At 41.3% G+C, this 71697-nt stretch overlaps 2 protein-coding genes across 5 annotated transcripts; one reads left to right on the forward strand and one right to left on the reverse strand.

Moving 5' to 3' along the window:
* The first annotated feature begins 5787 nt into the window (after nucleotides 1-5787).
* FOXJ2 (forkhead box J2) lies at nucleotides 5788-27095 on the forward strand. 3 transcript variants are annotated; one of them, XM_053556221.1, is made up of 12 exons: nucleotides 5788-5911; nucleotides 12156-12502; nucleotides 14269-14343; nucleotides 15299-15367; nucleotides 15831-15971; nucleotides 16440-16638; nucleotides 20694-21101; nucleotides 21480-21581; nucleotides 22167-22376; nucleotides 23279-23377; nucleotides 24238-24337; nucleotides 26561-27095. In XM_053556221.1, the coding sequence occupies exons 2-11, from the start codon at nucleotides 12170-12172 to the stop codon at nucleotides 24324-24326; spliced, it is 1725 nt and encodes a 574-aa protein (XP_053412196.1). In that variant the 5' UTR covers nucleotides 5788-5911; nucleotides 12156-12169; the 3' UTR covers nucleotides 24327-24337; nucleotides 26561-27095. The 3 variants fall into 3 exon arrangements, with proteins under 3 accessions (XP_053412196.1, XP_053412195.1, XP_053412197.1); XM_053556220.1 differs by having other exon boundaries at nucleotides 24238-27095; XM_053556222.1 differs by lacking the exons at nucleotides 24238-24337; nucleotides 26561-27095 and adding an exon at nucleotides 23473-24190.
* A 335-nt stretch (nucleotides 27096-27430) lies between these two features.
* C3AR1 (complement C3a receptor 1) lies at nucleotides 27431-38041 on the reverse strand. Of its 2 annotated transcripts, XM_053556224.1 has the most exons (3): nucleotides 37821-38041; nucleotides 32986-33073; nucleotides 27431-31974 (listed from the first exon to the last, which is right to left on the reverse strand). In XM_053556224.1, the coding sequence occupies exon 3, from the start codon at nucleotides 31962-31964 to the stop codon at nucleotides 30501-30503; it is 1464 nt and encodes a 487-aa protein (XP_053412199.1). In that variant the 5' UTR covers nucleotides 31965-31974; nucleotides 32986-33073; nucleotides 37821-38041; the 3' UTR covers nucleotides 27431-30500. The 2 variants fall into 2 exon arrangements, with proteins under 2 accessions (XP_053412199.1, XP_053412198.1); XM_053556223.1 differs by lacking the exon at nucleotides 32986-33073.
* Nucleotides 38042-71697: the final 33656 nt, after the last annotated feature.

Below are 71697 nucleotides of genomic sequence, written 5' to 3' on the forward strand. Positions count from 1 at the left end.
GTATATAATAGTAAATACTTACTGTATTCCAGCATTTTTAAACAGTAATTTAAAACTGTCATAAAATTTCAAACACAGATGTGAGATAATAATATTTAAAAAAATTTTGCAATAAGCAATGTTTGGCCAAGCTTTTATCACTATAGTGTTCTCCATCATTATTTTGAAACAAATTTCAGGCTTTTTATTTCTAAGTATTTAAGTACTTATTTGTTTTTGTTTGTTTGTTTTTTTGAGACACAGTCTCACTTTGCTGCCCCTGGTAGAGTGCTGTGACTTCATAGCTCACAGCAACCTCAGACTCTTGGGCTCTAGCAGTTCTTTTGCCTCAGCCTCCAGAATAGCTGGGACTACAGTTGCCTGCTGCAATGCCTGGCTATTTCTTTTCTTTTTTCTTTCTTTTTTTTTTTTTTTCAGAGATGAGGTCTCGTTTTTTTGCTCAGGCTGGAACTCCTGAGCTCAGGGGAACCGCGAGGCCTCCCACCGCACCTGGCCTTAAATGCTTCAATACTCATTTTTAAAAGATAAAGATCCTTAAAAAACAATAACACAATCCATTAACACCTAAAATATAACAATAATTACTTGATAGCTCTGTCAGTACTGAAATTTTACCGTTTTCATTATTTTTTCCCACTTGTTTTGTTCTAATCAGGATCCCCCAAAGGTCCACGTACTGTGTTTAATGGACATGTCTCTTGGTCCATATATATTGCATTTAGTTGATAGGTCTTTTAAGCCCCTCTTAAGTTCTAGTTTCTCTCTCCTTCAGACACTTGTCTAAATGCATTACATGTATGAAGTCATAAAAACCCACTATAATACTATGAAATAGATACTATTACTACATATTATACCCATTTTACTGATGAAGAAACTGAGTCACAAAGCAGTTAAGTGACTTCCTAAGTTCTTGAAGTTATCTAATTAATTAAATTTGAAATAGGATCTCACTCTATTGCCCAGGCTAAAGTTCAATGGTGTCATCATAGCTCACTGCAACCTCCAACTCCAAGGCTCAAGTGATCCTCCTGTCTCAGCCTCTTGAGTAGCTGGAAATATAAGTATGTGCCACAACACCTGACTAATTTTTCTATATAATTCTTCTTGAGTCCTATCTTAAGCAAAGCTCTTCTTCAAATACTGGGAACTAATATGCCATAATAAACAGTTGAAAGCATTTATTAAAGACATGAAGCATAGTGGATAAAATTCATGTGTATAATCAAATCTCCACTATGACACTTCATAACTATAAGAACTGGCTGGATGTGGTGGCTCACACTTATAATCCCAGCACTTTAGGAGGCTCAGGTGAGAGGATTGCTTGATGTGAGGAGTTTGACATCAGTCTGAGGAATATAGCAAAGCCCTTCATGACAAAAAATAGAAAAAAAATTAGCTGAGCGTGGTGGTACAGCCTGTAGTCCCAATTTCTTGGGAGGCTGAGGCAGGAGGATCACTTAAGTCTGGAAGTTGGAGGTTGCAGTGAGCTATGATAACACCATTGTACTTTAGCTGGGGCAACAGGGTGAGACCTTGTCTAAAAATAAATTAATTACATACATAGATTTATGTTATATATATATGTATAAATATATAAAACAGAGAAAAGTGGATCTTTACATTCACATGTTTCAGTGAGTTTTTTTTTTAATCCTTCTCCATACTACCCTCTTGAGTAGAAAATAAAGGGAGAATGGATACAAGTGCTTCCCCACTCACTATCTTAGGCCCAAACCAAGGTTGTCAGATTTTTTTAATTTTAAAAATCACATAAGCAAAAAATCATACAAACAGTAATTATAGATACAGTAGAAACTGCAGTAAATTAAAATAATCTATAATAATCTATATCCGTGTGTGTATGTATATACAGAAATATATACATGCATATATATATATATATATTTTTTTTTTTTTGAGACAGTCTCATTATGTCACCCTTGGTAGAGTGCCCAGTTTAATCAATTCCCAAGTAGCTGGGATCACAGGCACCCGGCTATTTTTTTGTTGCAGTTGTCATTGTTGTTTAGCTGGCCTGGGCTGGGTTCACAACCACCAGCCTCAGTGCATGTGGCTTACACAGTAACCACTGTGCCACAGGCACCAAGCCACACATATATATTTTAAAAAGCAACTATATGATTGTATTATACATACTTTCTTTTTTTTTTGCAGTTTTTTTTTTTTTTTTTGGCCGGGGCTGGGTTTGAACCCACTACCTCTGGTATATGGGGCCGGCGCCCTACCCCTGTGAGCCACAGGCACCGCCCATACATACTTTCAAAACATTCATACTTTCATGATTTTCTCACTCAAATATAGTCAGATAAATGAAAAAATGTTCTCTGATATATTTCTATGGCAAAATATCTAAATGATAGAGAAGACATAAAAAGAAAAAAACACCCTCCTGATTCTACTTTCCAAAGTGAAACACAGCTATTCTTTGTCTTTTTTTTTTTTGAGTCTCATTATGTCGCTGTGGAGTCACAGCTCACAGAAACCTCTAACTCTCTCCGGCTTAGGGATTCTCTTACCTCCGCCTCCCAAGTAGTTGGGACTATAGGCGCCTGCCACAACGCCAGACTATTTTTTTGTTGTAGTGGACATTGTTGTGTGGCAGGCCCCAGTCGGATTAGAACCTGCCAGCCCTGGTGTATGTGGAGGGTGCCCTAGCTGCTGAGCTACAGGCATGCTGAGCCTACAGCTACTCTTTTAGATGTTACTTAGCATTCTATAATATGGATGTACTATAATTTACTCTATTTTGGATATTCAAGTTGTTTTGAATTTTCCATTTACGAAGAATGCTAAGGCAAATATCTTGTTACAATCAAATCATTTCTTGAGCTTTTTATTTTTCCAAATTTTTCAGAAAAGAGATTATAATTTTTCCATAGAAAAATTACCTCTCACCCCTGTCCTTCAAATTCCATATATAAGAAATGCCCTTTGGGGCAGCGCCTGTGGCTCAGTGGGTAGGGCGCTGTCCCCATATACCGAGGGTGGCGGGTTCAAACCCAGCCCCGGCGAAATGCAACAAAAAAATATTAGGGCGTTGTGGCGGGCGCCTGTAGTCCCAGCTATTTGGGAGGCTGAAGCAAAAGAATCGCTTAAGCCCAGGAGTTTGGAGGTTGCTGTGAGCAGTGTGACGTCACGGCACTCTACCTAGGGCGATAAAGTGGGACTGTGTCTCTACAAAAAGAAAGAAAGAAATGCCCTTTGCTCGTCGCTCGTAGCACAGTGGTTATGGCGCCGGCCACATACACCGAGGCTGGGGGGTTCGAACCCAGCCCGCTTGCCAAACAACAATGACAACTGCAAAAAAAAAAAAAAAACATCCGGGTGTTGTGGTGGGCGCCTAGAGTCCCAGCTACTTGGGAGGCTGAGGCAAGAGAATGACTTAAGTCCAAGAGCGGGAGGTTGCTGTGAGTTGTGACGCCACGCACTCTGCCGAGGGAGACATAGGAAGACTCGCTAAAAAAAAAAGGTGGGGGGCGGTGCCTGTGGCTCAAAGGAGTAGGGCACCAGCCTCATGTGCCAGAGGTGGCAGGTTCAAACCCAGCCCCGGCCCTCCCCCCGCCCCCAAAAAAGAAAGAAATGGCCAAAAGGGTTGAAAGGTAACAAAATATCAACACATGGCAATAAAGATTTGCTGCCAAATTATTTGTGTAGAGGGGTGAATCAGTGTCTCGAAGAACGGAAAAATACCCTTTTAACCTGAATATTGACGTGTGGGGAGGAAGAAAAGGCTTGGTTTGGCTTTATTGCCTTAAAATTTGAGGATGATTTTTCATTCGCCATGTTTGTATCCTTTGTATACTGTATAGTTTCAAAAGCACTGTCACAAATCACCTCCTTTGGTCCTTGCAACGGCCTTACTGGGTAAGCAGGTCAATATCAAGGTCCCCTCCTCACCGACGAAGCTTTCAGAGAACAAGGGCCTTGCAAAAGTTTACAAGGCTGGAACGAACATGGAATCGGACTCAGACCTTCTGATGTGTATTTCTCTGTTTCATACTCATTTATCCCGTTAAGTATCTACTCATTCCGGGACCATTTACTGAACTCCAGAATGGTATCAGGGTAACATAAACTTCAACCCAATCCCCATGACACTTTTTTTTTTTTTTGTAGAGACAGAGTCTCATTGTACCACCCTCGGTAGAGTGCCGTGGCGTCACACGGCTCACAGCAACCTCCAGCTCTTGGGCTTACGTGATTCTCTTGCCTCAGCCTCCCGAGCAGCTGGGACTACAGGCGCCCGCCACAACGCCCGGCTATTTTTTTGTTGCAGTTTGGCCGGGGCTGGGTTTGAACCCGCCACCCTCGGCATATGGGGCCGCCCCCATGACACTTTTTAAATTGGGGGAGAAGCTCATCAAAGGCATTCCTGAAAAAACTGGGGATATTTATCTGCATATAGAATGCAATAGAATGAAAAATAGACCAGCTACCAGAGTTAGTGTGTAAATTGGACTGACAACTTTTCATGCGCACTGGGGACTCTCCGGTTGGAGAGAGCAGTGGGTTGGCATCCTGGATAGACAGCTGGTAGCCGGGTGGAGACTAGAGGACAGCGACCGGCAGCGCGCGTCCCGTGCCAGGCAGCGCGGCGGCGTTTCCCCGCGCAAGCGCGGCCAAGACTTTCCCCGCGGAGCGCACTCCCCGGCGCCCGGCTCCTCCTTAACCCGCGCCGGGAGGCGGTGGCGGCGGCGGCCGGGAGGGCGGGGGAGGGGGAGGGGCGCGGAGTGCGGCGCGGAGGCCGGGGAGGAGCCGGGGCCTGCAGTGGATCCGAGCCGAGCTCGAGCCCGAGCCGAGCCTTGACACTGTCCATCCGCCTTCTGGCTCCTCGGGAGCCCAAACTGGCCGGAGCCCGAGAGGTGGCAGCACGGGGAGCCCCACGCGCTGAAGGGAGCGGACCGGACCGGACGGGACTAGTGGAGGCGCTGCCGCCACAGTAGCCAGTGACGGGAGTCGGGAGCCGCGGCCTCCCGGACCCTGCTGCCCAGGCCAGCTCAGGGAGAGCGGGGAGTACGAAAACCCCACCCTCTGGGGCACCCCAGGAGCGCAGGCGGGAACGGGACCGGAGCAGCCTCTGCTCCTGTTGGGGAGAAGGTCCTTGCCACTCGGGTGAGGGAAAGAAGAGATCCCTGTAGGGGATGCGTCTCTCCTTCCTAGAGACGAGGAAAAACCTCATACTGGCCGGGAAGGAGACCCCCAGAAGTAGGAAGGGGTGAGCCTTCCAACAGGAAGCACAGTGAGACCACCCCATCGTGCCTCCTTCCCTCCAAACACGCAGTCTAAACAGTTCAGGACTTTTGAGGCAAAGAGAAAGGGGGATATGCCTGTGGATTAGGCACCCTCCATCCTAACCAGTACTCACAGAGGAGAGTTCTTACGTTCAGAAGCAAAGGGCACTCCAGTGAAAGAAGAGGAATCGGCTTTCAGCCTTTCTGGAGGGGGGAAGACCTCTCCCCTCAACTTCCTTGGACCTAGACAGTGGAACGGGGTAGAGCCCCTCCACTTAGATCTCCAGCAGTCAGAAAGAGCCCTCCACTCCAGACAGAGCCAGTTTGGGGGGGAGGGGGACTCCCCCAAGGGGGAGGAGACAACTCCTGGTTGGGAGAGGCTCCTCCCCTCCTCCCCAGGGTAACTGGCAGGGTGTGGGGGGTGTGCCACCTTCCTCAGGTAGGGCCTCCTTCTCCTCCCCCTCCTCCTCCTCCTTTGGCTCCTCATCCTCAGGGGACCCAGTTCACCTTCCCAGCTTGGGAGGCTCAGCCAAGTACAGAAAGAGCCACTGAGGATGAGACTCATCACCTGCCTCTGAAGCGGGGAATCCCTCCATCCCCAAACTCCAGTACCAGGTGGTTCCTTCCCTCTGCAGGGGGAACCGTGGAGACAGGTTAGTGCTTCCTTTCATTTTCTTTCTGCCATGTCTAAGCACTAGTGGGTGCAGGGGCGAGATGGTGGATCTTTCATTGCTGGGGCAGGTAAAGTGCTAACTCAGAATCCTCTGGAAAATGTGTTCTGAGGAAGCTCTTGGATTCCAAACCATATCTTTCTAAAGAGGTTCCAAGAAATGGGTTTCTTAGTGTTTGGGGACTAACAGGGATGGGATTTATTTGTTAGTCCCCGGGCAGTGGATGTTTCCATGCTGAAGACAAAGAGATATCAGAAAGTAGCTGCATTTTCAGAACTCCATACTGTGTAGTGATGATTGACACAACCCAGCCAGACTCCTGTACTACTGCTTCATCCTTGGGACTTTTCAGCTGGAAAGTGGGCCCTCACTAAAGTCACAGCAGCAACGTGTGTCTTGGCCTTGTCTAGGGTATGCCGGCCTTGTCAAGGGTATGGCCTAGACGTGTGCTTGGCCTTGTCTAGGGTATGCTCCAGTCCACTTTAATTATTGCTACCTTGACAAGAAAAGCAGTCTGTCCCCATTCACCTTAACTCAGATACCAAAGAGGCCTCCTCTCCTGACAGTCCTGTTCCTAGCTGATGTATGCCTCTACCCAAAGGGAAAATGGGAATCCCATGTGTCCTGAGGCAAGAAGAAAGTATACAGGGGAATGCCAGTTCCTGGATGGAAGTTCTTCCTGAATGCTCACCCTGTACCCACTGCCCCAGTCTCCTGCAAGATTCTTATCCTTTGCTGACAGTTTTTTAAGAAAAATTAGTTCCGGGTAGGAAGTTAGGAGGTTTGCTGTTCAACTTTCTTCCAGTCTTGCATTTAAATAAGTTGACCACTGGAGAGGTTTGACCTCTGATGAGTATATGAGAGTTTCCACCTAGGAAGGCACCTAATAGTCTCATTCTCTCCCTTCCCGTTTTTTGTTCAGTTCTGGGTCTTTGGAATATTACATTAAAGTTTTTTTCATAAGATAGGGAATCATTGGCGGCGCCTGTGGCTCAGTCGGTAAGGCGCAGGCCCCATATACCGAGGGTGGTGGGTTCAAACCCGGCCCCGGCCAAACTGCAACCAAAAAATAGCCGGGCATTGTGGCGGGTGCCTGTAGTCCCAGCTACTTGGGAGGCTGAGCCAAGAGAATCGCTTAAGCCCCGGAGCTGGAGGTTGCTGTGAGCTGTGTGAGGCCACGGCACTCTACCGAGGGCCATAAAGTGAGACTCTGTCTCTACAAAAAAAAAAAAAAAGGTAGGGAATCATCAAAGTCCAGAATCTTCAGAAAAAGCAGGCAAAAGATGCCAGGAAATCCTCCTAGTGGAGCCTGGGCTGTGTTTTTGGTAGAGCTTTGCCTTTCCACCTGAGGTCACTGACTGGGTGTCTGCTTTCCTACCTGGCCATTAAGAGGTATCTTCTCTTCTGTATCATAGCAAGTGCAAGTAGGAGGCTTCATCCAACTTGAGCTTTCATGTTTTCTCCTTTCTCTTTCTGGGTCACGGGTAGGCTACCTAAGGCCTAAGTACATCTGCTTGATCCTACAAGCTACCTGTTAGTGGGTAGAATGTCAGATAAGGAAGAATGGTATACGTTATGTTCCTTTATTTAGGTGAGTGTGGCTCTATCTCTGTGTTTTGTCTGTGGACACAAGTGCCTATGTGCTTTTCAGACTCTGTGTCAATTACTTAGAGGCCTCTGGTAGTACATTTCTAGTAGGCCTCTAGAAGCATGTGCTCCTCTGTAAGGACCTGGAGAAGATGGTGGTTAAGATGCCCAACTGAGAGGAAAGGATTGGCCTCCCACGGGCTAGCAGGAACCCTTATGACTGTATGCATGACAGTTATCTCAAGCAGTGGGTCAGTCCAGTCTCCAATTGGGAGCACTTCTTCTAGATCTAATAAAGCTTCATTTCTTATACCTCTAGTCCCAAAAGGGGAAGGATTCTTGACTCTTGACTCCAGAACTTTCTCTCCCACCTAAAAAAGAGACTGCTCTGGTGTAATAGCAGCCTGTTTCTTACAAAGTATTTTACCAAATGCTGGAGTGCACCTTCTTAAATGGCTCAGAGTGAACTGTATCACAACATCTCTAGGTATACCACTGCCACATTGTTCAATTGGCCCTGCTTGGACTGAGTTTCTCTAACTTTCTTTGCCTTTATGGAATCAGTTAGAAGTAGGTGTCTATTGGGTTGGATTGGTGATTTAGAGAGTACCATTTTCCAGATCATGTCTTATGACTACACCTAGTTTCTGCTGAAAGATAAGAGATGATATTTCCCCATTCCTTCTTCCTTGGAGTTTGCCTGATGCTAGCATTACCACTGGAGTGATGTTATCTTCAAAGGAAAAGTCTGAGAGTTGTGACATCCTGAAAACCATTGTTGACTCAGTGCAGGCTTTGCCATCCAAACCATAGCTGGCTTTCTGCTTCCACTCTTACCTCTTTGGTCTCATTTTTAATTTCTGGTATTATTTTTGTCTCCTTTCAAAAATAGTAATAGCTATGTTTATACAACACTTACTAAGTGCTTTAAACATATCAACTCAAGGTAGTCTTCCCAACAAACTTTTGTAGGTACAGTTATCGTCTCTGTTTTACAGATGAAGAAATCAAGGCACAGAGAGGTTAAGTATCTTGCCTGGGTTGCACAGCCAAAAGGTAGTAAACCTGAGATTGAAACCCAGAAAACCTGACTCCTCATGAAGTGAACTTAGCTTCTGCTCTTTTAGCTTTTACATTCTATACAGGCCAGGAAGCTATCACTCCTTAATATTTGATATTAGCATCTTATAGAGAACAGTTAGTGGACTTTCAGATAAAATGAGTAGAAAACCATGCTCATTATCTTGGATTTTTTTTTTTTTTTTTGTATAGACAGAGTCTCACTTTATTGCCCTTGGTACAGTGCCTTGGCATCACACAGCTCACAGCAACCTCCAACTCCTGGGCTTAGGCCATTCTCTTGCCTCAGCCTCCCAAGTATCTGGGACTACAGGTGCCCACCACAAGGCCCAGCTATTTTTTTGTTGCAATTTGTCCGGGGCCTGGGTCCGAACCCGCCACCCTCAGTATATGGGGCCGGCGCCCTACCCACTGAGCCACAGGCGCTGCCCATTATTTTGGATTTTATATATTTTATTTGGGATCGGTCTTTTACTGCCACAGAATATTTTTCTGTCTGGTTTTCTCTGCCTTTCTCACAGTACTGTAGTCTTCATTAGACAACCTGTGGATGTGATGGAGCCTGCCCTTTGGCTGCCTTTCCCACTTCTATGGGTATTTCCTTTAAGTCTTCCAGCTCATAGAGAAGAATGTGGCCTGACTCAGGTTCTGCCCAATCTTGGTGGCACGAGGCCCACCTGGAGAGAGAGGGGTCTGGATAACTAGGTTGTTTGGACTGAGAAATGGAAGTACCTCTGTTTGCCTTTCTAATAATAACTCTGAACATTAGCCTGGTGCCATTATTTTGGGGAGCGTGGCATGTGAGGCAGCCACAAGCTCGTTAAGTTTCATTCACTTCCCTCCAGGAAGGAAGCTCTGGGAGGGCATGTGAATTTATCCCTTTATTGAACTGGGAAACTGAGGCATCAGACTTCATCAGAGAGCAAAGGTTGGTTAGGGACACTCAGTGAGTTAATTTCAAGTTGTGAATAGAACCAGGGAACCTACGTATTTGAGGCTGTACACACTGGGCTGCCCTCTACCAATGGGGAAGTAAAAGGTGTGAGGAAGTGGGATAATGAAAGATGAATGGTGCAGAAAGATCAGAAGGATCAGAGGCTGTAGGCTTCTTCTAGCTGGTAAGATTGGAATATATTTTGAGTGCTGAGGCTGTGTCTGGAGGTCTGAGTGGGAGAGGGCTGGGGAAAGATTAAATTTAACTTCAGTGTCCTAACCTGGTCCTGGGATAAGTAAGGGTAGGGAAGGGCATAGAACAACTCGAAAAGGGCTCAGAGTGCTTCCCTTTCAGGAATTCACTGTGATTGGCATGTGCCAAATGGATTCTGTAAGCCCTCTAAACATTTGTCCGTGTCCAGTGTTGAGTGAGTTGTTTCAAATGAAGTATCAACTGAAGGCATCTGTGCTCTTAAGACGAGATTTCCTAGGCATCTTTAGCAGGACCTAATAGACAATGGGGTAAAACTTCTTTACAAATCTCCCATCTGAGGAAGACCCAGGAGAACCCTGGTCTTTGAATACCTGCCCTTCGGCATGCTACTGTTCAGCTGGGACAACCCAGCCATGGAACTGTGATCATACCACAAGTACTGCCATAGCCCAGAGGCTGGGGTGTTTTGACTTGGTAGTGCTAGAAGGTGTGAGGCTCCTGGAATGATTAAGTGTTCCTATTAGTTTCCAACTTTCCATGGTTTAGGGCAAGGTGGTGGTAATAGGATGAAAGGGGAGAGGAGGTGAGGATAAAGGGGAAACTCTTCATGACACTATTTTTAAACATGCCTCCCCCCTCCTTTTTTTTTCTTCTAACAATTCTTGAGTTGCAGTTGGGTCCCCTGCTTGCTGCCCAGCTCCCGGAGACACTCCCTTCAGCCTTGTGGAGTGGGTGTGTTGCTGGTTAGGAGCACAGGGCTGAGTACTTGTGTGTACATGCAGATTGCATGGGTGGGACCTTAGGGAAGAGGGGAGTGAATGAGAATGCTGAACTTTAGGAGGAGAAAGGGGCAAGTGTTAAGGGCAGAAGACGACTTACTACTTAGGATATAAGAGTGAGCTAAGAGCCTGGAAAATATGCTGGGGTCAGGAGAGAGGGGGATGCAGTCATATCTGGGATTGAAGTTTGAAGTGCAAAGTGTGTGGAACTGTGCTTACTTGTACGCATATGCTTGTGCACGTATCTGACTGTGGATTTTAGAGATCACCTACATAATATGTGTCTGTCTAGGATTCTGAACTCTGAGGCAATCAAGCCCTGGCTCCTCGAGAGAAATGCCCTCCTTAGTGGGCCTGAGGAAGAAATGCTAGCTGGAATCTGGCAGCTGTGCAGGCACAAACCTGTTAGGCAGCAAGAGCTTAGGGGGTGCTGGCATCAGCTGTACGGGAGTGCCAAATGGCTACCTATTGGTTCCTGCCAGCCTTTCCAGACCCTGCAATACAGATATCATCCATCGTTCCTCACCTTCCCCCACCAAGACGTCACTCTAGCTATACCTCTCTGCCAGTGAGAAAGCTCAGGAGGTGTGGGTGGCAGCAGGGTGTGCAAACATCAGGCGTGGGCGGTCTGGCAGCTCCAGGAGTTTGCATGGAGGTGCAGCGAGCTGCGTGCCTGGCTAAGAAGGAGGGAGGGAAGAGGAGGGCGGAGAAGGGGAGCCAGCTCTTAGCCCCAGAGTGGCTATTTTTAGCCAGGCTATCTGATTGTTACTGGTGCACACAGCTGGGTGTCTCCCTGGCTGAGTGAAGCCCAGCACACCGAGAGGTGGGAGGTCCTTGCTGATGACTTCTTCCTGGTGTTGGTGTCTGTGGGCGGGAGCCTGCAAGGGATAGCTTTACAGGTGTGAGGGCAGCTGTGTACTCAGGATTTATTACCTCTGTGTATGACTTTGTGCTCTATTGGTAATGTATGCTTTATATCTAATCGTAATCTCTGTGGATGTACTGCACTATTTATGTGTCTGTCTTGTGTCTGTCTTTTGCTGGTTGTTATAAATAATTTATGCTTGGGATATATCTAATATGCCTCACATGCACATGTGTGGGATAAAAAGGGCAAGTGTTCATAATATATCTAATATGAAGCATCTTTAAAAGTGTTGGTGTGTTTGCGTTTATGCATGCTGTCTTTCTTTACATGTACATTTGTGTTATCTATCTCTGATGTGTATAAATATAACAAGCATCACATAATTGGATAATGGACTTGGCTAATTTTACCTGTAATCTAAGTGTTTTTTTTTTTTAAACTTATTCTTACATAGTTTAAAAATATCATGTTGTAGGGCTATAGTAAGGTGAATTGAGGAAATAGCTCCATTTGCTATGACATTTGATCTCTATTGAGGTCCTACATGAAGGGAAAGGTCTCTTCACCATGCTCCACATTAAGATGTAAGATAAGCAGTCATCCTTCATCTGGTAGATGATGATATATCTGCTTGAAGATCTTCAGAACATCTGGTTGAGGGCCATCCCATAGGTCTCTTATGGGAATTATTATGGGAAGAAACTCTATTTCTCTTAAACAAGTTTCCCCCACTATTTTTTCTCCCCTTTTTCCTCTTCTCTGCAGAACCCAAAAGTACCATGGCTTCTGACTTAGAAAGTAGCCTCACTTCCATAGACTGGCTCCCCCAGCTGACCCTCCGAGCTACCATTGAGAAGCTTGGGAGCGCCTCCCAGGCTGGGCCTCCAGGTAGCAGCCGCAAGTGTTCACCAGGCTCACCCACAGATCCTAATGCCACCCTGAGCAAAGATGAGGCAGCAGTCCACCAGGATGGCAAACCACGGTACAGCTATGCCACCCTCATCACCTATGCCATCAACTCCTCTCCAGCCAAGAAGATGACCCTCAGTGAGATTTACCGCTGGATCTGTGATAACTTCCCCTATTACAAGAATGCTGGCATTGGTTGGAAGGTGGGACTGCTTCATTAATCTGGGCTTATTTTTTGGCCTTTGGCAACTTTTTCTCTATTTTTGTTTCTTCCTATAACCTGTCTACTTCATTCTGGCTGGTTTCAGAGATGTATAAACTTAAAATATCACATCCCTTACTTTTTTACAGAGCTGAACAACTTTTATAAGGTACATGTATATTAGGGAAACTCCAGGTATGCCAAGTCATTAAGTATAGTCATGAGGATGGCAGGATGCTGTTGCTCATCATACCCTCTTACCTTCTGATTCCTCAGAAAGAATATTCATTCATTTCACAAATATTTATTGCCACTTTACTATGTTCAAGTCACTGTGCATCAAGACATGACATTACTCCCTCCTATCCAGAGGTGGGAAGCCTATCAGATTTCCACTGCACATAGTCATCAGAAAAAAAATAATATGATTAGTTCCTTTAACATGAGCTGGTCCACTAAGCAAGTGATGAGAGGTTAAGTTTAAGTTATTTGGCTAGAGAGGAAGGAAGAAGGGGCTCTTCTTCCAAGCAAAAAGAAGGCTGATACTGGCTCAGTGCTCATAGCTCAGTGGGTAGGGTGCTGGCCACATACACCTAGGCAGGTGGGTTCGAACCCAGCCTGAGCCTATTAAACAACAATGACAACTGCAACAAAGAAATAGCCAGGTGTTGTGGCTGGGCACCTGTAATCCCAGCTACTTGGGAGGCTGAGGCAGGAGAATTGCTTAAGCCCAAGAGTTTGAGTTTGAGGTTGCTGTGAGCTGTGACGCCACATCACTCTACCAGGCAACATAGTGAGACTCTGTCTCAAAAAAAAAAAAAAAAAAAAAAAAGGTTGATATTCTCAATTTTTAGGAGCAGTAACTTATTTACAAATTGTTGAGTAGAAATGGAGATTTAACAAACCATGTAACAAGCTGGAGACTATTGAAAGCATTCAGCTTTCTCTTTGGAAATATGTCCCTACTAGCTACCCCCGCCCCTAACCACATTCAGCACCATATGCAACATGTCTTTCCTCCAAATGTCACCATTCTATGGGCTATTGAAAAAAATGAAGGTGGGCAGCACCTGTAGCTCAGTGGGTAGGGCGTCAGCCACATGCACCTGGGCTGGTTGATTCGAACCCAGCCCTGGCCTGCTAAAAACAAAAAAATAGCCAGGCATTGTGGCGGGCACCTGTAGTACCAGTAGCTGTAGTCCCAGCTACTTGGGAGGCTAAGGCAAGAGAATCACTTAAGCCTAAGAGTTGGAGATTGCTGTGAGCTGTAACGCCACAGCCCTCTACCAAGGGCAACAAAATGAGACTCTGTCTTAATAAAAAGAAAAAAATGCAGGTGATCTGTGCTTTTGTTTTACCTTATAATTTATATTTAGTTATAATTTATACAAATAATTTATAAAACATTGTTCTTTTGCTATCAATAGGGTGGACTGAGGAACTGGGCAGATGTGATTTTGAAACATTTATATGCCTGTTGTCATTTGGATGGAAAAGTTGAAAAACTACATAATCAGTTTTTTAGAAGTACCTGTTAGTCAAATTTATAACTATTCCCTCCCATCTATGTAATTTCTGCATTTTTCTTATCTCATTGCTCTTGCTATTTGATGCATAATTTCTTCCATCAGTATAGTTAGCTGCTAAATTTACCCTGATACTTGAACTTTATTATGTATTATTTCATTTTATGTTCCTCTGTGTCCTGCTGGGAAATTTTGTGCTCTGCACTATGCTCAGATCTAATTTGCTTCTCTGCATCCCTAGAATTCTATTCGGCACAACCTTTCTCTCAACAAGTGTTTCCGGAAGGTACCCAGACCTCGGGATGACCCTGGAAAGGTGAGATACTGCTTTAGGCCCTGGAGGGAGGAACAGGAAGGAGAGTGAAGCAGTTGACAGGCCCAGAGTTCTGTGGTTTTTTTAATTACTCAGAAGAGGAAACTGTGTTGATTAGAGAATCATCTTTATTTTTTATCAGAGGAAAGTCTTGGTTGTCAAGGTTGTGGGCCCTTGCTAAAATGGGTGACTAGGAAAGATTGTTAAAAAGATTTTTTTTAATAGAAATATTTAGGGTAAAGTTGACTTTGATACTCCCTTTCCTTTGTGTGGCACCTTTTTCCCCTAGTTATAAAAGGTGGACTTATTAACCCTTGTAGAAACATTTCTAAACAAAAATCCCTGATTTTTCTCATCATGAGGGGAAAGGGATGGGTCATTCTCTGCATTTGACAGATGTAGATGCTAAAGTTCAAGGGAGTTTTGCTTCAGGTAACAAGGGAAGGAAAAGGCTATATCTGGACATTTCTAGCTCTTTGAGCTAGATGCCATTGTTCCACCCCTCCAGAACAATCAATTCCTCTGTTTGTACCACAGGAGGACCTCTGGTAGACTCACTGAACTTTTAGGACAAATTTCCTCTTTGCTCTTCAGTAATACCTACAAATTTTAGGATTCTGTGCGAATGTCCAGTCATGTTTATAGAGACTATTATAGTATGTGAAAATCTTCCCAAATATCTGATTTGTGAAGGTTGGAATTTCTTTTTCTTTTTTCTTTTTTAGGATATAAAAGCATAAGTTTAGTTTATAGTATTAGAGGGAAGGTGGGGAAGAGAGGAGTAAGAGAGAGAAAAGAGAGCAGGGAGTAAGAGAGGGGAAGGCTGGGGGCGGGGAGAAAAAGAGTGGGAGAAGGTATGGCATCTCAAAGAAAGAAAGGAAGAATGCCCGCCAAGGTGGAAATTTCTATTCTAGATGTGATGATTTTTGTTTTCTGTGGGGCTGGATTCTCTTTCCAGGGTTCCTATTGGACAATCGACACCTGCCCTGACATTTCCCGAAAGAGAAGACACCCTCCAGATGATGATGTAAGTTCCACCTCACGGGGAGATGCCCACTTCTTTTTTTTTTTTCGAGACAGAATCTCACTTTGTCACCCTCGGTAGAGTGCCATGGTGTCATAGCTCACAGCAACCTCAAACTCTTGGGCTTAAGTGATTCTCTTGCCTCACCCTTCCGAGTAGCTGGGACTACAAGTGCCGGCCACAACACCCGACTATTTTTAGAGATGAGGTCTCACTCTGGCTCAGAGCTGGTCTCGAGTACATGAGCTCAGGTGATCCACCCACCTTGGCCTCCCAGAGTGCTAGGATTACAGCCACTGTGCCTGGCCTGGAGATGCCACTTCTTAGCCAGCTGCTCCCTACCCTTCTTTTCTGCAGGTTCAGTCCTTTTCCAAGGCAAAGGTGAAATACCAGCAGAGGCAAGACCTTGGATCTTGGAAGCATGTTTTGCCTCCGCTTATAGAGTTCTTTTTCCTTATACCCTCAGATATCCCAAGATTCACCAGAACAGGAGGCAAGCAAGAGCCCACGGGGAGGCATTCCCGGGAGTGGAGAAGCCTCGCTGCCTCCTGAGGGGAATCCACAGATGTCGCTTCAGAGCCCCACATCTATTGCCAGCTATAGCCAGGTAGGAAATAGAGGTGGCAGAAGGCAGAGGATGAATGTGGAATAGATTCAGAGATCTCCCTGTTCAGAATTATGCATTGTGTATCTGTGATCTATTAGGCACATAAATTGGGAAAGAAGTGGAAGGTGAAAGAGGGAAACAGAGAGGGAGGAGGAAAGGAAGAGAAAGAAATAACAGAACTTTGAGAAAGATCAGAAAAATAATAGTGAGAAAAGAAGAAGAAACTCCAGTGAGAAGGGAAAGAGGGCATGGATGTAAGTAACATGGGAAAGTGCCATTTAAGGAAATGAGAATGATGAGAGAAAGGTTAAATTCAAAGTAAGAACGAATGAGAAAGGGAGAAAATGATGCTGGGCCATTGAAGAGCTAAGAGAGGATTAAGAGGAGAGGCAGAAGAGGCTGGTGACATTGAAGGGTTATATTGGCCTATTACCTGGGACATGGGTCAGGACTTTCTTGTTTTTGTAGGGCACAGGACCTGTGGATGGCGGAGCAGTGACAGCAGGGGGTTCAGGCCGAGAAAGTGCTGAGGGTCCCCCTCCCCTCTATAACACCAACCATGACTTCAAGTTCTCCTATTCAGAGATCAACTTTCAGGATCTAAGCTGGTCTTTCCGAAACCTCTACAAATCCATGCTGGAGAAATCCTCTTCCTCTTCTCAGCATGGTAAGTCTAGAGTTGGGGTGGGTATATCGACATCCTTACATTTTTGACAAATAATGACATTCTCCTCTCTCTCTTGTTTCTTATTTTTAACACAAGGAGAAATTAATCACTGGTCAGAGAAACATTTCATGTACTAAAAACTGTTTCAAGTTGAGTGAGCTCATCTACCCTTGTGAAAGGACAGCTATTTTAGGAGGTGGGCTAGGTTATTAGCTTCAGAAAGTGAGTTGGAGGATTGCCCCTTCTAGAACTAAGGGCAGTGATTTTATGGCAGCAAGCAAGTCATTTAGCAGATGACCTCTAGGGGGCAGCAGTACTACCCTCTCTCCAAGAATCCCTCTGTTACACTGTGAGAAGCGTTTATTTATTTATTTTTTTGTAGAGACAGAGTCTCACTTTACTGCCCTTGGTAGAGTGCCGTGGCGTCACATGGCTCACAGCAACCTCCAGCTCTTGGGCTTATGTGATTCTCTTGCCTCAGCCTCCCGAGCAGCTGGGACTACAGGCACCCGCCACAACGCCCGGCTATTTTTTGGTTGCAGTTTGGCCAGGGCTGGGTTTGAACCCACCACCCTCGGCATATGGGGCTGGCGCCCTACTCACTGAGCCACAGGCGCCGCCCCAGAGAAGCGTTTATTTTTTAGTGTATTTATATTTATGTTACTTTATATTATGAAAAATTTCAAACAAATGCAAAAGTAGAGAGAATAGTATTGTAAACTCCTATGTTCCACCACTCAACTTTAATGGTTACCAATATTTGTTAAGCTTGTTTAATTTACCACCTGGCATTTTAAAATTTGGAATAATTTAATGTGATTCATGGACATCATGTCATTCCACACACATAAATACAATTTCAGTATGCATTTTTTTTTTTTTTTTTGAGATAGAGCCTCAAGCTGTCAGCCTGGGTAGAGTGCCATGGTGTCACAGCTCACAGTAACCTCAAACTCTTGGGCTTAAGCGATTCCCTTGCCTCAGCCTCCCAAGTATCTGGGACTACAGGCACCCACCACAATGCCTGGCTATTTTTTGGTTGTAGTTGTCATTGTTGTTTGGCAGGCCCGGGCTGGATTCAAACCTGCCGGCTCTAGTGTATGTGGCTGGCGCCTTAGCCACTTGAGTTACAGGCACCGAGCCTTCAGTATGCATTTCTTTTCTTTTTTTTTTTGGCCGGGGCTGGGTTTGAACCCGCCACCTCCGGCATATGGGACCGGCGCCCTACTCCTTAAGCCACAGGCACCGCCCCAGTATGCATTTCTAAATGAAGAAGACTTTTTCTTTTGTAGATACAGGGTCTTACTTTGCCACCCAGGCTGGAGTGTAATGGCCAGATCATAGCTCACTTTAATCTCAAAAGCCTGTGGCCAAGCAGTCCTCCTGCCAGAGCCTCCCAAGTAGCTAGGACTACACCTGCTAATTTTTTGAATTTTATTAACTCTCTCTTGTAGAGACAGAGTCTCACTGTGTTGCCCAGGTTGGTCTCAACAATCCTTCTGCTTCAGCCTCCCAAAGTTCTAGGATTATAGACATGAGCCAGCAGCTTGTCCAAACTTGACTTTTAGTTATTTGCTATGCCATTATCACTCCTAAAACAATGATGCTTATTTAATGTCAGCTACTGTCTGTCTATATGTAAATTTCCCTAATTATCATGTGAGAATGACTTAAAGTTTTTGTTGGGAAGCTCTGGAGAGATCATCTGGTTCAGCCCTGTGTAATTTCTGTGTTTTGTTTTTGTTTTAAAAAGAAATTAGAGATAGTGATGAGGCTAAGATTTCGGGTGGGCCATTGAACCTTCTTGTTCTGTGCGGTGGCCCTGTCTTGACAGCAGGGGGTAAATGGCATGATAAAAAGAGGTTAGTCACTTTGGGCCAGATGCAGTGGCTCATGTCTGTAATTCTAACACTCTGGGAGGCTGAGGTGGGTGGATAGCTTGAGCTCAGGAATTTGAGACCAGCCTGAGCAAAAGCAAGACCCCATCTCTACTAAAAATAGAAAAACTGAGGCAAAAGGATCGCTTGAGCCCAAGAGTTAGAGGTTACTGTGAGCTATGATGCCATGGCACTCCACCCAGGGCGACAGCTTGAGATTCTGTCTCAAAAAAAAAAAAAAAATTCACTTTGGTGAAAATGTGTTTTAATTTATGTTAATATTAATTAATATATTTATGTTAATATTGATTGTTGATATTATATTATCATGAATTTCTTCTTTCATATCCAGAATGTTAATATGTAGTATCTAGAGTTGTGTTCGATGATTGTAACATTTGCTTGAGAATGAATTCAACTCAGGAGGTTGGTTGATTCGAGGTGAGAACATGGAGAAACTATCAGAAATAAAGTAAAAAATTAGATTGAGCAAAGACAGCCAAATGTTTATTTTATTTTATATTTTAATTTTTTGAGACAGAGTCTCACTCTCACCCTAGGGTTGAGTGCCCTGGCATCATAGCTCATAGCAACCTCAAACACTTGGGCTCAAGAAATGCTCTTGCTGGCTTGGGGCCTGTAGCTCAAACGGCTAGGGTGACAGTCATATACACCAGAGCTGGCGGGTTCAAATCCAGCGCAGGCCTGCCAAACAACAATGACAACTACAAACAAAAAATAGCCAGGCATTGTGGCGGACACCTGTAGTCCCAGCTACTTGGGAGGCTGAGGCAAGAGAATTGCTTAAGCCCAAGAGTTTGAGGTTGCTGTGAGCTGTGATGCCATAGCACTCTATCAAGGGTGACAGCTTGAGACTCTGTCTCAAAAAAAAAATAAAGATGCTCTTGCCTCAGCCTACCCAGTAGCTAGGACTATAGGTGCCTACCACAACGCCCAGCTGTTTTTTTAGAGACAGGTTCTTGCTCTTGCTCAGGCTGGTCTCAAACTCCTGAGCTCAAGCAATCCACCCACCTTGGCCTCCCAGAGTGCTGGGATTACAGGCATGAGCCGCCATGCCTTGCCCCTCCAAGTGTTTAATTGTCAAGTTTAGTTGTGACTAAAAGCCTCTAGTCTCTGGACTCTTATCCAGTCTGTTTGAGAAATTAATCCATCCCTATTCTGCTCCTCCCCCAAGCTCCCTTTGTTGGTAGAGAATACAAGAAGGAGAGAGCAGTAGTGACCATAAGAAAGAAGAGATAATAAATGCCCAATGGCTTTGTTTTATTTCTTTTCTTTCTAGAGACAGAGTCTCACTTTATCGCCCTCAGTAGAGTGCTGTGGCATTATAGCTCACAGCAACCTCCAACTCCTGGACCTAGGCAGTTCTTTTGCCTCAGCCTCCCAAGTAGCTGGGACTTCAGGCACCTGCCAGAACGCCTGGCTGTTTTTTTTTTGTTGTTGTTGTTGCAGTTTGGCCAGGGCCGGATTCAAACCTGCCACCCTCAGTTTATGGGGCCCATGCCCTGAGTACTGAGTCACAGGTGCCTCCCGCTTTGGTTTATTTCTGATATACTTTCTAAATTTTACATGTTATCTGATTTCCTTTAAAACTGTGATCCCAGCTATACCAAAATTCCTGAGAAGTAGCATTAAAAAGGTACATGATGACTTTTTTTTTTTTTTTTTTTTTTGTAGAGACAGAGTCTCACTTTATGGCCCTCGGTAGAGTGCCGTGGCCTCACACAGCTCACAGCAACCTCCAACTCCTTGGCTTAAGCGATTCTCTTGCCTCAGCCTCACGAGTGGCTGGGACTACAGGCGCCCGCCACAACGCCTGGCTATTTTTTGGTTGCAGGTTGGCCTGGGCTGGGTTTGAACCCGCCACCCTCGGTATATGGGGTCGGCGCCTTACCGACTGAGCCATAGGCGCCGCCCCATGATGACTTTTTTACAAAATTTAAGTGGTCGCCGCACTATCAAGGTCTTCTAATCTATTTGCTTTCCTGAATAGTCATATCTGCTAGGAGGACTATGGGGATCTTTGCTGTTCCTGAATACCCCTTATCCTTTTAACTCTGCAGTTTTTACCTGAGGTCTCTCATCTAATCCAGTGAAAAATACCTTTTTTGTGAAAAATGCATTGCCTAAGTCACTTGCCTGGCTTCTTCCCACCTGCAGGCTTTTCGTCTCTTCTCGGGGAAATGCCACCCTCTAACAACTACTACATGTACCAGCAGCAGCAGCCACCGCCTCAACAACAGCAGCAGCAGCAGCCACCACCACCACAGCCACCTCCCCAGCCATCCCAGCCACAGCAGCCGCCCACCCCAGCCCAGGGCCCCTCCTCTGTAGGAGGTGCTCCTCCACTGCACACCCCAAGCCCAGATGGTTGTACCCCGCCAGGGGGAAAGCAAGCTGGGGCTGAAGGCTACGGGCCTCCCCCTGTAATGGCCATGCATCCACCCCCACTGCAGCATGGCGGCTACCACCCTCATCAGCACCATCCCCACTCCCACCCTGCCCAGCAGCCACCACCTCCACAGCCACAGGCACAAGGCCAGGCTCCCATCAACAGCGCTGGCTTTGGTGAGTGAGGAGGGTGCACAGAGGTCCTAGAAGAGGGTGGCATGACTTGACTCTGGCATGGAGGTACAGTTGGTTAGGAAATCAATAGTGGGTCTTTTTCCCTCGCTCCTCCATGAGAGCTCCTCTGAGCACATGGAAGTTGCTACTTAGAGCTCTATGTTATAGAATCCTTGGATGAATTGGGATTGTTTTACATATTCTGCTTATGAGCTAGGATGTACCTAAAGCTTTAGTAGATAGCTTTACTAGTTCTAAACCTCCAGGGAGGGAGTATCCAAGTATAGATGCAAGAATTTTACATGCAGTCAGTCTGGTATCAGTGAACTGCTGCCTTATACTTTATCCTATTTATTATTTACGTCCCCCTCCTCTTTACAGCCTTTCCTCCCGACTGGTGCTCTAACATTGACTCCTTGAAGGAAAGCTTCAAGATGGTGAATCGGCTCAATTGGTCCAGCATTGAGCAATCACAGTTCTCAGGTTAGTGATCAAAGGATAATTAATGTCTGGAGGGAAGAGAGGGATACATTCTAAGTAGAAAAACCCAGTAGATACTAGCACCAGGACAGGGTGAATAAACAAAGTTTAGAGATTGAGGATTTTATTGTTTCCCCTTCATATTACACAAGATGGCTAATACTAATACTGATATTATTTTCAAATTAATCCAAATTAATTTTTTCCTATCTCAAAATATGGCAATGATTTACTCTTGTCAGTTCTGTCTTTTGGAGAGAGAAGATTCTTGGTAATTCAGAAGGCCTGGACTGCTGTTTTGTAGTTTTGTCACCATATTCTAACGTTATGACCATGGCTGATTCACTTAGTCACTTTGAAAGTTTGTTTTAGTCATCCGTAAGATGGAAATTATAATAAGAATTTGGTAAGGAACAAATAGAACGAGAGTTTGAAAATGTGCAGCTCTAAAAGATGTAAATAGTTATTGTTAATGCATATTATCAGTGGTGTTGACTTTTGATGTGCTTGGAACAGTGAAGTAGGGGTGGGTCTAGAGGGGCTTTGGTGCCTCTGTGAGGTTAGCATTGCTTGTCTCCCTATTTGTAGAACTGATGGAGAGTCTACGACAAGCAGAGCAGAAGAACTGGACCCTCGACCAGCATCACATTGCCAATCTGTGTGATTCCCTCAACCACTTCCTTACTCAGACTGGTCACGTGCCCTCTCAAGGGGGCTCCCACCGGCCACCAGCCCCATCACGTATTGCTGACTCCTGTGCCCTTACCAGTGGCAAACAGGAGCCAGCTATGAACCAAGGTACTGTGCACAGCAAGTTGCCATGAAAGTGGAGACCAAGATGAAAGGAAGGGGAGGGAAAAGGCAAAAGAGAATTGGGAGAAAATGTGTTATGGGTAATGATCCAAACTGAGCTGTGGGACTAGTTTATCAGTTGACAGACTGGTTGACCAAACATCTATTGACTCAGTAAAGTCCTCTACTGAAAAATGCAAAAGAAAGGTTGGGCGTGGTGGCTCACTCCTATAATCCTAACACTCTGGGAGGACACAGTGGGTGGATTATCTAAGCACAGGAGCTGGAGACCAGCCTGAGCAAGAGTGAGACCCAGTTTCTAAAAATAGCCAGGCGTTGTGGTCAGCGCCTGTACTTGGGAGGCTACTTGGGAGGCTGAGATTTGCTTGAACCCAAGAGTTTGAGGTGGCTGTAATCTAAGATGCCATGGCACTCCGTCAAGGGAGACCAGGTGAGACTCTGTCTTAAAAAAGAAAAATTCAAAAGAAACAAAATATATGATTTCTTTTTAGGCCTCAGTTGAGGAGATGGGATTACTTAAGAAAAGGGAGGAGATGTGTTAGAGACTAAGTTCCCATTTTAGATTTGTGTGTCAGTAACTCCTGCTCAATCATATCAGGTTGAATGGTGATTTTGCACTTACCTGATTTTAGGACTAGTTAAATGAGAGAGATTTGATGACCGTGTTTCTGTTTGTCATCTTTTTATCTTTGATATTTCACAGTTTTAGTATTCGTCCCATTTTATCCTAAGTGATGAGGACTGATAGCCTCTGCAGAAAGTCTTCACGTCTGCATACAGAACAGAGCAGGGAAAGTAGAAAGAGATTGATGAGAAGAAAGGCCCATTTCCTGCTTTATTGAGTATAGTGATCCTTCACTCAAGTAACTCTTGTCTTTCTTTGGCAGTAAACTCTTATGGGCACCCACAAGGTCCCCACCTCTATCCTGGCCCATCACCAATGTACCCAATCCCCACCCAGGACTCAGCAGGATACAATCGCCCAGGTAAGAGCTGGGAAGCATGTTTCACTACCACTCAACCCTGATGAATTGTATCGTTTTCCTCTGACTCTGAGCTTGCTTTCTCTGCCCTTTGCCAGCATCTGCCAGGGCTTGGAGATGAGCCTTCATGATTCTCAAGCCTGGAGGATAGGCTACCTGCTAGGGAGGTATTGTCAAGGAAGAATAAAGAAGACAGATTTATTTTAAAATGAGTTAGTAACTGCAATACTTAAAGGAAATAAAAGCATAAATATAAGCAAAAGATAGGTATGTGGAAAATTTATGTCTAGCTTTGAAATCTAGATGGTAGATATACTTGGCCAAATAAAATGAATTTGTTATACAAACTTACTTGCTTTGTGCCCATGACTGTTTTCCTGTCAACTGACTATGTTGTCGGGGGTCTGGGATTGAACTATCTTTGATGGATCTTTCATATTCAAATATATTTTAGAAAAATCATTCTGCCTAACCACAAGTGTTGTCAGTTTTGGAGGTGACATCCAACTCTGTTTCTTTGTCCATGTAATAAGGATACAAATTTCTGTAACAAACAACATGTTATATTACACGTCGTATGTTATTTTATCATCACCACATAGCTTTCATAAGTTTAATTTATTTTATTTTTATTTTTTTCATAAGTTTAATTATTAATGGCAGTGAAATATTTCATTGCCATGTGACCTAGTTTGCTTTAGTTTATTTCCTGAGACCTCACTGAAGTGGTGGTCTGCAACAGACATAACTCCAGATGATGAGGAAAATAGCTTTACAAAACCTTCTTCAGGGTATTATTTGGGGCTAGATGCAAAGTAGTTTCCATACACTCTCCTTTTACTCTCTTTCTTTCTTCCCAGCAGCACACCATATGGTCCCTCGGCCACCGGTCCCACCTCCTGGTGCCAATGAAGAGATCCCTGACGACTTTGACTGGGACCTGATCACTTAGCGTGTCACAGAGTATGGACCTCAGCCTAGGGCCCAGTGGTGAAGTCTGGCAGTGGGGAAAGAGCAGCCCCAGCCCATCCCTCCCCACTGCCTGTATATAGATATATATCCTCTTTTTGTTCTTTCTCTGTCAGAGAAGCCACCGCAAGATGCTGCCGAAGATAACCCCCTCTTTCCTGTCTCATTCTCCTCTCTTCCTGCCTGTTTTTTTCCTAATTCTTTTATTATTATTATATTATATTATTATTATTATTGGTTATATACTGTCCCCAGTCCCCTGTCCCTACACCAGTGGACCATGTCTACCCCTTGCCAACTTAAACTCATCAGGCTTAAAGATGAAGCCGTGATAGCTACTGAGAAAGGTGTCAAGCTCCAATTTACCTTTCTCTCTAAGAAACTCAATGCTAATCCCACCTTCTGGCCCTAAAGTGCTTTCTATTTCTGTCAGTTTCAGACCAGGACTGAAGGCCACATTATCCAGTGGAAGGGGTTTAAAACACTGCTTGGCAGCCATGAATTTGCAGGTTTTACTAAATGGTGCTAATTCTGTCTTTTGAGTTCTACTTTGTCCCTTTATGCCATTAGTCCTTACTTCTGCCAACCCTCATTTCCCATTGAGGGTAAGAATGATGATGGTGCAGAAGGATGACAGTAAAATCCAAATGGCATTAGAGACCAGAGTTGGGTTGAATAGGATACAGCAAAGAAGTGATGGAATATAAATCCTTGTGAACTTGGGTGTATGCTGCCATGTCATATAAGCATCCATTGGCTTATCCCTGCCTCTTCTCTGAGGAGATAGGATTGGTCTTAGCCCAAACTCTGCTTCTGTGGTAAGCCATGAGGACAACTGTATGAACTAGATTCAGCCTCTCAGACATGATTTCAACTTTACCATTTTGGCCTTTAAAAAATAATTTTCTCTGAAAATAACTGTGGCTCTTATTTGCATTTACAAATTATCCTCCCATCCCCTTTTCCAATTCAACAAACATTAGTTTGTCCTTCTTTAGTTATTGGTTCAAATCTTCCACCCATCTTACTTCTTCCCGCATTCTCTCAGATTCTCAAGAAAGAAAAAGCAACCCATTATCACTTTGAGTTTCATCATGCCCTAGTTTGTCATGGGAATCTCTCTCTTACCATCCTGGCAGATCAAACCCTTCATATTGGTAGTAGAAGGATGAGGAGAGGAAAAAGGAGCTGGCATAAAAATTGGGTGGTGGCTGTGGCTCAAAGGGGTAGGATGCCAGCCCCATATGCTGGAGGTGGTGGGTTCAAACCCAGCCCTGGACAAAAACTGAAAAAAAAAAAAATGGGTAGTCAATATTTCATTTATTTAGCTATATAGCTCTTGGAATCCAGATAATTGGGGCTGAGGCTTTTTGCAAGAGGCTTTTGAGGAGTGAAGGAAATTGGTAGAGGGGAGTAAATAATCTAGAGGCAAGAGTTCACTGAGGGCCAAGAGGAACTCCTAGAAGTGGACAGGGATAACTTGCCTCCTTTAACAGGGGGTACCCATGATTTATTGCTGCAAAGTATTTAGTGTATATTTAAGGTTAGTTGTTGAATTTTAGTTATAAGAGGGAAGAATAATTTTACTTTTGTTTTTATTTCACTAAATTTTCACTTTCTGAAAGCTACAGGGCAAAATGTATGGAATGGATAAGGCCACTCTCTCCTTGGTTTCTGCTTTTTGCTCATGTTCTTTTGTTTACCCATGATTTCTAAGGGATTTGGCTTTCTGCTCTCCTGTTTTTTCTTTTCAGCACTCCTCTCCTTTTTTGGAAGGGGGTTACATATAAGAAAGGTTGAAGAAGTCCAGTGAGGCTGAAGTAAAGGGGCAAGATAGGGCGGTTGACTAAAAAAGCACTTTATTTCTTTGAAGCCTTTGTAAAAAAGAAATGGGGGTGTGAGTGGCTTGAATCTCCCATGATGTTGGAGGGCACTTAATGGGAATGATGTGTGTAATTTAATATTTCCCATTGGAGAAAGGAGAATTTCTCTTAGAGAAATGCCTTTGCTCAGTGTCCCTGCTTTAGGCATCTCTTCCCTATTCCTTCCATTAAAGGTGTGTCCTGCACATGACTTCCCGTCAGTTCTTCCCAAGATTTCCCCTTTGCAGATTTCACACCTTTTTTCTAAGCCCCTTTCCTATTCAGACCCATACAGGATGTGCAAAGGTAGACTGAATCATACATGCAAATGCCCCTGTTCATCTGTGTCTTCTAGAAACTAGTCTCATGAAGAACTCCAGCAGGCAGCCAGAGTAACTGAAGTTGGCTAAGATGGGAGATTGGCCAACAGGCCTCTTGAGATTCCAGCTCCACCAAGCTCAGTCATGCTACATGGCCCAGGACAAACCTGACTCCCTTTGGGCCTCAGTTTCCCCTCCCCTTCATGAGATGGAAAGAATACTACTTTTCCTTGTTTGTCAAGCATTGCTGGACATGGATTATAGTCATTGTTGTTGTATTGGGTGATGTGTGCAAAATTGTAGGAGCTCACTGCCTATATGAGGAAATAAGGGAGAAAGTGGAGGAGAGAGATAAAAGAAGCAGTTATTTGGTAAAGATCCACCCATCCCAGCCTTCCTCTCCCCAACCCACCTCTCCTCATGTTTCTGGTTTGGTGAGTCCTTCATACACGTACCACCCATAATGCTTTGCATTGGTGCAGGCTGGGAAGGGGGTGTATGGTCTCACAAGTTGTTGTTTTTTGCATGCTTTCTTAATTAAAAAAAAAAAAAAGAATGTTTACAATTTTATCTTACTTGTAGTAGTCTCAGATTTCTTTTTGCCAGGGTAGGAAAGGAGAAATATGAAAGCCTTTAGCCTGTCTTCTACTTCCAACCACTAAGTTGAGTTAATTGACCCTGACAGTTTTTGTAAGATTGGTGGGAAAGAAAAATTAAAGACATGTGTCTTTGACATTCTTCTTTTCAAATGCTACACATATTAAGTAGTGAAATATTGTAGGAAGAGTCATTCACCCGTTGCAGATTGGTGTGTGGAGTAGGCCTATCTTGCTTGCAGTTTAGGATCAAGATTTAAGATAGTACACTCTGGAGAGGAGGGATGTCCCTATCTGGGACTTCCCGGAGAAGTTAAAGTACAAAGTAGTTACAGGTACTCACTGGAATTTTTCATCAGAAATGAGGGCATTTTAATTGTAGGAATTTCTTCAGAATACATTTCCAGAGCAAATGGAACTAGGTGGACACTGGCTCACACCCATAGTCCCAGCTACTTGGGAGGCTAAAGCAGGTGGATCGCTGGAACCCAGGAGTTTGAGGTTATAGTGAGCTATGGTGGCACTACTGCACTGGACACGAGCCTCTCAACAAGACCCCATCTTTGAAAGAAAAATTTAAAAAATTATCCAAGCATGGTGGCACGTGCCTGAGGTCCCAGCTACTCAGGACTCTGAGGATTCCTTAAGCCCAAGAGTTCAAAGCTGCAATGAGCTATAATGATGCCACTATACTCCAGTCTGGATAACACAGTGAGATCCCCCACCTCTAAAAACAAAAATAGTAAATGGAACTCTTAAAAGGAGTCCAGAAATGCCATTTATTCATTGTAAATTAAATGTTTGTCCCTATGCCAAGATTACTTACCCTAATATCCAATACACTAGCCAGGAGTTTTAAGACTTACACACGGGGTCTTTTGGGATGTTGTGGGATGCATTGGTATTTCCAGAAGCCTGGCTGATAGCTATTACAGCAAGTCTACGGTCATTTACTATGAGCTTTATTTGTTTCATATTTACAGATTATGATATATTCTGAGTATCAGACAATCGAAAGGATACATGAATCTCTGAGCTTTGCAAGGAATGATGAGAAGAAAAAGCATTTAGTCACATCAAATATATCAGCAAATTAAATTGTAAAGTTAGCACTGCAAATCTGATATCAGACATTATCTCACAACTGAAAGAATCTCTAGTGATGTAAAATTTTTCTGCCCAGTACTTAATAACACATTTTTATTCCAGACTCTTACTCAACTGTTGAACAAATAATGTTTTGTAAGTCTAAAACACATCTCATTTTCTATTTTTTAGATTAAATCATTATATTCAGCTTAGATGAGGCTATGTTGTGATACAATTTTAGAGGATTAACACATGAAAGTTTATACACAGAGGAAAATGAGAAAGTGGTGAGGAGTTGGGTAATTTTTTTTTAAATAGAATAACGACAGAAGGAAAACTATAAAAATGGTTAGAATATGTAGACAAAGTAGAAGAAAAAATAGGTAGTTATGAACAAATTAAAATGTAATGGTTCTTAATGTTGGGGTACTAGATAAACAATTTAAAAATACAGATGTGTTTGTAGCTGGTTGTTGTGGTGGCTCCTGTGGTCCCAGCTACTTGAGAGGCAAGAGAATCACCTAAGCCCAGCAGGTGGAGGTTGCTGTGAGCTGTGACACCACAGCATTCTACCAAGGGCGACAAAGTGAGACTCTATCTCTAAAAAAAAAAAAAAGGATTTGTTTGGATAAAAAATGTTTATCTTTCAAAACAAAGTCATTTTATCATGTCTACAAAAAATAGCATAAGCCCATGATTTAGAAATATCATGGTAAGTATCAGAAGAAACATCTAAAATTGTTGCAAGGATTATCTCTGGGGATATGAGAGTGGGTGTGGGAGCAGTTTGGCAGAATAGGGTAGGACACTTCTTATGTTTCCTCAAAAGCCTTGAATTCTTTTTAAAATGATGTGCAGGTATCACTTTGGTAAAGATAATGATTAATTTTTAAAAACCAGAAAGATATATCTGATAATTTCGGCATGAAAGATACCTGCAGTCATGTTTTTAAAAATGCATGTGTGGTAGGATGCTCAGTCATCTTGCAGTAGCTGAAGAGTGGCTGCTCCATCTCCACCCATTTCTCCTTTCCTGTGAAATGGGTCTCTTGGAAAGTTATTAATTTGAAGCAAGAGGAAGGGAATGACTAGAGTCTTATGAAATTAGAATTTGCTTGAGGCATAAAGTCTGATATGGAAGAATTGGAGCAGGGGAGGAATAAGAATTAAGCATGGAGGGGCTCAGCGCCTGCAGCTCAGCAGCTAGGGTGTGGCCACTAGTTCGAATCCAGCCCAGGCCTGCCAAACAACAATGACAACTACAACAAAAAAATAGCCAGGTGTTGTGGTGGGTACCTATATTCCCAGCTACTTGGGAGGCTGAGGCAAGAGAATCGCTTAAGCCCAAGCATTTGAGGTTGTAAGCTGTGATGGCACGGAACTCTACTGATGACGACATAGTGAGACTGTGTCTCAAAAAAAAAAAAAAAGCATAAAGGCCGAATGCAGTGGCTCAGAGCCTCTAATCCTCGCCCTCTGGGAGGCCGAGGCAGGTGGATCGCTTAGGCACAGAAGTTTGAGCGAGCTATTGTGATGCCATGGCACTCTAGCCTGGGGCAACAAAGCGAGAGACTGTCTCTAAAAAAAAGCATAAGAAAAAAAAAGAAAAAGAATGGGAGATTGCTCTCTACTAGTAGGAGGATAGAATAAACAAATAGAGAATTCCTCAAACAATAGCTTACAAGCTTACATAACATTTTATGAGTAAATTTTTACATGCATTAGTAGTCTGTTTTTATACAATAGATGCTTATTTAGTTTTAACAGTGGAGACTTAGAATTCCTATGTCCTGTACCCCGGGGTGTCCCCAATGGCAGGCGTCCGGCCTTGTACACAGCTTCATACTCAGTGTCATTGTTTTCATTGGCTTTTTCTTTTTTACCTTCTTTTTATTTAAAACCATCAGTACCAATACAATAACTAAACTGTAAATGACCATCTTACACACAGGACAAGAAGAAGTGGTTTTACATTGAATCCATTGATTTAGATAATGCTAAAGAAAAAAATTTCATGAAAGAAACATAAAAGTAGACTAGATTCTCACCTATCTCATGTGGTTTAGTTTGGTGTTAATAACAAACAAGAGGGATAGGACTTGAGAATTTGCATTTCTAACAAGTTTCCAGAGGATGCTGATGTCAGTAGCCTGTGACCACATTTGAGGAAGCACAGAAATGATTCTTCAGTAGATTTTGAAGTCCTGTGCTCACCACATCATTATCCTTTTTGAAACATCCTCCGAGTGAATACCTAAGAATCTCTGCGTAGTTTAACTGTTCCATATTTTCACACAGTTGTACTGATACTGCTTCTTTCTGGAAAGACTTTGTTTGGGGGACAGCTGGTAGAGTGTGTGAGCTCCTCATTGAAGGCTGCCTCCAGAATGCCCTGAAAGGACTGCTTTGCTTTCTTCCTAAAATCTTTCCCTAAGAGGGCGTAAAGGAAGGGATTGAAGCAACTATTGGCAGATGCTAGAGCAAGGGACACCTGGTCCCAGGACATCACAGCTTCCCCAAAGGGAGTTTCTGGGTCAATAAATAATGACAGAACTCCAAAAATGTGGTATGGAGTCCAGCAGACAAGAAAGACAGCCACCACCACCACAGCCACACGAAAGGTTTTGTTTCTAGACTTGTTAAAGCGTCCCTGTCGCATTCGGAGGACAATGAGACTGTAACAAGACACCATGAAAATAAAAGGCAGAAGGAAACCCACCACTAGCCTAGTCATGGTTATTGCCACCATGGGTGTTGACACTTGATTGTCATTTGTGAATTGGTCTACATTGTAATACAGGAAATCTTGTGGTAACTCAAATAAGGAATTGTTAGATGTACCAGAGAAAAGCTCTAAATCGGTAGAGAGAAAAGCATCAGAGTTATTCAGTGGGTTAGTTCTGTGATCTTCAACGGGAACCCCATGGGAGATTATAGGTGAGACCACCACATCAGGTTTATGTAAATTATAATACAGATGTTGACTAAATAATCTAGTGGAATCCACAGGTCGTGAATCTCCAGAAAGTCTTTGAAATGTTTGAGGTTGGAGGACAGTGGTGGCTGTCCAGGGATGATCAGCTGTTTGCAAAGAGGAAGAATCTAACTTGTCGTCCATTTCTCCAGGCAGCTGTACGATGGAGTTGTCAAGAGATCTGTTTTTTAGTAGATCTAGATCAAAGGTGTCATCTAGGTAATCAAAGGTGTTGTCTGAGCTGAAGAGATAAAAACTGTAGCTACATATACTTTTGTTGCCTATAGTGAATGTTTCCCGGTACACAAACACAGGTATACACATTGCAAAAGCTGCCGCCCAGATACATCCACAGATCATGAAAGCTATTCTCACATTGCGATGATTCTGGCACCAGATTGGCTTGAGTACCAGAAGACAACGGTCCAGGCTAATGGCCGTAAGCAGGAAGACACTAGCAAACATGTTGAGGATGATGATGGAGGGGATGAGCTTGCATAGGAACCAACCATATGGCCAGTGTCCCTGGAGAGCCAGATGAGCCAGGGAGAAGGGCAAGGAGAGGCAGCAGAGAAAGTCTGCAAGGGTGAGATGGAGGAACCAAACTGTGTTCACCGTCCGCTGCATCTTCAGGCCAGCCACCCACAGCACAAGCCCATTGCCTGGCAATCCCAATAAAAACGTAAAACTGAGAATGGCCATGGAGAGAACTACTTCGGGTTTATCCCAAGGCTGTGAGGATAAGTCAGTGGAATTGGTCTCAGCAGAAAAAGACCCCATTGATAGACTTCTGCGAAAAGTTGAAAGAGAATGTTAAAACTAACAGTATTGTCTTAAAAGTACATAGTCTTAGAATTCTAACCTTCCCACACAGCCATAAAACCTTCACAGTGTTTTAGTTTATATTCCTTGACTTCGCATGGGACCAGAACATTCTCTGATAGACAATTTAAGATCTATCCATTTAAATGTTTAACAAAATAGCAACCTCATTTGGAAGTTTGTACCAATGTAAATATCTCTCACTTTCCATTGGCTTCTTTCCTCACACAGGGTCCTCTATTAAAAATAAACAAATAGGGCGGCGCCTATGGCTCAGTCGGTAAGGTGCTGGCCCCATATACTGAGGGTGGCGGGTTCAAACCCGGCCCCGGCCAAACTGCAACCAAAAAATAGCCGGGCGTTGTGGCGGGCGCCTGTAGTCCCAGCTACTCGGGAGGCTGAGGCAAGAGAATCACTTAAGCCCAGGAGCTGGAGGTTGCTGTGAGCTGTGTGAGGCCACGGCACTCTACCGAGGGCCATAAAGTGAGACTCTGTCTCTACAAAAAAAAAAAAAGAGATTAAAAAAATAAACAAATAATCTTAGTGAGTAAACAAACAAAACTTCTAGATGATTGGAAGTCTCCAACCTGAGGTCATGAAAGGGCTCCGTCACCACCTAAGATGATATGCAAAATTTTAACTTTATATATTTTCATTTCTCTGAGGGCAGAAGTTTTATTCATTCCCTTCATCAGATTTTTAAAGCACTCACTGCCACAGAGACTTCATTGAAGACTTGAGTTATATCTTTTAGAAAGAACTCCATCTTCTCCTCTGCTATCAAATTTTTCAAGAGTTGTCAACCTTCTTTGCACTGACTTCCTTACTACCCATTATTTCTGTCTTGTTTATTTAAATTTTATGAATGCAACCTGGGAAAATAGTTTTATTATTACAAAAGCAGAAAATATGCATGAAGAAAATTAGAAAATACAGACAAGCAAATAAAGAAAATAAGGCCAGGCATGGTGGTGCATACCTGTAATACCAGCACGTTGGGAGTCCAAGGTGGGAGGATCACTTGAGGCCAGAAGTTTGAGACCAGCCTGGGTAATGAGACTCCGTCTCTATAAAATTTATTTTTCAGAAATTAGCCAGGTACAGTGGTGCATGCCTATAGTCCCAGTTACTTTAGAGGCTGAGGCAAGAGGATCACTGGAACCCAGGAGTTGGAGGTTGCAGTGAGTTATGATCATGCCACTTCACTATAGCCTGGGTGACAGAGAGAGACTCTGTCTTTAAAAAATACAAATAAAAATGTTGTAGACCCACCAATCAGTGATTGCCACTTTAATATAATTTATATTCTCTGGATCTTTTTCACGTATGTGTGTGTATTTTTGTTAAACAAAATTTAACAAAAGTAGATTATACTGTGCACATTAAAAAAATTTAATTGTGGTAAAACACACATAAAATTACCATCTTAACCATTTTTAAGTTCAACAGTGTGCCATATTCACCATGGTGTATAACCAATTTCTTTCTTTTCTTTTTTTTTTTGAGACAGAGTCTCACTTTATCACCCGCCACGGGCACCCGCCACAACACCCAGCTATTTTTTTGTTGCAGTTTGGCCAGGGCCTGTTCAAACCTGCCACCCTGGGTATATGAGGCCCGGCGCCCTACCACTGAGCCACAGGCGCCGCCCTGTATAACCAATTTCCACAGAGTTTTCCTCTTACAAAACTGAAACTATACCTGTTAAACAATTTGTTGTTTCCTCTTCCCTGCCCCCAGCCCCTATTCTACTTCCTATGAATTTGACTAATCTAGCTACTCTATTTAAGTGGAATCATATAGCATTTGTCTTTTTCTGACTATCTTATTTCGCTTAGTATAAAATCTTCAAAGTTCCTCCATGTTGTGGTATGTGTCAGAAGTTTCTTTTAGTGTTGAATAATACTCCCTTGTATGTATATACAACATTTAGTTTATTCAATCTTCCACTGGAGGACATTTAGATTATTTCTACCTTTTGGCTATTGTGAATAATCCACCTATGAACATGGGTGTTAATAAATATTGTTTTTTGTTTGTTTGTTTTTGTCCAGCCTGGGTGACAGAGGGAGACCACTATGTTGCCCTGGGTAGAGTGCTGTGGCATCGCAACTCACAGCAACCTCAAACTCTTGGGCTGAAGCAGTTCTCTTGCTTCAGCCTCCCTAGTAGCTGAGACTACAGGTGCCCACCACAACACCTGGCTATTTTGTTTGTTTGTTTGTTTAGCAGGCCCAGCTGAGTTCGAACCCCCCAGCCACAGTGCATGTGGCTGGTGCCCTAACCACTGAGCTGCACATTGTTTTATAATTTTTCTCTTTTTTTAGTTAGCACTTTCCACATTAGTAAGATTGTACCTTAAGGAATATCCAGTCTTTATCTATATTTTCTAACTGTTCACCACAACATCTTTCTCACCTGGTTTGTCAACAATAGTCAACCTAGATCAGACTTCGTGTCAGGTGTTATATCTCTTAAGTCCCTTAATTTAGCACAGTTTCTCTTTTTCAAGGTTACCAGCTTGTTTGGGGCTTGTTGTTCTGCCCACTTAACCATTTGTAATTCATCTTCTGCCTCCATCACTCTGCTAAAATTACCTCTAACAAACAAATTTAAACATTTTTCTGACATCATCTTCCACAGTATAATGTTGTCCTTTGATTCTTTGACAGATCTTAACACTCCCTTGTCTTGGCCTCTGTGATATTGAGCTCTCCTAATTCTCAACACTCTCATAAGTGTACCCTACTTTACAGCTTTACCAAATAACCTCACTATTCCAATTACATGTCATTTTCTATTCCTTGGCTAATGCTATTTGTTTCTATCTGGAATTAGTCCTTTACCTTAACTCTTCTTTCCTTCTTCTTTAATCTCTACCTGTTGAAATCCTACACATTCTTCAAGAACAAGCTCAAACATTATATCTTTCTTAAAACATTCTTTTATGGCCTGGTGTGGTGGCTCATGCCTATAATCCTAGCACTCTGGGAGGCCAAGGCAGGTGGGTTGCTTGAACTCAGGAGTTGAAGACCAGCCTAAGCAAGAGCAATACCCCATCTCTACTAACAATAGGAAAACTAATCAGCCTCATGGCAGGCACATGTAGTCCCAGCTACTTGGGACTAAGGCAAGAGGATGGCTTGGGTCTAAGAGTTTGAAGTTGCTATGAGCTATGATGACACCATGGCACTTTACTCAGGTCAACAGAATGAGAATCTAAAATAAAAATAAATTCTTTTATAATGCCAACCAGAGACACTGATCCATACCTGTAACCCAGAACTTTGGGAGGCTGAGGTGGAAGGATTATTTGAGTCTATGAGTTTGAGATCAGCCTAGGCAGAACCCATTTTCTACAAAAAAAATTAAAAAAAATTAACCAGGTGAAGTGGCATGCACCTGTAGTCTCAGCTACTCAGGAGACGGAAGTGGATCACTTAAGCCCAGGGGTTTGAAGTTACAGTTAGCTACGATTGGGCCACAGCATTCTAGCCTTGGAGACAGAGTGAGAGCCCTTCTCTTAAAAAAAAAAAATATCACTGGGCACAGTGGCTCGCTCCTATAATCACAGCACTTGGGAGACTGATGAGGGTGGATTGCCTGAGCTCCCAGGTTCGAGACAAGCCTGAGCCACAGCAAGATCTCTTCTCTACAAAAATAGCTGGGCATTGTCATGGGTGCCTGCAGGGCACTCTATCCAGAGTGACAGAGTAAGACTATGTCTCAAAACAAATAAATAAACAGGGCTGGGTGAGGTGGCTCGCACCTGCCAGCACTGGGAGGCTGAAACAGGTGGGTTGCCTGAGCTCACAGGTTCAAGACCAGCCTGAGCCAGAACAAGTCTCTTAAAAAAAAAAAAAAAAGCCAGGGATTGTGGTGGGTGCCTGTAGTCTCAGCTACTTAGGAGGCTGAGGCAAAAGAATCGCTTAAGCCCTGGAGTTTTGAGGCTGCTGTGAACTATAAGGCCACAGCACTCTACCAAAGGTGACAAAGTAAAACTTTGTCTCAAAAGAAAAAAAAAATTACCAATGAGAAATTAATTCTTCAGTTTCTTTTTGTTTTGTTTTGTTTTGTTTTTTGCAATTTTTGGCCTGGGCTGGGTTTGAACCCTCCACCTCTGGCATATGGGGCCAGCGCCCTACTCCTTTGAGCCACAGGTGCTGCCCCAGTTTCTTAATTTGTGTATGTGTATCTTTTTGTGTATTTGTGTAAATTTTTTCAGATTCTCTATGCACATTTTGTCTCATGATAATTATTTTAGCTCTCTTATCTATCATTGTGGCCTTAAATTTCATGATGATAAAAAGGAGTTTTATTCAGAATGCTTGTTCTACAGAATTTAGCACGGTGTTTTATAAGACACAAAATTTAAAGATTACTTGAATGGATGAGTGCTCATTTGGGGGGTTGACTTTATTTCTTTTCCAATTAAATTTAAAATTCTAATTCTTATCCATTTAATCCTTGCCCAGACTGCTTCCTTAATTCCTATGCTGTCCCTTTTAACTTCCTTTTCGTCTTTAAGTTCCTAATTTTTACTGGACCTAATAACACTTTACACTTCTGTTTATAGAGGCTCAAAATATTTTCGTGACTTGGAAGTAGTTCTGCTGTGTTAACCAAATGTTGTCATAGGGCTTTATATGATTAGCAGAAGTTAAAATAACAAGTTGACAAAATAATAAGACAGAATACATAATTCCCCTTTCTGTGGCCTTATCTACTCAAATATTTAAGTCCTGTCAGAGTCTTTTCCTTCCCTGTTGTGCATGGCAGCTCCCCGATCCACTGTCCCATTCCCAGACACATCTTCATGCACAGAGCCTTAAAACATGGAGCGAAGGATAGAGTTATAGAATTCTAGAACTGGAAGGAAACTCAGCAATCACTTCTTTTTCTCTATACTTTTGTCTCACAGTTTCTGACACTGAAACTATAAATTAGGTGACTTTCACAGAATCATAGTTTAGGAGGTTTTCAGATACTAGGGTCCAATAACTTTAGGCCAATACTCTTTTTCTTACAACAAAAATCACATAACAGAAAAACCTGTGGTATTGCTACTAAAGGGGAAGGAAATGAGGACTGTACAAACTGAAGTTGCAAGGACGGAAAAGAGCAAACTTCCAATATAAAGAAATAGAGTTATTTGGCATGAGCTATAATTTCAGTATCACATTATCTATCTTGAAATAAAAGTATACAGTATATAAGTCAGGGCCTAAAAGTCCTTTGGAACAAGGTCACTTTTTATATTTCTCCAAGTTGTTTTGTCTGAAAATTACCTTTATGTTTACAATTAGTAGAAGATTAAAAATTTTTTCAATATTAAATTTGCCAGCAGTAATTAAAATGATCAATGCAATCCTGAAACTAAAATTCAACTCTGATAGAGAAAGAAAAAGTAGACCCCAGATAAAATACTAATACGATAACAAAGGCAGTGGTAATAGAGAATGGGCAAAAGAATAAAAGAAAAAGAGAAAAATGCAACAAGAAAGAACTATACATCAGTGATCTGAAAAACAAATTAATGGGGAAAGCAGGAATCGAAGGTCAGAAAGAAATACATACCAAGTTGAATGACATAAAATTTATTATTAGTTACAGAAGGAAAATATTAAGAGCAAAGGCAAACACATTGGCAAATTTTTAGGAAAAGAAAGGTGAACATGGGAATAAGACAAAAGAAACAAAAGTTGGTGGAGGAATAAGGGAAATAATGGTATGTAGAGAATAGTGACCCTCAAACCTTTATAATGAGCAAAACAGGTTAGACACAAGTCATCAGGTGGATCTAGGTTTTCTTACCAAAAAACCGAGATAGTAGCTGAAGGCTTCAGTCACCAATCTTGAGGTCCTCACAAGTGCTGTCTGGTGCCCACACTTAGTCACAATCAAGTCATGAAGTATGTTGAGAAAATTTCTGAAATTGTTTGTGTAATTTAGCAAATTAAAGAATAATTGCTGAGCTCTCACTCCCTCTTTCCTCCGTCTTTCTTTCTGGTAGTAAATTAACCCTGATGCCCTAGACCACTATCTGACTTCACAGGAAGAGCTTTAAAGTGAGTCATTTCTAAACAGCTTAGATAAGAAAAGTCAAAAAACAGAAGTAAGAGGGTACATTCTGAGACCTTTTCTACAGGATAGAGAATGGTTGAGAGACTACTGTACATAAGCATCCCTCCTATAATAAATTAATAGGTTTTCCTTTTGTTTTGTTTTAGAAATGCGACAAATCCCTACCCCACAAAACCCAAAAACAGATTTCATGAGATGTGAGGGGTGAGGAAGTGGTTGAGAAAGAATGACCTCCACAAACCCATTTAATTAGTGTCAAATAACATCTCTTAAATGCTTGGTAGTTGTAAAAAACCATGTCATGCTTCACTCAGGATAAATTTAACTATGTTCTAATCTCTGGAGATTCACAATTGAGTGGGAATATACACCCACATGCGTGCGCGCGCGCACACACACACATATAACTGCAATACAACCCAGATTATGATAATACCCCGTTTACCCAAAAATAAGACATCCTCCGAAAATAAGACCTACTTACAGGAAAGATAAGACGTCCCCTGAAAATAAGACCTAGCGCATCTTTGGGAGCACACCTTAAAATAAGACGCTGTCTTATTTTGGGGGAAACAGGGTAGAAGTAAAACAGTAGAACACAATAGGCAGGGGTGTAATTAGCCTAGGGCAATCTAGGAATGTCTGAAGGTAGAAATAAGATGTAAGGAAGTCCTAAGTCTTCTAAAGATAGAAAAAGGTGAAAAGTTGCTTAGGATGTAAGTGGAACATAGTCTAAGGCCAGTACGTGGGAGAGTGCAGGTTGGTGGGAGAGTGCAGGTTGGTGGGATAGACCAGATAGGAGGGAGAGGGCAGGTGGGAGAGAGAGGGCAAGTAGGTATAAGAGAGCAGCTAAGTGAGAGAAGGCAGGTAGGTCAGAGAGGGCAGCAGGCACTGGACAACAGGCAGGAGTCTATGTCGTGTTTCATCAGGAGGAAGTGCAGAGCACAGAAGATGATTCTGGCTGAAAGCATAGATTGTAAAGAATTCTCACTCATATTATTCATTTACATATATGCACACAAAATAAACTGTATTTAGGGCAAATGTATTTGAACACTGTTGTCTGTGACAAAGGCTCCCTATTAATCAACTTGTCTAAACAATAATATCTCCTCCTCTTCTTGTTTGAAGTCAAATCATCATGGGATATTTTTGAGGCAGAAAGACCTAAGGAAAAAAGCCAGGAGTTGAGTAATATTTATTTCTGTTATCATTATTTATTTACAAAGGTAGAACATAATCACAAAAACATATAATTTGAAATAATACAGAAGTATAAAGGATAAAAAACATGAAAGTTTTCATTTCTAATTCCCCTGCCAGAAGTAGACATTTTTAATAAATTAGTGTCCATTCTTTCTGAACTTTTTCCTAAATATAGCACATATTTTTAAAAAAGATAATTTTGAACAAAAATGAAATTATAATTTACATACGATTTTGTGACTTAGTTTTTCACTTAATATATGAAAGCATATTTCCACATTAGTGCACATAATTTTATTGGTTTTTTTATTTTCAATATTTGAAAATGTTGAATAATGAAGATATTCAGAAAGCATACAAAAGATAGACAGGATTAACATACATGTATATACATGTGTATAAAATATATATCATAAAAGCAAATAATTTCCATGGTAAAATTACAATTTAGAAGAACGAAAGTAAAAACTAAAATTTCTTGGAAATCCCTATTCTCTTCCCCAGAGGTAATCTCTTTCATAAATATGTAATTCCTCTACACATATTGTTTTGTTCTGTTTTTCCCACTTTTTTTTTATATCAGGACATATTGGTCCAAATCATACTTTTAAAATTGCTTCATATTATGCCATTTAATCAATTTGTCCTCTGTTGATGAATATTTGATTTTTATCTCACGTTAAGCTTTTATAAACAATGTTCAGTGAGCACTCTTATCTTTACACATCTGTCAATATTTCTGCATAATAGAATCCTAGAATTGGAATTGCTACATCTAAGAGCACGTACATTAATAGTTTTGATAGGTAAGGAATTTTCTACTAAAGAGACTCCACCAATTTACACTCCCAACAACAGTGGTGACAGTATCTTTTCATCTTGCAAAAGATAAGACTTGGACTTTACCACTGAGTTCAATGTCATAAACATATGATCTGCTCCTGCGATAGATACCACACGCTGCAGTGTGGAGGATACAGAAGCACCAAGAATTATATGCAGGGTGGCCACAAAGTTTGTGTGCGATTTAAGGGCACCCTGTATAACTATAATACAGTGGGGGCAGCTGAGGACCTGGAGGAAGGAATGACTAGTTTCCCCGAAGATGATGCACTGAAGAGCTGGGCCATAAGAACATGTAGCACTCTGTCAGGTGCTAATAGTGCTAGAATATAGTCATTTGTCTGTCTCTGCCCTGCTAGACCATGAATTGTTGATATCTCCAGTGCCTGCTGCCATACCTGGCATAACACGTTTGGTGTGTCATAAATGAGTGAATGTTTGTTTGAAAAGGATGTTGACTTCAGAATATAGTTTAAAGAGTTAATTTGCATTCTTTTTTTTGTTTTTTGAAACAGAGCCTCGAGCTGTTACCCTGGGTAGAGAGCTGTGGCATCACAGCTCACAGCAACCTCCAACTCTTTGGGCTCAAGTGATTGTCTTGCCTCTGCCTCCCCAGTAGCTGGGACCACAGGCACCCGCCACAACGCCTGGCTACTTTTTGGTTGCAGTTGTCATTGTTGTTTGGTGGGCCTGGGCTGGATTTGAACCCACCAGCTCGGGTGTATGTGGCTGGCACCTTAGCCGCTTGAGCCACAGGCACCTAGCCTTAATTTGCATTCTTAAAGTTGTTTCTGGTGCGGATTCAGTTTTACTGATTCCTCTCTTCTAAAGAGTATACAGCAATTCAAACCAATTTGAGGGCTCCCAGCTGTATTCCTTGGATTTTTAGGTCAGGAAGGAAATTATTGAGACCATCTTGTGAATAGCGCTCCTGTTTCTGGATGACTTACTGCTCTCTCATCTTATGAAGTACTACTTGTTTTGTGGTGTAATGTGGAAGTTTCTGGGGAATTTTTGTGGCTCATCTAAATGCATATATCTAGGTGGAGATCAGATGCTTTGTAAAAAATGAAATTTTGAATATATATTACAAAAGTGAGCATGTTAAGCCTTTTACAAGTCACTGATTAATTCTATGTTGTCAGTGATGAAGATTTGTATTACAGTTCATTTGGCCAAAGTAAAAATTTTAGAATCACAGAATCTTTAGACTGTTTGCTCTGAGTGAATTAAAAATAAACATATGACAGGCCAGTCATGGTGGCTCATGTCTATAATTTTAGAACTCTGGGAGGGAGAGGCAGATGGATTGCTTGAGCTCATGAGTTCAAGACCAGCCTGAGCCAGAGTGAGATCTCATCTCTAAAAATAGCCGGGCGTTGTGGTGGGTGCCTGTAGTCCCAGCTACTCAGGAGGTTGAGGGAAGAGAATCTCTTGAGCCCAAGAGTTTGAGGTTACTATGAGCTGTGATGCCATGCACTCTACCAAGGGCAATAAAGTGACACTTCACTTGAAAAAAAAAACAAACAAAAAACAAAAAACTAAATTCCAGTTGCCTATTAGATCAAATCCCTTCTTCCATCTTAGGCAAGTAACAAATAATTTACAGAATGTTCCTTTCCCAGTGTTATATCACATCCTTTTGTCAAATTAAATCCTAACCTATGGTCATTAAGGATGTAGATTAGTATACTCTTTCTTTAGAATCTAACTGCCTAATTATCCACATGGTTATAGTAAAACCAAGTAGAAACATAAATTGAAGAAACAAAGTTGCCCAGGCATTCGAATACCTTAGTTGAAAAGTAAATAAGACAAAACAAAAACGGTTGATCTCATCATTATAATAAATATCAGATGTATCTATGCCTGAATCTTGAAAGAAATCAGCCAAATTTGGCGTGATAAATCAGCCAAATCTGAGTGGTTTATAGAAAATCTAACACAGTTTGCTGCTTCTGTTGATTTACTGTTTTCTTTTATTTGCTATTATTACTGCCCCGGAAGGAAGGCTAAAGGGGAACAGAATGTGGGCACTTGTTTCATTAACACTCTTGGGACTTCAGTTTCGAGAACCTGAAAGTGGAAAAGGAAACAAGTCTTCCATTCGTGTCCAGCTAATCTAATGAGAATTCATGGGGAAGGGGTGGCAGGATAGCGAGCTATTGAGGAGTAGATGGCTCCTGTAAATGTAGGTCAAGATAAATTTTTGAGTACATTTTGATGGTTTTTAGGATGGCCACCCTAATTGTGCATTATTTAGGAAGTATCTTCATTTCCTTTTTTCTTTGCCTTTTCTTCTCCAATTCATTTCCACTAGAATGCAGGCAAAAGAAGGGGATAATACATAAACATTTCCATTGCAGATGAAATGGTTCAAGAGAATCTCTTGAGCCCAAGAGTTTGAGGTTACTATGAGCTGTGATGCCATGCACTCTACCGAGGGCAATAAAGTGACACTTCGCTTGAAAAAAAAAAAAAAAAAAAAAAACAACTAAAAACTTAATTCCAGTTGCCTACTAGATCAAATCCCTTCTTCCATCTTAGAAAAAATAATTTACAGAATGTTCCCTTCCTAGAGTTATATCACATCCTTTTTGTCAAATTAAATCCTAACCTATGGTCATTAAGGATGTAGATTAGTATACTCTTTCTTTAGAATCTAACTGCCTAATTATCCACATAGTTATAGTAAAACCAAGTAGAAACACAAACTGAAGAAACAAAGTGGCCCAGACTTTCGAATACTTTAGTTGAAAAGTAAACAAGACAAAACAAAAACGGTTGATCTCATCATTATAATAAATATCAGATGTATCTATGTCTGAATCTTGAAAGAAATCAGCCAAATTTGGCGTGATAAATCAGCCAAATCTGAGTGGTTTAAAGAAAATCTAACACAGTTTGCTGCTTCTGTTGATTTATTGTTTTCTTTTACTTTCTATTATTACTGCCCCGGAAGGAAGGCTAAAGGGGAACAGAATGTGGGCACTTGTTTCATTAACAAACACTCTTTGGGAGTTCAGTTTCATGAACCTGAAAGTGGAAAAGGAAACAAGTCTTCCATTCGTGTCCAGCTAATCTAATGAGAATTCATGGGGAAGGGGGCAAGATAGCGAGCTATTGAGGGGTAGATGGCTCCTCTAAATATAGGTCAAGATAAATTTTTGAGTACATTTTGATGGTTTTTAGGATGGCCACTAGAATGCAGGCAAAAGAAGGGGATAATACATAAACGTTTCCGTTGCAAATGAAATGGTTCTTCTAAATCTCTTCATCTCATACTACACTGGGCAGATTTAGTAGCTGTTAGGAAGAAAGTGTTTTGGAATGGTAATTATGTTTCAGTTATTATGTTCTCTGTTGTACATTTTCCAAAATACTAAATTATCAGTATATCAATATTTATTCTTTCCTAAACAAATACAGTAATTCTTACTTCAAATGTTAGTATTAATGATAGTAATAACTTACACAATGAGGATTTATTTACCAGGCACTGTGCCAAGCACTTCATCGGGTACATGTTATGTAACTCTTCCAGCAACTCAATGATGAGATAGGTGTCTTGTTATCAAAAAGGGCACGGAGATGCAAAGAGGATAATGACTTGTCCAAGTTCACACAGCTATATAAATGGCAGAATTAGAACGCGACAGTTGGCTTCCAGAGCCTGTGGTCTTAGTCACTATGTGTCCCTGAATGCTAATATAGTGGATAGTTATGTTCTGTAAAGTCTTTGGTAACACTGAGTTAGCCAAGAGTGAGTTATTGCTCCTAGGGAAAATACAGGGTTAGCTTCCTGTCAGCCTCTGGTCACATTTTCCTCAAATGATCAATGTTGTTTCATTTTTGTTTCTGCTTAAAGATACCTTACTGAATATATGTTGTTGATTTGTTAATATTGTTTTTGTTTTTGAGACAGAGTCTTACTCTGTTGCCCAGGCTAAAGTGCCATGGCATCAGCCTACTCAAAGCAACCTGAAACTCCTGGGTTCAAGGGATTCTTCTGCCTCAGCCTCCTGAGTAGCTGGGACCATAGGTACCTGTCGTGATGCCCACCATGAGACCTAATTTTTCTATTTTTTAAAGTAGAGACGGGATCTCACTCTTGGTCAGGTTGGTCTTCAACTCCTGTGCTCAGGTGATCCTCCACCTTGGCCTCCCAGAGTCCTGGAATTACAGGTGGGAGGCTTTTCTTTTTGTGTGTGTTTTTAATTATTAAATCATAGCTGTGTACATTAATGCCATCGTGGGTTACCATACGTTGGTTTTATAGACCGTTTGACACATTTTCATCACACTGGTTGACATAGCCTTCCTGGCATTTTCTTAGTTATTGTGTTAAGACATTTATATTCTACATTGATTAAGTTTCACATGTATCCTTGTAAGACGCACCACAGATGTAATCCCACCAATCACCCTCCCTCCGCCCATCTTCCTTCCTCCCCCACCCTTCCCCCTATTCTTAGGTTATAACTGGGTTGTAGCTTTCATGTGAAAGCCATAAATTAGTTTCATAGTAGGGCTGAGTACATTGGATACTTTTTCTTCCATTCATGAGATACTTTACTAAGAAGAATATGTTGTAGCTCCATCCATGTAAACATGAAAGAGGTAAAGTCTCTATCTTTCTTTAAGGCTGCTGCATAATATTCCATGGTGTTCATATACCACAATTTATTAATCCATTCGTAGATCGATGGACACTTGGGCTTTTTCCATGACTTAGCTATTATGAATTGGGCTGCAATAAACATTCTGGTACAAATATCTTTGTTATAATGTGATTTTTGGTCTTCTGGGTATATACCTAGTAGAGGAATTATAGGATTAATGGCGGATCTATTTTTAGATTTCTAAGTGTCCTCCAAACATCTTTCCAAAAGGAATGTATTAATTTGCATTCCCACCAGCAGTGTAGAAGTGTCCCCTTTTCTCCACTTCCATGCCAACATCTCTGGTCTTGGGATTTTGTGATATGGGCTCATCTTACTGGAGTTAGATATCTCAAAGTAGTTTTGATTTGCATTTCTCTGATGATTAAAGATGATGAGCATTTTTTCGTATGTCTGTAGGCTGTGCGCCTGTCTTCTTCGGAGAATTTTCTCTTCAAGTCCCTTGCCCAGCCTGTGATGGGATCACTTGTTCTTTTCTTGCTTATACGTTTGAGTTCTCTCTGGATTCTGGTTATTAAACCTTTGTCGGAAACATAACCTGCAAATATCTTCTCCCATTCTGAGGGCTGTTTGCTTGCTTTACTTACTGCGTTCTTGGCTGTGCAGAAGCTTTTTAGTTTGATCAGGTCCCAGTACTGTATTTTTGAAGCGGCTTCAATTGCCTGGGGGGGTCCTCCTCATAAAATACTCACCCAGACCGATTGTTTCAAGGGTTTTCCCTGCACTCTCTTCTAGTATTTTTATAGTTTCATGTCTTATGTTTAAATCTTTAATCCAGTGAGAGTCTAACTTAGTTAATGGTGAAAGGTGTGGGTCCAGTTTCAGTCTTCTACAGGTTGCCAGCCAGTTCACCCAGCACCATTTGTTAAATAGGGAATCTTTTCCCCACTGAATGTTTTTAATTGGCTTGTCAAAGATCAAATAACAGTAAGTAGCTGGATTCATCTCTTTGTTCTCTATTTTGTTCCAGACATCTACTTCTCTGTTTTTGTGCCAATACCATGCTGTTTTGATCACTATTGATTTATAGTATAGTCTGAGGTCTGGTAGCGTGATTCCTCCTGCTTTGTTTTCATTTCTGAGTAATGTCTTGGCTATTCAAGGTTTTTTTCTGATTCCATATAAAACGAACTATTATTTTCTCAACATCTTTAAAGTATGACAGTGGAGTTTTAATAGGGATTGCATTAAAATTGCATATTGCTTTGGGTAGTATAGACATTTTAACAGTGTTGATTCTTCCATTTATTAACATTTTCAGCTATTTCTTTTCTTAGAGTTTCATAGTTCTCTTTATAGAGATCTCTCACATCCTTTGTTAGATAAAATCCCAAATATTTCATCTTCTTTGGCACTACTGTGAATGGAATAGAGTCCTTAACGGTTTTGTCAGCTTGACTACTGTTTGTATATATAAAGGCTACTGATTTATGAATGTTGATTTTGTAACCTGAGATGCTGCTGTATTCCTTGATCACTTCTAAGAGTTTTGTAGTAGAATCCCTAGTGTTTTCCAGATATACAATCATATCATCTGCGAAGAGCGAAAGTTAGATCTCTTCTGACCCTATATGGACACCCTTGATCGTCTTTTCTTCCCTAATTGCGATGGCTAAAACTTCCATTACAATTTTAAAGAGCAGTGAAGACAATGGGTAGCCTTGTCTGGTTCCTGATCTGAGTGAAAATGATTTCAATTTAACTCCATTCAATACGATATTGGCTGTGGGTTTGCTGTAGATGGCCTCTATCAGTTTAAGAAATGTCCCTTTTATACCAATTTTCTTAAGTGTTATGATCTTGAAGGGGTGCTGGATATTATCAAAAGCTTTTTCTGCATCAATTGAGAGAATGATATAGTCTTTGGTTTTTAATTTATGTGCTGAATTATACTTATAGATTTATGTATATTGAACCAGCCTTGAGACCCTGGGATAAAACAGACTTGTTCATGATGTATAATTTGTTTGATGTGTTGCTGGATTCTGTTTGTTAGGATCTTGCTGAATATTTTTACATCTATATTTATTAGTGATATTGGTCTATAATTTTCTTTTCTTGTTGGGTCTTTTCCTGGTTTGGGGATCAGGGTGATGTTTGCTTCATACAATGTGTTGGGTAGTCTTCCTTCTTTTTCTACATTTTGGAACAGGTTGAGTAATATAGGTACTAGTTCCTCTTTAAAGGTTTGGTAGAATTCTGATGTGAAGCCATCTGGTCCCAGGCTTTTCTTTTTAGAGAGATTTTGTATGGTTGATGCTATTTCAGAACTTGATATGGGCCTGTTCAACATTTCCACTTGATTCTGGCTAAGTCTTGGAAGGTGACGTGCTTCCAAGTATCGGTCAATTTCCTTCAGATTTTCATATTTCTGAGAATGAAGTTTCTTGTAATATTCATTAAGGATTTTTTTAATTTCTGAGGAGTCTGTTGTTATTTCGTGTTTGTCGTTTCTGATTGATGAGATTAGAGATTTTATTCTTTTTTTTCCTGGTTAGGTTAGCCAAAGGTTTATCTATTTTATTGACCTTTTCAAAAAACCAACTTTTTGATTTATTGATTTGTTGTATAATTCTTTTGTTTTCAATTTCATTTAATTGTGGTCTAATTTTGGTTATTTATTTTTTTCTACTGTGTTTGGGGTTGGAATGTTCTTCCTTTTCCAGTTGCTTGAGATGTCCCATTAAGTTGTTAACTTCCTCTCTTTCTGTTCTCTTGAGGAAGGCTTGCAGTGCTATAAATTTCCCTCTTAGAACTGTCTTTGCAGTATCCCAGAGGTTCTGATAGTTCATGTCTTCATTGTTGTTTTGTTCCAAAAATTTGTCGATTTCCTTCTTAATCTCATCTCTGACCCAGCTATCATTCAGCATAAGGTTATTTAACTTCCATGTTTTTGTATGAGTATGCAGATTTCTGTTGTTATTGAGTTCAACTTTATTCCATGGTGGTCGGAGAAGATGCAAGGAATAATTTATATTCCTTTAAATTTACTGAGGTTAAACTTGTGACCTAAGATGTTATCGATTTTGGAGTAAGTTCCATGGGCTGATGAGAAGTATGTGTATTCAGTTTTGTTGGGATGAAATGTTCTGTAGATGTCTGCTAAATCCAAATGTTGGATGGTTAGGTTTACATCTAAAATTTCTTTGCTCAGCTTCTTATTGGAGGATCTATCCAACACTGCGAAAGGAGTGTTGAAATCTCTGACTATTATGGAGCTGGAGGAAATCAAGTTGTTCATGTCTGTTAGAGTTTCTCTTATAAATTGAGGTGCATTCTGGTTGGGTGCCTAAATATTAATAATTGAAATCTCATTGTATTGAGTATTACCCTTAACAAATATGATGTGACTATTCTTATCCTTCCTTACTTTTGTTGGTTTAAAGCCTATTTTGTCTGCAAATAAAATTACAACACCTGCTTTTTTCTGATTACCATTTGCCTGAAATATGGACGACCATCCTTTCACCCTGAGTCTATATTTACCTTTTAAGGTAAGATGAGACTCTTGTATCCAGCAAATATCTGGCCTGAGTTTTTGTATCCAGTCAGCTAACCTGTGCCTCTTTAGAGGACAGTTTAAGCCATTCACATTAATGGAGAATATTGATAAGCCTGGTAAAATTTTGGGTATCAAGTTTTTTGAAAGTCCATTTTTAATCCTTTCACCACTGTGGATGTTGGAGTTCGATCAAAAGTTTCTCAGTGAAACTTTCTTTGTGGTAGAGGATTGGGCTGGTCATTATGGAGGATGGGTCTGAGAATATCCTGAAGAGCTGGTTTGGTTATGGCAAATTTCTTCAACATATGAATATCATTAAAGTATTAATTTCTCCATCATAAATGAAACTCAGTTTAGCTGGATACAGGATCCAAGGTTGAAAGTTATTTTGCTTTAGGAGATTAAAATTCAATGACCACCCTCTTCTGGCTTGAAAAGTTTCAGCAGACAGATCTGCAGTCATTCTAATAATCTTCCCTTTGTAGGTAATGGATTTCTTGCATCTGGCTGCTTTCAGAATTTTTTCCTTCATACTAACTTTAGTGAAGTTAATTGTGATAAGCCTGGGGGATGTCTTATTTGGATTGAGTCGTGCTGGGATTCTGAAACTGTCTGCTATCTGAATTTCAGAATCTCTTTGCATGTCTGGAAAATTCTCTTTCATAATTTCATGGAGAAGGGCCTCTGTGCCTTGTGAGGCACTACGTCATTTTCAGGGATTCCGATGAGGTAGATATTAGCCTTCTTCGAATTATCCCAGAGCTCTCTGAGAGAATGATCTTTTTTTTTTTTTTTTATTGTTGGGGATTCATTGAGGGTACAATAAGCCAGGTTACACTGATTGCAATTGTTAGGTAAAGTCCCTCTTGCAATCATGTCTTGCCCCCATAAAGTGTGACACACACCAAGGCCCTAGAGAATGATCTGTTTTTGCTTTCCATTTCTCTTCCTCTTTGAGAGTTTGGGAGCATTCAAAGGCTTTTTCTTCAATGTCAGAAATCCTTTCTTCTGTTTGCTCCACTCTGTTACTGAGGGATTCTACTGTATTTTCCAGATTTTTGAGGGCTGACAATTCTTGCTTCAGTGTGTCAAAATCTTTGGTGGTTTTGTCTTTAAATTCGTTAAATTCTTGAGACTACTTTTGAATTTCTCCTCAAATTTCTAATTCTGACTTTTGAATTGCTCCTCAAATTTCTAATTCAAAATTTTCCTCCATTCTATTAATCTTGTCTGCAATCCAAATTCTGAATTTGATTTCTGACATTTCGGCCAGCTGTTTATGAATGGGATCTTCAGTTACATCTGCCATATCTTTCCTTGGGGGGTGTTGATCTATTCTGGTTATTCATATTACCAGAGTTTTTCTGCTGATTCGGCCCCATGATTGTTTTATACTGTTTGATTTTTCCCCTGGAGATTTGTCCAGGACCTGTACAGTGCTATGGCCTGAGAAACTGGGGACCTGTTTGGTATGGTGGGGCTAAGTGGTTCTGTCTTGTTTTCAGCTGGTCTCTGACAGATTCTAGTGAAACAATTACTCTGGGTTGAAGTCTCAGCTGTGGAATTAAGTCTCCCCGCCCCCCACAGGCAACAATTAGAAAAGGAAAATCAAACCTTCCTACAACTACACACCCAGGGCACAACTTGAATAGTCCTCAGGCAATTGGCTCAGTTCAAAAGGTCCAAATCAATTGTCTCAGTCAGCACCTGTCTCAGGTGGGAGAGTTTAAAAGGTCTCTGGCACCTGGATGGCAGGGGTCTGGTGACCACTCAGATATGACTTGCTCTGGTGCTCCGTGAATTCAGGAGGACCCACCCAGCAAATAGATTAGTCTGGGAAGGTTGATGCCTCCTTCTCCACCTTGCACCTCTGTCACACCCAGTCACTGATAGCCCTGCAGGGCTGTGACCCAGTTGCCTCTAGTGAACAGATACTCCAGGGTTTTGCACCTGCCTGAATCACAAGGAAATGTATATCTGCTCAGCCAGGCCGCTGCACTCTGCCTCTATCCAGCAGGGGGAGGTGAGGCCTGACAGCCTCCGGCGCTTGATGGAGGCTGGGGGGTGTTCACTCAGTTCCAGCCCCGCCCCTGATTGATGTTACTGACAGAACAGAACAGAACAACTTTGCGGGAATTTGTTTCTGTCCCTGCTAAATTCCCCTGCAGAAGAGAAGCTGTTTTGAATTCCCAGAGCCTGTGCTTCAGGCCCTGTCTTTGCTCCTGCAGGTTTGTATTCGGTTAGCTGTCAGTTCTAGCCTCCTGCCTTCCTTTGTCTATAGGTTGATGATCTCCTGAGGGCCGGGTGCATCTTAGGCTCAGTAAAGTGGTCCGCTGGATCAGCCCTGCCCTGGGAATTTCCTAGCTCTGCGCGTGCATTTTCTAGTCCCCGCGCTCCACCCAGGCCAGTACCGCCTCAGACAAACCCTTTACTCACAGGGCCTGTGTTTCTGTTCACGGTGGTTGCCACCTGAGAAGATGCCCAGCCTCCTCTGGTTGCCCAGGGAGACAGGATGTGTGGCTTGAGAATATCTGGGAGTGAGTGCTATTGTTGCCAAAAACGGCTGTTGCTCTGTGCCTTGGGCCACTGCCGCTCCGGTCTGGTTCCCTCTCTGCTGATCATCCTCTCCTCACTCCCGTGCCGCAGAATCAGCACTGACCAGCTGCAGTCCAGGCCCTGTCCACACCCCTCGAGAAATCACCCAAGAATCTGGACTCCTAGGAGACAGGCCTCCAGACCTTAGAGTGAGAGTGGAGGGGAGTGCTGGGAGCTTAGAATTGCAGGTAGAGAATATATACAGTTTTATGCCTGGCAGGAGAATGCCGTGGCACCCTAGTAGGAGAGATAGGTCCAGTTTTTAGAGGGTCTCTCCCATGGAGTATAGTAGGAGGACCTTTGAACTCTGCTCGTTTGTTTGTGGGGCACTCCGAGCCGTTCTCATGGGGGAGGGGACTCCCGTCCTCTTGGTGATGGATTTTGTACCTTTTGTTTGTATCCTTGGGGTCACAGGTCACCTCAGCAGGGTTGATGTGCATTCTTCAACCTTCTCTCTTGGTGCAGCTCTAATCCACCAGGTTACTTGCTAAATTTCTGTCCTTTAACTCTCCTTCTAGATGGGAGCCTCTGTGGAAAGCTGGGGTGGGAGGCTTTTCAACTGGCCCAACACTGACTTTTCTAATAACAGCCCTGTAACTCATGCTTGAATAAAGTTTATCTAACCACATATTTTCTCTGTAAGGCATATCAAAGCCTTCTTACACTTAGGAACACTAAATCACACTTTAGCACTACACTTCAGGGTCATCTTAAATGATGAAATCACCATGAAATCCCCCTCAAATGAGCCAGGTGTGGTGGCCTGCACTTGCAGTCTTAACTTTTCAGGAGGCTGAAATGGGAGGACTGTGTGAGTTCAAGAGGTGGAGTCCAGCCTGGACAACTTACCGAGAAACCATCTCTGAAAAAATTTCTAAACACTTGGCACTGGAAAGCCTGCAGAAAGAGGCTACAGCCAAAGCCTACACTGTTCGTAGTAGGAGAGTGTAAACAACAAAGCCGACTGTTACCTTCTTTGACATGAGCTCGATATCTGTGAAAAGCATGGTACTATGTAGACTGCAAAAAGGATACTTGTTAATAGGATAAGAGCTGAAACAAGAAGCAGACTGTCACCTTGTTTGACCTTAGGTTCCTGTATGTCCAGTGACTTAAGATTTTTGCCACTCTTGGCATGTCTGAGGATGACCACAAAAGACTACAAATATTGGCTTTGGGATTATAGACAAAATTTTTTTTTTTTTTTGAGACAGAGCTATGTCACCCTGGGTAGAGTGCCATAGCATCACAGCTCACAGCAACCTTCAACTCTTGGGCTTAAGTGATTCTCTTGCCTCAGCCTCCAAAGTAGCTGGGACTATAGGCACCCGCCACAATGCCCAGCTATTTTTTTATTTTTTGGTTGTAGTTGTCATTGTTGTTTAGCAGTCCCAGTCTGGATTTGAACCCACCAGCTCTGGTGTATGTGGTTGGTGCCCTAGCCACTAAGCTACAGGCACCAAGCCAGATTATAGACAAATTTTAGCATGCAGGCCAGTTTTCAAATATGGAATCCATGAATAACAAGGATCTACTGTAATTTCTATAATTCATCTGTTCTGGCCATTTTACAGATGAAGAGGTTGAGGGGAGAAGGAACACTTTTTTTTTGAGAGTCTCATTTTGTCACCCTTGGTAGAGTGCCATGGTGTTATATCTCACAGCAACCTCAAACTCCTGGGCTTAAGCCATTCTCTTGCCTCAGCCTCCCTAGTAGCTGGAACTATAGGCGCCCACCACATGCCTGGCTGTTTTTAGAGGTGAGGTCTTGCTCTGGCTCAGGCTGGTCTCGAACCCATGAGCTCAGGCAATCCACCCACCTTGGCCTCCCAAGTGCAGGGATTATAGGTGTGAGCCACCATGCTCGGCTAAGGAACACATTATTGACACAGAATTGCATATTGGTTAAGGACCTGGGTTTGGAGATAATTAAATCTATGCCACTTCTGATTGTGTACAAATTACTTAATCACATGGTATCGGTTTCTTTACCTGTAAAGAGAACATGATAACAATAGTACTTATCTCATGTGAGGATTAGTGATACAATGTTACAAGCATGTAGAATAGTACTGAGTGGTTAACAAATGTTAGTCATTACTATAATTCAGCCATGAGCACAAAAATTCTCATAATATATGCAGGCATTTAAATATAAGTAAGAGTAGGTTTGCTTTGATATTAGGAATTTAGGGTTTTCCTTTCCTGGCTTTTGGATTAGAAAGCAGCCTCAAACTACTGGGCTTAAGCGATTCTCTTGCCTTAGCCTCCAATCCAAAAGCCAGCCTCCCAAAATTGGCTTCCTAATATTAGATTAGGAAGTCACTGACCTTTCTGTATATCAGCATATTTTTTATGGAAATAGAAATAATACTACATACTAGGTAAGATTGCTGTGAGAAATAGATGAGATGGTGTATGTGAAAGATTCTGTAATCTTAAAGACAGAAGGTGCCAAAAAATATATACACATTTTAAGAAAGGAAAAAAATGTATTAAAATTGTTACACTCAATATGTATAATAAGAAAAGATGACTGCAATTCACGTTTGAGCAACTCTGGTAATTGCAGAAGTCAAATGTGACTTGAGTATTACAATATTTTTTTTGTAGTTTTTGGCCAGGGCTGGGTTAGAACCTGCCACCTCTGGCATATGGGGCCGGTGCCCTACTCCTTTGAGCTACAGGCGCTGCCCAACAATTTTTTTAGTTTTTTATTTTTTGAGATGGAATCTCATGTTTGTTGCCCTCGGTAGAGTGCTGTGGCATTACAGCTCACTGCAACCTCCAACTCTTGGCCTTAAGCAATTCTCTTGCCTTAGCCCATGTATCTGGGACTACAGGCGCCTGCCACAACGCCTGGCTATTTTTTGTTGCAGTTGCCAACATTGTTTTAGCTGGCTGGGGCTGGGTTCAAACCCACCACCCTCAGTATATGGAGCCAGCGTTCTACCCACTGAGCCACAGGTGCTGCCCGAGTATAACAATTTTTAATACAGTTTTTTCTTTCTTTCTTTTTTCTTTTCTTTTCTTTCTTTTTTTTTTTTTGAGACAGAGCCTCAAGCTATAGCCCTGGGTAGAGTGCTGTGCTGACAGAGCTCACAGCAACCTCAAACTCCTGGGCTTAAGTGATTCTCTTGCCTCAGCTTCCCAAGTAGCTGGGACTACAGGCGTCTCCCACAACACCTGGCTATTTTTTGGTTGTAGTTACCCCTGTTTGGCAGGCCTGGGCCGGATTCGAACCCGCTAGTTCTGGTGTATTGTGGCTGGCACCTTAGCCTCTTGAGCTAGGTGCCACCCTAATACAGTTTTTTCTTTCTTAAAATGTGTATACATGTTATTAGAACCTTGTGCGTATTAGGTAATATGATCGCTTTTATTTTATAAGAATGTTTATATTATTTTATTTTATTTTATTTTTTATTTTTTTAGAGACAGAGTCTCACTTTGTCACCCTTGCTGGAGTGCTGTGGCATCACAGCTCACAGCAACCTCCAGTTCTTGGGCTTAGGTGATTCTCTTGCCTCAGCCTCCTGAGTAGCCTACTTTTTTTTTGTTGTTGCAGTTTGGCTGGAGCTGGGTTAGAACCTGACACCCTTGGTAAATGGGGCTGGCGCCCTAATCACTGAGCCACAGGTGCCGCCTAAGAATGTTTATTTTTGAAATCAATATCTGTTATGCTAGTTCCTTAACCACATCCCCTTTTAAATTAAATTAATTTTTTTTTTTTTTGAGACAGAATCTCACTTTGCTGCCCTTGGTAGAGGGCTGAGGTGTCATATCTCACAGCAACCTCAAACTCTTGGGCTCAAGCTATCCTCTTGCCTGTTTTTCATGTTTATTATTTATTATTTTTATTTATTTATTTTTTGACACAGAGTCTCAAGCTGTCACCCTGCATAGAGTGCCATGGCATCATCATAGCTCACAGAAACCTCCAACTCTTGGGCTCAAGCGATCCTCTTGCCTCAGTTTTTCTATTTTTAGTAGAGACGGGGGTCTTGCTCTTGCTCAGGCTGGTCTTGAATTTGTGAGCTTAAGCGATCCTCCTGCCTCAGCCTCTCAAAGTGCTAGGATTACAGGCATGAGCCACCGTGCCCAGCCACTTTTTAAATTTTATTGTGTTGTAGCATACATTTTGAAGTGTGCATATAATGAATATATATATATTCTGAATAATAATAGAATTACCAGCCAAAATATTTACTGCTCAGCTTCAGAAGTAGAATACCATCAGCGTCTCTCAAGCACCCTATGTGCTTACCTTGGTTTCTGTCCTGTACGCCCCACCCCTAAGTAGTCATAACTGGGAATTTTGTGTTTGTTTACCATTTTCTTACCTTTTTTAAAGACAGAGTATTACTTTGTCACTCAGGCTAACGTGTGGTGGCATCATTCATAGCTCACTGCAACCATAAATTCCTGTGCTGAAGCTATTCTCCTGCCTTAGCCTTCTGAGGACCTGCAACTACAGGCATGCACCCCCACTCTAAATAATATTTTAATTTTTTATACAGACGGGGTCTCACTATATCGCTCAGGTTGGTCTTGAACTACTGGGTTCAAGCGATCCTCCCATCTCAACCTGCTATTCTAGGATCACAGGCAAGAGCTACCATGCCTGGCCTTTCTTCCGTTTTTTAAAAATTATTATTATTATTTTTTTAGAGACAGAGTCTTGCTTTGTTGCCCCTGGTAGACTGCTGTGGTGTCACAGCTCACAGCAACCTCCAGCTCTTGGGCTTAGGCGATTCTCTTGCCTCAACCTCGGGAGTAGCTGAGACTACAGGCGCCCGCCACAACGCCAGGCTATTTTTTGTGGCAGTTTGGCTGGGGCTGGGTTCAACCCCGCCATCCTTGGCATATGGGGCCACAGGCGCCACCCCTTTCTTCCATTTTTAAAATGGGTTTACTATTTAAGTGTGTTTCCCAAACTACACAATTTTAGATTTGTCTGTTTTTGAACATTCTGTAAATGGGAAAATTTTGTTTTATCTTTTAACTTGTCCCCTCCTTCTCCCTGCTCAATGTTGTGTTTTTGTCATCTATTCAATTTTCATGTTGATCCCCACAACAAGTAGTTGATTCATATTCATCATCCATACTATTCTATTATATGGATATGCCACAACCTACTTGTTCTAATGAGGGACATTCGTGTTATCGTCTTTCTCTCTCTCTCTATATATATAATATATATATTTATTTATTTTTATTTTATTTATTTTTTTTGAGACAAAGTCTCACTTTGTCACCCTGCAGTTGAATGCTTTGGTATCATCATAGCTCACAGCAAACTCAAACTCTTGGGCTCAAGTGATCCTCATGCTTCAGCTTCCCAAGTAGCTGAGACAACAGACAGCTGCCACAACACCTGGATAATTTTTCAATTTTAGCAGAGCCTTTTGCTCAGGCTGGTCTCCAACTCTTGGGCTCTAGTGATCCGTCTGCTTTGGCCTCCTAGAATGCTAGGATTACAGGTATGAGCCACCATACCTGACTGTTCATGTTATTTTTAATGTCTTACTATTGGCGGGGCGTGGTGGCTCGCGCCTGTAATCCTAGCCCTCTGGGAGGCCGAGGTGGATGGATTTCCTGAGCTCAAAGGTTGGAGACCAGCCTGAGCCCGAGTGAGCTAGAGTCAGACCCCATCTCTACCAAAAAAAAAAGCTGGGCGTTGTGGCGGGCGCCTGTAGTCCCAGCTACTTGGGAGGCTAAGGGCAAGAGAATCGCTAAAGGAAGAAAAGAAAAAAAAAAAAAAAAGAAAATTAAAAATAACTTTCAAAGTAAGATGAGTGAAAGCCAGTTGAAAGCAAACTTCCAAAAAAAAAAAAATCAATGTCATACTATTATAAATGCTAAACAACATTGCAACAAAATTCTTGAAAATTTTCCTTAGTGTATATTTGCAGGAGTGGCTCTACCCAGGTGATGAATTCTTGGGTGATAATGTATAAACAAATTCTACTTTACTAGATACCCATCAGTGCTCATTGTCCCACATCTTTGCCAGCATTGGGTATTGACAAATTTTTAATTTTTTTGACCATCTGGGATGTGAGAAATGTCTTTTGAGACACTTCTTTGAATAAGAACGTTACTCTGGAAATCAAATATTTCCTTAGTTAAGCATCTGCAGCCTGGTAACTATAGTAGGGAATAGAAATTCCTTCTGCTGGTTTTGGGTTTGGTGGCATTGAAGAGGATGGCAAAAATGTAGGGAAAAGCAGTTATCTTTAGCTTTAGTTCCTGCTCCTTTTCCTAATTACATCCAGCACCTGCCACATGTCTCACATCTTTGTTATGGAGTGGAGATTCTCAAAAAGTGAGTCATTCCTGTAAACCTCCCTAGGGCCAAATCACTATCCATCCACATTCTATCTGTAGCTGTTAGAGCTTGGACATGGGTGGAAAAGAATATTTCCCTTAAGTCACCAGGAAACACAGTTCTAACTTAAGAATTCTCACTTGGAACTTCAAGTCAATGAGACATATCCCCCATCGGCTTTTTTTTTTTGCAGTTTTTGGCCAGGGCTGGGTTTGAACCCACTACCTCTGGTATATGGGGCTGGCGCCCTACTCCTTTGAGTCATAGGTGCTGCCCAACCCACTTTGCTTTTTAGGGTTTTAGGACCTGGTACAGTTTTCTCCAAAAGGCTAAAGTGGCTTTGGTCCTAAGTACTATAGTTTGAGGACTTGTCGTTTTTTTCTCTCTAGGTCTCTAGTTCATTATCATTCAAACTACAAATATTGATTGAACACCTACCACATGTCACGCACTGTTCTAGGAGTTGGAGAAACAGCAGTAAATAAATTACAAAAAGTTATAATTCATTATCCCTCAGATTTAGAGATTGTCAAATTTACAAACAGAGCCAGTTTAACTTGACACAGCAGCTACACCACAGCATTGCAGAGCAAGAAGTAGGGATGCTAGATTTAGGTCAATGGTTGACTTTACTATTTGATTAAAACAATTTTGAAATCATGGTAAGACAAGTATCTATTTTCAACTTTCAAAAATGTTCATTTTTTGAATTACAAAACTAATACATGATCATTGTAAGAATAAAATGCAGACATGTATTAAGAAAAGAAGTCAAATTATTTCTCTACTTCCCCTCTCCCAAGTCCATTTCTCCCTCTTTCCCTCACTTCCTTTTTTGAGTCAGAGTCTCACTTTTATCACCCTCAGTAGTGCTGTGGCATCATAGCTCACAGCAACCTCAAACTCTTGGGCTTAAGCAATTCTCTTGCCTCAGCCTCCCGAGTAGGCTGGGACTACAGGCATCTACCACAAGGCCGGCTATTTTTTTCTTTTTTTTAGAGAGACGAGGTCTTGCTCCAAGTCCATTTCCCAGGTTGAAAATGTTGTGAAGTGCTATGAATGTCACGATTTTTCTATGTCCGTGTAAATACTATATATATTTGTTTGTTGTGTGCTTTGAACATTGCACATACCCATTTTAAACAATGCATATCAATTATCAGTAATTTCAGGGCATTTCTTTCTTATTTAATTTTTTATTTTTACCTGTTGGAATTCCAGTCTCCACTTTATTATTATAACGATTTCAAAATAGAAAAAATCATATAAAATAATGTAAAATTATATAAAATAATGTAATTAACATTAGCTTATCAAGTCATAACTAATCAGCCTATCAATAAATTAATATTTTGTTATATTTCTTCCAGGTATTTTTTTTTTGAGACAGAGTTTCACTTTGTCGCCTTTGGTAGAGTGCCATGGTGGTGCCATAGCTCACAGCGACCTCAAACTCTTGGGCTCAGGTGATCCTCTTGCCTTAGCCTTCCAAGTAGCTGGGACTGAAGGCACCTGCCACAATGCCTGGCTAGTTTGTTTTTTTAGATATGAGTTTTTTGGGTTTTTTTTTGGTCACTCTCTGTAGAGTGATGTAGCATCACAGCTCACAGCAACCTCAAACTCTTGGGCTTAAGTGATTCTCTTGCCTCAGCCTCCCAAGTAGCTGGGACTACAGGCACCCACCACAACACCGGCTATTTTCTTGTTACAATTGTCATTGTTGTTTAGCTGGTCCAGGCTGGGTTCAAACCTGCCAGCCTGGGTGTATGTGGCTGGCACCATAACAACTGTGCTACAGGCACCAAGTCTTTTTTTTTTTTTTTTGAGTTTAAAAATTTTTTTTCAAATTAATATGAGGGTACAATTTTTAGGTTACAGTGTTTTCACTTCTAAGATAAAGGTCCACTTCTAGAAGAGCTGCTCACCCAGGGGGCATGTTATGCACTCTCACAATGTGCATATTAGGTGAGATCTCACCTCATGCCCTCCCTCCTGCCAAACGTCCACCCTCCCCACCTTCCTGCTTCCCTCTACCCCTGAACTGGACTGTATCAGTGTTTTACTGTTCTTATGAGCATGTAATTGTTGATATATTGATTTCATATTAGTATGGAGTACATTGGATATTTATTTTTCCATTCTTGTGATACTTTACTAAGAAGAATGTAATTCAACTCCATCTAGGCAAATTTAAAAGATGTAAAGACTCCATCTTTTTTAATGGTTGAATAATATTCCATGGTATACTTTTTTTTTTTGGAGGCAGTCTCTCTTTGTCACCCTTGGTAGAGTGCCATGGTTTCATAGCTTACAACAACCTCATACTCCTGGGCTCAAGTGCTCCTCTTGCCTCAGCCTCCCAAGTAGCTGGGACCACAGGCACCTGCCACAATGCCCAGCTATTTTATTTTATTTTTTTTTAGAGATGTGGTCTTCCTCTGGCTCAGGCTGGTCTGAAACTCATGAGCTCAGGCAACCCACCCTCCTGGGCCTCCCAGAGTGCTAGGATTATAGGCATGAGCCACTGCACCTGGCCTATTCCAGATATTTTTTAAACATACAAGACACTAAAATAAAGTAAAAACTCTGGCATAGTCTTTTCCCATGTCTTTATCTCTCTCCTTCCCTAAAAGAAACTAGTTTTCTTCTGCTTCATGCTTTTATTCTTTTATTACATATGTATGCCATCATAAGAAATATGTAGTTTTGTTTTTACGTTTAAATATTATTTATTTTATTATTCTTGAGACAGAGTTTCATTCTATCACTCTGGGAAGAGTACAGTGGCATCATCATACCTCACTGCAACTTCAAACTCCTGGGCTTAAGTGATCTTCCTGCCTCAGCCTTCTGAGTAGCTGAACTACAGGTGCCCGCTACAATGCCCGGCTATTTTTTAGAGATAAGGTCTTGCTCTAGGTCAGGCTGGTCTTGAACTTGTGAGCTCAAGCAATCCACCCACCTAAGCCTCCCAGTGTGCTGGGATTACAGGCATGAGCCACTGCTCCCTGTCCCATGATTTATTTCCATGTTTAAAATATGTCTAAAATCAATCGAGATTTGAGATGGGGGAATGCCTCTATCATTTCCAACACAAGTGCTTTTGTTTAATTTGGTTAAATCACACATCTACTTAGTCACACATATGAGAAAATTAGCTTTTTTTTTTTTTTTTTTTTAGCACAGTTAATTTATTCTCCAGCCTAGAGCCTCTGAATTGTGTAGCTACTACCCCCCAGTGGTGGACAAAGGTGAATTCTAGCCAAGACATTTTTAATTATTAATATCTTGATTGGAAAGAACAACTAATCACTGTCAAAGTGAGCTGAAATGATCACTTAACAAACAAATATGAAAAACTTTTACTATAATCTGGAAACTGTGCTAGATGCTGGGAAAATACAAACACGTTTCTTGCCCTTGGAAAACAGATATGCCAATATGCAGCTGAATGCAATGTGATAAGAACTAAAGGAAGTATAAAGAATGTCGAGGGAGCATGGAGGAGGCAGTTATTAGTCCTGTTTAGAGGAGTTGAGAAAAACTTTTCAAATAAATTGTTATTTAAATTAGATCTAAAGACATCTTACCAAGAAATGAAATGGGAAGAACATTTCAGACTGTGCAAATCTGTTCAGCATGAATACAAATGCTATACTTGGACAGATTATTGCAACATGATCAGCTAAGCTAGGGATGACATTATGGGTGAGAGTGAGGGAGATGATGTCCTTTTTTTCTGCTTCTATTGAGAAAATCATGTGCTTTTCCTTTACTGTTAATATGGTGCATTACATTTGTTGATTTTTGATTTTTTTTTTTTTGAGGCAAAGTCTCACTCTGTCACTCAGGCTGAAGTGCCATGGTGTCATAGCTTCCAGCAACTTCAAACTCCTGGATTTGACCAATCTTCTTGCCTCAGCCTCAACCTTCAGGCTCCTGCCACAATGCATGGCTAGTTTTTCTATTTTTAGTAGAGGTGGGGGTCTTGCTTTTGCTCAGGCTGGCCTTGAATTCCTGAGCTCAAGCAGTCCACTTGCCTCAGCCTCTCAGAGTGCTAGGACTATAAGTATGAGCCACTGCTCATTGCCTAACTTTTGAATATTAAACTAACCTTAAATTATTTCAGTAAACTCCAGTTGGTCATGCATATTATATCCTTTTCACATATTGTTGGATTTGATTTGTTGGTATTTTATTAAGAATATTTGCTCATGAAGGATATTGGCATATAGTTTTATATTCTTGTAACATGTTTGTCTAGTTTTGTATCAAGGTACTGATTGTCTCATAAAAATTAGTTTGGAAGTGTTCTTTTCTCTTATATTTTCTTAGAGAAGTTTGTATAGAGTTTATATTATTTCTTCCTAAAATGTTTGATCTCTAGTGAAGCCATGTGGGCCTGGAGTTTTCTCCCGGGAAGGTTTTCAGTTATTAATTCAATTTCTTCAGTAGACCATTCAGATTTTCTATATTTTTTTGAATTATTTTTTGTAAATTGTCTCTATTAACGATCATTTCATTTAAGTTGTTAAATTTGTTGGTATAAAGTTGTCCATTATATAGAGATATGGACTTTTTTTTGTTTGTTTCTTTGAGACAGACTCTCACTTTGTTGCCCTCGGTAGAGTGCTATGGTGTCATAGCTCACAGCAGCCTCAAACCCTTGGGCTCAAGCAATTCTCTTGCCTCAGCCTCCTATTCATGTAGGGTCCTAAAATAGGGGAATTTGGGGAAATTGTCAAATTAATAAATTAAATGATTAGTCTTAAATTGAAAATTTGCAATATTAGACAAAAATTATTGGATGCCTACTATGTGAATGATGTTGTGCTGAGTGTTGGGAACTTAAAGATGAAAAAGCAAAGCTTCTACATTTTATGGAACTTGTGCTTTAGTGGGATATATTTGAAGTGTAGTAACATATAAGGTATAACAAAAAGATACAACAGAATTAAATGGAAGCATTAGAGAAAAAGCCTCTAAATTATTTGGCAAAATCACAGACGAGGAATTATTTGGGCTGATATGTGAAAGTATCAGTTTGCTGAATTGACATGCTAGGGGAACCGTTTCAGGCAGTTTAATGCACATGGAGGTATAAAGAATATGTACAGCATGAAGATTCAGGGAACCAAAAATAGTTGAGGATTACTGAAATTTCAGGTGAAAGGTTGGAAGTCATAGAGAAAAAGGTGGGCAAGGGCTCTCTTTCTATGATAAGACAGGACTAGATAATGAAGAGAGTTATTTACCTTGCAACAGTTTTGCATTTTATCTTTTATAATAATAAAATTATTATTATTTTGGAGACAGAGTCTGACTCTGTTGCCCAGGCTAGAGTGCTGTGGCATCAACTTCGCTCACAGCAACTTCAAACTCCTGGGCTTAAGCAGTCTTCCTCCTCAGCCTCCCAAGTAGCTGAGACTACAGGTACTCACCATGACCCTCACCATGACACTTAAGTTTTCTATTTTTAGTAGAGATGGGGTCTCACTCTTGTTCAGGCTAGTCTTGAACTTCTGAGCTCAAGTGAGTGAATATAAGCCTCAGTCTCCCAGTACTGGAAAATTATTGAAGAATTTTGAGCAAGGGGAGTGACTGGATGCAGATTTTTGTGCATGATACATTGGATGGAGACAAGACTAGAGGTAGGGTAAATGGCAAGGAAAGCATGTCCAGGACAGAATGGATAAAGGCTTGAAATAGGGTAGTAAGAATAGAAAGGAGGGAACAAAGACAAAATATATTTAGTAGATTAAATAAATTGATAAAATGATTCTACTAAGATTTGCTTATTTGAAAGTCACTGATGACCTTAATGACAATAGTTTTCCCTGTTATGGAGTAGTAGGAGCAGAAGTTAAGAGGGTGTGAGTTAAGAATGAAAAAGATGAGTGAGTTGAAATAAGAATGGACTTTATTGTAATGAATTATAATTGGCTGTGAAAAGGTAAAAAACTTTAAATCTGTATTAAATGAAGAGATAGAGACACAAGAGAATTTTAAATTTATATAAAGAAATGGTTAAGTAAGGTTGTTTGTATGTGTTTAAAGATAGAAAGGACTTGAATAAAAGGCTGAAGAAAGTGAATGAGTAGAAAATGGGAGTTTTAAGATACCAGAGTTTCAGCTTCTACTACTATGCAATATTTACATGCAACAGAATTCAACTTGTACCCTATGAATCTATCAAAAAAAAAAAAAATTCAGCCAGGCACAATGAATCATACCTGTAATCCTTGCACTTTGGGAGGCTGAGGTGGGAGGATCACTTGAGATAAGGAGCCCAAACCCAGGCTGAGCACATAGTGAGACTCCCATCTCTCAAAAAAAAAAAAAAAAAAAGAAAAAGAAAAAAATTAGCCAGGTATGGTGGTATGTGTCTGTATTTCCAGCTACTCCTGAGGTTGAAGCAAGAGCATCACTTGAGCCCACAATTTTGAGGTTGTAGTGAACGTGATTATGTCACTGCACCTTAGCCTGGGCAACAAAGTGTGACCATGTCTGAAAGGGGAAAAGGAAAGTCACACTTAAGCTTAGAAAAAAGTACAGGAAAGAGAATAGCTGATGGAGGGAGGCCTTGGAGGAGGTTGAGTAGTACCAGGGCACATACAAGATGATAGGAGAAAGAATAGGTAAAGAATCAGATTAAGACCAAGAACTGCCAGGGGGCAATGAGACAGTTCACACAAATTTTATTTTCTTAGGAATGTGGTAAGATGATTATCTGTCAAAAAAGAAGAGAAAAAGGTTTAAAATTGAAGGCAACGTTTGCAACAATCCTTGAAGGAAATGAGAATAAAAACTAGAAATGGCAAGTCTGCCTGTTAAGGGCAAAGCTGAGTCTCAAAACCATAAACTTTTAAGGACACCAATCTTTATACTTGTGGAATAAAGGATGTAGATGGTTTTGGGGGGAATAATGGAGTTTGATGGTTGAAATATACTTTACTGGAGTCTTCTGGGGCGGTTGTGATGGAAAGATAGAGAAAAGTTTAAAGATGGGGCAACAGAACAGTTGAAACAAGGATAGGTTAGGAATAAAGAGAACGTTAACGTGCAGAACATGATGAAAAATAAGATGTAATGGGACTATCATGGTGAGAAAAGTTAGGATAAGAGGGTGATAAGCTACGTATTAAAGTTCAAGATTTCAGAAATGGAGTTTGTTGGGTGAGTAAAAAAGTGCTGTGAGAGGCAAAAAGGCAAAGAGGAATAGAAGTAAAGAAGATTAGATTTAGGTTAGGGGATTGTATGACTAGGAAGAGTTACCTATATGGACTTTGAAGTCTCTAAGAGGGTGGCAAGATTTGGGAGGAGAGGAAATGTGTATGCCAGTAAGAAAGTGAACCATGGCTCGCCCTCTGTAGCACAGTGGTTAGAGTGCCAGCCACATACACCGAGGCTGGTGAGTTTGAACCTGGCCTGGGCCAGTTAAACAACAATGACAAGTTGCAACAACAACAACAACAACAACAAAAAGCTGGGCATTGTGGCAAGCACCTGTAGTCCCAGCTACTTGGGAGGCTGAGGCATGAGAATCACTTAAGCCCAAGAATTTGAGATTACTGTGAGCTGTGAGACCATGGCACTCTACTGCCAAGGGTGACATAGTGAGACTCTTGTCTCAAAAAAAAAAAGGTGAACCAGATACCAGAATCCTCAGTAAATGATTGTCAGCGATATTAACAGAACAGAGAAACAAAAGAAGTATAATGTGGTGTGGTCATATGACTTAAGCCTCAGATGAGATCATAGTTAGAAATATAGAACAAGTAATAGACCACTGTTCCGTCCTTGTTTTTACATGTGTTCAGTGAAGATATTAGGTACATATATTCTCATTATAAAATCTTAAACAACAGAGAAGTATATGGGGTAGAAAAGGATATTTCCTTTTCTTCATGTAACCCTCTATCCTTTAAGACTCTTTCAATACTTTACATGTGTGGAGGGAGAGCAAGATGGCGGCCGAGTAACAGCTTCCTTGCATCTCGGCACAGTGAGTCTGGGGAGATAGGACTGCAGGCATTTCTGGTGGGTGGGATCTGCCTATCATCACCCCTGTGAGGATACAGGGAGTCAGTGAGAGACTTCTGGACCCCAAGAGGAGGACTAAAACAGTGGAAAAACGGCAAGTGGTTGTGTGTGTTCAATTGGTCTAAACCCGCCTGCAACTGTAAGTTCAGTAGCAGTGAGACTGCAAACCAGAAAGGCCTTACCTGTGAACTGTTTTGATGTCTTTGGACTTGGTACTCTGTTGAACTGCCTTGGGGAGAGCCTGAGCGGGAGTGCGGAGAACTTTGACTGTTGTCTAGGGCCCCAGTCTGAGCCGCCGAGCCAGACGGAGCTAATAGTGTTTGGCTGTGGGCCACAGGGAGCCATTGTGAGTGATATGCCCCAGCAAGCTACGCCCTCAGGGTGGCAGAGCTAGAATCCGGGTGGGAGCTGGTAACCTAGCAGCTTAAGGGTGCGATCTGAGCCGCCTTGTAGTCCTAACCCTCAGGGGCAGAGTGAGACCGGTTTTGGCACACTGGGTAAGTGGATAGCCACTTCAGCAGTGATTCCAGTGACAAGCACTTTCCTGGGAAAGCTTCTGCTCAGCAAGTTTGCAAGTTCAAAGTGCCTTTTAAGAGGGCTGAAGAGAGATTTAGGGTGTCTACCTGCTGGGGTTTGAGAAATCAGCGGACTCCACTCATATCAGAACTGTGATTAACAACTCATACCCCAGAAGACCATGTGTTGCCCAGACAATATTCAACAACATATACATACTGCTTTGTTTTTGGTTGTGTTCTTTTTTTTTTTTGGTTTTGTTGTTTTTTTGTTTATTTTGATGTTGTTGATGTTGTTTTGTTTTTTAATTTCAACTTTTTCTGTACAGATCTTTTTTCTTTCTCAATTTTTCTAGTTTAATTATAATTTCCCATTGCTGCCTTTTTCAATAACTAGAACTTCATTTTTGCTAGTGTTTCTACTGCTATTATTTGGTTTTTCACCCCATTTTATCCTGTAAAGTTTTCCGTTTGCTTGTTTTGGTTTGATTTATAGGATTTTTGTCTTTCCTCTCTACTTGGTGGAGGTGGGGTACTGTGTCTGATCAGGTTAGCAAAGAGCTGCTGACCTCAAGGAAACCATCCAATTGGGCAACCCCAGAAGGTGGGTTTTTTTTAAGGTTGTGTCAAAGTACCTTCTGTACACCTATATTGCTCTGTCTCCCTCTTTCTGTGCCTCTCTTCTTTTTGTCAATATTCCTTTTACCCACCCCCTCTCCTTTCTCTATCTTTTTTTTTCTTATCACTCGGTCCTCCTTTCTTTCATCCCTTTCTTGCTCTTCAACCTTCTCACCTTATGGTCCTGTACCAAAAGAACTCATTGAACCCTTAGTCCACAGGCACGAGAACTTAAAGAGCAAGAGGAAGTGAAAGGAAAATTAGGGCAAGGAAACAGATAAAAGAAATCACTCATGAGGAAGAATCAGCAGAAACTCCAGGCAACGTGAAGAACCAGTCCAGAACAACCCCGCCAAGGGACCATGAGGTAGAGGATTCCACCTATAAAGAAATATTAGGAATGACAGAAAGGGAATTTAGAATACACATGTTGAAAATAATGAAAGAAATGATGGAAACAATGAAGGAAACTGCTAATAAAGTGGAAAATGACCAAAAGGAAATCCAGAAACAGAATCAAATAAGATGTGAACGATATGAAGAATATAAAAAGGATATAGCAGAGCTGAAGGAACTGAAACAGTCAATTAGGGAACTTAAAGATGCAACGGAAAGTATCAGCAACAGGTTAGAGCATGCAGAAGAAAGAATTTCAGAGGTAGAAGACAAAGTTCTTGAGATAACTCAGATAGTAAAAGAAGCAGAAAAGAAGAGAGAGAAAGCAGAACGTTCACTGTCAGAATGATGGGACTTTATGAAGCGTTCCAACATACAAGTTATAGGAATCCCAGAAGGGGAAGAAGAATGCCCCAGAGGAATGGAAGCCATACTAGAGAATATTATAAAAGAAAATTTCCCAAACATCACCAAAGATTCTGACACACTGCTTTCAGAGGGCTATCGGACCCCAGGTCGCCTCAACTCTAACCGAGCTTCTCAAGACATATTGTGATAAACCTGTCGAAAGTCAAGACAAAAGAAAAGATTCTGCAAGCTGCCAGGAGTAAGCGCCAGTTGACCTACAGGGGCAAATCCATCAGAGTGACGGCAGACTTCTCTAATGAAACTTTCTAAGCAAGAAGACAATGGTCATCTACCTTTAATATACTTAAAGAAAACAATTTCCAGCCCAGAATTCTGTACCCTGCTAAGCTAAGCTTCAAAATTGACGGAGAAATCAAATCATTTACGGATATACAAACATTGAGGAAATTCGCCAAAACAAGACCAGCTCTACAGGAAATAATTCAACCTGTTCTGCACACTGACCACCACAATGGATCAGCAGCAAAGTAAGAACTCAGAAATTAAAGGACAGAACCTAACCTCCACACTGATGCACAAGATAAAACTAAGCAATGGACTCTCACCAAATAAGACGAATAGAATACTACCACACTTATCAATTATCTCAATAAATGTTAATGGCTTGAATTCCCCACTCAAGAGACATAGATTGGCTGACTGGATTAAAAAACACAAGCCATCCATTTGCTATCTGCAAGAAACACACCTGGCTTCAAAAGACAAATTAAAGCTCTGAGTCAAGGGTTGGAAGACAAATTTTCAGACAAATGGAATTCAGAAGAAAAGAGGAGTTGCGATCTTATTTTCAGATACATGTGGATTTAAAACAACTAAAGTCAAAAAAGACAAAGATGGTCACTTTATATTGGTCAAGGGAAAATTACAACAAGAAGACATTTCAATTCTAAATATTTATACACCCAATTTAAATGCTCCCAGATTCTTGAAACAGACCTTACTCAATCTGAGCAATATGATATCTGATGATACCATAATAACAGGGGACTTTAACACTCCTCTTACAGAGCTGGACAGATCCTCTAAACAGAAATTAAACAAAGATATCAGAAATTTAAATGAGACCCTAGAACAACTGTGCTTGATAGACACATATAGAACACTCCATCCTAAAGATAAAGAATATACATTCTTCTCATCACCCCATGGAACATTCTCCAAAATTGATCATATCCTGGGACACAAAACAAATATCAACAGAATCAGAAGAATTGAAATTTTACCTTGTATCTTTTCAGAACATAAGGCACTAAAGGTGGAACTCAACTCTAACAAAAATGCTCAAGCCCACCCAAAGGCATGGAAATTAAACAATCTTCTGTTGAATAACAGATGGGTGAAGGAAGAAATAAAACAGGAAATCATTAACTTCCTTGAGCATAACAACAATGAAGACACAAGCTACCAAAACCTGTGGGATACTGCAAAAGCAGTTTTGAGAGGAAAATTCATCACCTTAGATGCCTACATTCGAAAAACAGAGAACACATCAACAATCTCACAAGCCATCTTATGGAATTGGAAAAAGAAGAACAATTTAAGCCTAAACTCAGTAGAAGAAAAGAAATATCCAAAATCAAATCAGAGATCAATGAAATTGAAAACAAAAGAATCATTCAGAAAATTAATGAAACAAGGAGTTGTTTTTTTGAAAAAAATAAATAAAATAGATAAACCTTTGACCAGATGAACTAGAAATAGAAAAGTAAAATCTCTAGTAACCTCAATCAGAAATGATAAAGGGGAAATAACAACTGATCCCGCAGAGATACAAGGGATCATCTCTGAATACTACCAGAAACTCTGTGCCCAGAAATTTGGCAATGTGAAGGAAATGGATAAATATTTGGAATCACACCCTCTCCCTAGGCTTAGCCAGGAAGAAATAGAGCTCCTGAACAGACCAATTTCAAGTACCGAGATCAAAGAAACAATAAAAAATCTTCCAACCAAAAAATGCCCTGGTCCAGATGGCTTCACTCCAGAATTCTATCAAACCTTCAAGGAAGAGCTTATTCCTGTACTGCAGAAATTATTCCAAAAAATTGAGGAAGAAGGAATCTTCCCCAACACATTCTATGAAGCAAACATCACCCTGATACCAAAACCAGGAAAAGACCCAAACAAAAAGGAGAATTTCAGACCAATCTCACTCATGAATATAGATGCAAAAATTCTCAACAAAATCCTAGCCAATAGATTACAGCTTATCATCAAAAAAGTCATTCATCATGATCAAGTAGGCTTCATCCCAGGGATGCAAGGCTGGTTTAACATATGCAAGTCAATAAACGTTATCCACCATATTAACAGAGGCAAAAATAAAGATCACATGATCCTCTCAATAGATGCAGAAAAAGCATTTGATAAAATCCAGCATCCTTTTCTAATTAGAACACTGAAGAGTATAGACGTAGGTGGCACATTTCTAAAACTGATTGAAGCTATCTATGACAAACCCACAACTAATATTTTACTGAATGGAGTAAAACTGAAAGCTTTTCCTCTTAGAACTGGAACCAGACAAGGTTGTCCTCTGTCACCTTTACTATTCAACATAGTGCTGGAAATTCTAGCCAATACAATTAGGCAAGACAAGGAAATAAAGGGAATCCAAATCGGAGCAGAGGAGGTCAAACTCTCCCTCTTTGCTGACGACATGATCTTATACTTAGAGAACCCCAAAGACTCAACCACAAGATTCCTAGAAGTCATCAAAAAATACAGTAATGTTTCAGGATATAAAATCAATGTCCACAAGTCAGTAGCTTTTGTATACACAAATAACAGTCAAGATGAGAAGCTAATTAAGGACACAACTCCCTTCACCATAGTTTCAAAAAAAAAAAGAAATACCTAGGAATATACCTAATGAAGGAGGTGAAGGACCTCTATAAAGAAAATTATGAAATCCTCAGAAAGGAAATAGCAGAGGATATTAACAAATGGAAGAACATACCATGCTCATGGATGGGAAGAATCAACATTGTTAAAATGTCTATACTTCCCAAAGCAATCTACCTATTCAATGCCATTCCTATCAAAATACCAACATCATACTTTCAAGATTTGGAGAAAATGATTCTGCGTTTTGTATGGAACCGGAAAAAACCCCGTATAGCTAAGGCAGTTCTCTGTAACAAAAATAAAGCTGGGGGCATCAGCATACCAGATTTTAGTCTGTACTACAAAGCCATAGTGTTCAAGACAGCATGGTACTGGCACAAAAACAGAGACATAGACACTTGGAATCGAATTGAAAACCAAGAAATGAAACTAACATCTTACAACCACCTAATCTTCGATAAACCAAACAAAAACATACCTTGGGGGAAAGACTCCCTATTCAATAAATGGTGTTGGGAGAACTGGATGTCTACATGTAAAAGACTGAAACTGGACCCACATCTTTCCCCATTCACAAAAATTGATTCAAGATGGATAAAGGACTTAAATTTAAGGCATGAAACAATAAAAATCCTCAAAGAAAGCATAGGAAAAACACTGGAAGATACTGGCCTGGGGAAAGACTTCATGAAGAAGACTGCCATGGCAATTGCAACAACAACAAAAATAAACAAATGGGAACTTCATTAAACTGAAAAGCTTCTGCACAGCTAAGGAGACAACAACCAAAGCAAAGAGACAACCTACACAATGGGAAAGGATATTTGCATATTTTCAATCAGACAAAAGGTTGATAACTAGGGTCTATAGAGAACTCAAATTAATCCACATGAAAAAAGCCAACAATCCCATATATCAATGGGCAAGAGACATGAATAGAACTTTCTCTAAAGATGACAGACGAATGGCTAACAAACAGATGAAAAAATGTTCATCATCTCTATATATTAGCGAATGCAAATCAAAACAATCCTGAGATATCATCTAACCCCTGAGAATGGCCCACATCACAAAATCTCAAAACTGCAGATGCTGGCGTGGATGTGGAGAGAAGGGAACACTTTTACACTGCTGGTGGGACTGCAAACTAGTACAACCTTTCTGGAAGGAAGTATGGAGAAACCTCAAAGCACTCAACCTAGACCTCCCATTCGATCCTGCAATCCCATTACTGGGCATCTACCCAGAAGGAAAAAAATCCTTTTATCATAAGGACACTTGTACTAGACTGTTTATTGCAGCTCAATTTACAATCGTCAAAATGTGGAAACAGCCTAAATGTCCACCAACCCAGGAATGGATTAACAAGCTGTGGTATATGTATACCATGGAATACTATTCAGCCATTAAAAAAAATGGAGACTTTACATCCTTCGTATTAACCTGGATGGAAGTGGAAGACATTATTCTTAGTAAAGCATCACAAGAATGGAGAAGCATGAATCCTATGTACTCAATTTTGATATGAGGACAATTAATGACAATTAAGGTTATGGGGGGGGAAGCAGAAAAAGACGGAGGGAGGGGGGTGGGGCCTTGGTGT

Source organism: Nycticebus coucang, chromosome 12, assembly GCF_027406575.1.
Source record: "Nycticebus coucang isolate mNycCou1 chromosome 12, mNycCou1.pri, whole genome shotgun sequence".
Lineage (NCBI taxonomy): Eukaryota > Metazoa > Chordata > Mammalia > Primates > Lorisidae > Nycticebus > Nycticebus coucang.

What these genes read in the sequence shown, in the direction of transcription:
- C3AR1 (XM_053556223.1), bottom strand. Translation starts at nt 31,964, where the DNA reads ATGGGGTCTTTTTCTGCTGAGACCAATTCCACTGACTTATCCTCACAG.
- FOXJ2 (XM_053556220.1), top strand. Translation starts at nt 12,170, where the DNA reads ATGGCTTCTGACTTAGAAAGTAGCCTCACTTCCATAGACTGGCTCCCC. An exon ending in CTCTTCCTCTTCTCAGCATG is followed by an intron (nt 16,639 to 20,693) that starts GTAAGTCTAGAG and finishes TCCCACCTGCAG; the next exon opens with GCTTTTCGTCTCTTCTCGGG. An exon ending in CATCAACAGCGCTGGCTTTG is followed by an intron (nt 21,102 to 21,479) that starts GTGAGTGAGGAG and finishes TCCTCTTTACAG; the next exon opens with CCTTTCCTCCCGACTGGTGC.